Below are 72,089 nucleotides of genomic sequence, written 5' to 3'. Positions count from 1 at the left end.
CCTTCGTAGTACAGGCCTCTGGTGTATGTGTATGTACTGTTTTCCTATGTCACTTTGCTAAACCACAGGGAACTTTGTCTTCAGGTTATCTACCTAGAATGAAAACATTTTTGTCTGTCCGTCTATTTTCTCAACAACTGCTCATCCAATAGACTCCAAATTTCCCCAAGGAAGTTCTGTGTCAACAGTGAAGTTTTGTGGATGAGCAGTTCTCAATAAAGCTTAACACATCACTTTTCTATATTTTGCTTGACCTTAAAAAAAAGTGGTGGAAGTACATTATGAGGGCAGTGCAGGACAATTTACAATGCATACACAGTGTGTCAGGAAAGGCGGAAATTATTAGCTGTGATGGCACTTTCTACACCGTCAGCCAGACTTTATCAGAACATCAGCCAACTCCAGCAGTAACAAGCTGCAAGCTGGATTAACCCAGGTGAAGCCACCATCCTCATCAGACTGGCACTGCACTAGTACTCACTAATATTCAAAAAATCTAGGTAATCCAGGTCTCAGGCAGAGTGACCTCTGTTTGCATGTCTTTTCATTCTGATGTTGGTAAAACATACAGTTCAGCATGACATCATAGAGTCCTGTCTCACCTCTCTGCCTGTGACAGAGGACGGTGTGAGGTGACCAGACGCTTATCTTGCAATCACACTGTAATATTTACATTACAGTGAGTAATCAGATAAGCTTCCAGTCAGCTTCTGGTCTGCTGATTCCTAAAATAGGCTCAGATCACAGGGAAAGTGCAACACGTACAAGAGCGTGTGTGTCATTCATGGCATTCCCAATGATTCCACTGAGACCACCACAGAAAATGTAGACAGTCATGATTATGTATTATTCAGTACACTGTTCAATGAGCTAGTCTCTTTGTCTTTTTCCTCACTTCTTCTTTCAAATTCTAATACAGGGAGCTGGAGAAGCTTCCTTTAAACAGTGAAAGAATGTTCCATTACGTTCACTAAAACAAAGAAAAACAAGCTGGATAAACAAATAAACAAATCAAACAAAGTGTGTTTCAAATTTTTAACTTTTAAAAAGTTTCTGAAGATGTCCTGAAATGTTGTTTGTAGAACGCTTAAAGTCCATTTCATTTGGCTCTGTAATTCAATTAAATGACCAAAATCCAACAACTCCATTCTTAATATCCAGACAGCCTGAATATACATATATATTTTTCAGAAGTTTGAATAAAATTAGGAAGGAAGTAATCTGCTGTGTTTCCCTGTCTTCACTTTTCTGTCCATGTTGTGTCCCAGAGATGCATTATCTCTAACCTGCAATACAGCATGTTGGATAGTGAGTCAAAGGTTGTGAAGGTTGCTCTCTCACCTCTGCTTTATCAGTCACATGCATCTGTGGTGGTCAGGTTGTTTTATATGAGGTGGTTTGGACTGTAAATTTGCATCAACAGCACCTGTGATACTGTGATGGTGAGATGTCCCACATGCTTGAAAAGGCTGACACAGATGTGTATCTTTTATACACACTAGTAATTAAATCCAGCAAAGATCAAACTGTAGAATAAAATGTTTTTCACTGAGAAAAAACAGTAACGGGCATCTTGAAGACCAAATTGCTCAAAAACAAGTCCAATTTATCACAGCCCCTCTGCTGTGGCATTAAATCTTTTATTCATTCCAATTAGTTTCGAACCAGTGCTGCAAACCTCAGCATTTGCAGTGTGAAGCCTCGTTCAGTGGGAGGGGGGACTTTTAAGACTGAGGAACATCGTGTGACTGTTGTCACACAGAACTCCAACTGTAAGCTCAGTTGAAGAGATGCTGCTCTTTGCACTAAAATCAGAGAAGGTCAGATTTGACAAAAACTACTGGTTTGTCATCAGAATTATTTTATGCATCATTTACATCAGGGTTTACCAAATGGGTCAGGACCTGCAATACAGGAAATTACATTTACATTACAAGTCTTGACTTTTCTTTCTTACGATTGTTTTACGTCACCAAGCCTCTAAAAACTATTACACAGCCTGAGGAGATGGCATGAATACAGCACTGCCTATGAGCATGGTTACTCATTTGTACAAAATGTTCCCAGGATCAGAGGGACTCTGAAAGAGCTCTGACAGCCTCTTAAAATAACTTTTTTTTCTGGGCAAAATTTGTTTAATAACTTTGTATAAGTAAATATGATCTCCCTCATTTTATTACAAAATGAAATTTGTAAAACAAATAAATAGGCATTGGGGAAAATCAAAGAAAGACAATTGGATAAAGGAAAATGATAATCAAAATAATAAATTGCTTCAGTATAAAATACAGGTCAACATCATTCATTGACATTTGTAATATTGTATTTCTCAGAGCACGTCAGTGTCAGTATGTCTTAAGCGCACTTTCCGTGACAGCAGCAGTGGGGGCAGCTTTGCTCTGCTCCCACTGCTTCAAGGAATGTGTGGATGGAAAATAATGTGGTGCTGGAACTGCACCCGAGACACGACGGCATTCTCAGCTAGATTTGTCTCCGGTAGCACGCAGAGAGCATGACAAGCATCCAGCACACAGTGACACACAGTGGGGAGTGGCAGGTGGGGTGGAGAGTGGTAGATTTATGGTCAGGGCTCAGCTCTCCTCTCTCCTCCTCCTTCCAGCAGCTCTTAACACGTCCCACCAACATGCATCACTAACATATCTCTGATTGTAGCCAGATATGATTTACATTAACACTAGAGGTTAAAATGATCCGGTAACGTTCATCTTGTAATCAAACATCCTTTCCTTCTACAACACAGATCAGAGTAAATCAGTCATGATAACGTCGTTTTCAACGTTCAGGTTTCTTACAACACAAGTTTTGAGTGCATGATAAACCTGCAAAGATTTTTCTATTTATAAAACTCCACAAACATACAGTACTTTAGCTTTTTACTAAAGTTCTAGTGACAAACAAAAGACGGAAGAAAACAGAAACACAGTGATTCCTAACCTTTTGGCTTGTGAGCCATTCAAACAGTTTAAATACACCCTGCATGCTCTCATTACATGTTATATGTGTCTATACATTGTGAACATTTAAAACCAGAAACTGATTTTTCCCAACGTTTGTTTCACTGTCATATTTTTAAAGGACTGAGGAGTCAGAACTATCCAGTAGTTAACAACAAAAAAGTTAATATAATCTTTTCCTAACCCTGTCTAAACCCTAACCATAATGGTGTCAGATCGTGAAACAGTTTTTATTTATTCATTTATGATAGTTTTAGAATTCACTGGCAAACTATGTCATTCTACTGATTGTAGCATCATATCAGAAAACATTTTTGTTCAGAGTGCAGAGTGCAGTTATAAACAATGACTAATCTCATTTAATTTGCAGGCCTTGTTGGAATATTCCAGCATCTTTCCAGTGCACATTCACAAGTATTTTCCAAACTCAACTGTCATTCTTTTCATTCTAATGCATTTCTAATGTAAGTTGATTTCCTTTTCCCTTGGCATTACTAGAAACCTTGGCCTGTCCAGATTACAGTCTGCTTTTGACGAGCTCCAGGCCTCTAGCATGAATTTAAAGCTCCAGCTGCTTTTACAGAAGCACAGAGCTGTGATGCTCTTATAGCTACAGTCAAGCAGTATGAGTAAATACTTGGGAATTTGGCAACAGATTGACTTACAAAACTTACACTGCATATTTTAAAGCAGCAGTGGGACCATTATGTAATTAAAAGCACCATTATGATAAACGTCCTGGTATTTGTTTTGATATTTGACTGATGACTACCTTTTTGTGATTGAACTCTTGTGTAAAACATAATTTCTTTTTCACGAATAACCACAGCTGAACAAACAAACTAAATATGCTTATGGCACTGTCAAATATTTTCACTGGTTTTGATAAAATAAGATTTTTAGGACTCAGTTGCAGACAGAATTAACTTGATAAGGAGGGGATTTATTGTTTGGGACTCACTTCACTCTTGTTCTCCATCTTTCCTGCATAACAGAACAGTTCCATGACCTCGAGATGAGAAAGTGCAAAAACACCACACTTGTTTTCTTTACACAAGTCTCATCATGATTGCTGGTCTCAGCAATAAGAACAGCATTTTGGCAGCTTTTCCTCAAACTCCCCATTACAGCAGTTTCCTTACAGTAATATGCACTCCCTTCTTTCAACACTTTCATCCAACCACACCCAACTGATCAAGATAAGTATTTCCCTCCTTCCTCCCTTCTTTCCTTTCCTTCCTGTCTCCTCCCTCCTCATCTGGCTCCCTATCTCCTTCCCTCTTTTCTTCCTCCCTAACCTGTCTCTCTTTCTCTCCTAACTTCTACTCCCCAATTCTTCTCTCCCTCTCCCTCTAGAAACAGCACATGATACAGGAATGATTATTACAAAATAAGGGAGCAAGCAAACAGGTCATGACACAATGAGATTGACTGCAACCTGTTCTTTTCTTAAGTTTCTTTATCTCTCATTTGATGTCTGTATGCAAAGCTTGCATCAAGGAGCAGAAGGAGACATGTATGTTCCCTTTTTATTCCTATCTTGTGCTCTACTAGCATGCACAGGAGGATGTACAGATTATTTGTGCAAACATGCTGGTGAAATAATTTCTACTACCTGCAAGGAGCAGTAATGTGAATGTGTACTGACAAAAACTGGCAAAACTCTGGTCAGTTTTTACCACGGTGTAAACGATGCACATTTTCAAATTTCAAAGAGGTTATTTGTAAGTTATCTCTGCCACTGAATGTAGTTCCTTGCTCTTCAGTTCAGACTGGACGCTACTGTGAGTTTCTATCGGAAAGTGATGAAACAGGTTGGGGCTAGCTGGTTAGCATATGCTAATGTAGGATGAGATTTATTATGAGAGATTTATTTTGTAGATTACCTCATCATTTTAAGTTTGTTTAGAAAATGTGTATAATTTAATGAATGGTAACAACAGTGCCATATATATATTGTATTCTGTTCCTCAGTTTGGATCAGGAACTATATAATATTGTGCACCTTGCTTGTAAGGTTAGTGATGGTAAAGGCTGAGAGAGTACGTAGTAAGGTGATATGTCACGTTTGGGTAGAGTGTTCTGTTGTCCTACGGTTTAAGTGGCCATTAAAGTGGACTGAGTTACACAGATGAAGTAGTTCCTGCACTCTTGCTTTACCCAGGACCCAAAAGTAGATTAAGTCAGTAAGGATCAAGTTTAAGAGTGTCCAGTAGAGAGTAGAGAGACTTCAGTAGAGGAAAATAAGTGATAGCCTAGAAATAGAAACAACACATTTCTGTTGCTATGCACTGCAAGTGACAGCTTTGCCAGTGAATGAATGAAGTTTGATGTTGAACTCACTTCTTTTAGGCTGAGCCATTGATGCTAACATTGACTATACAACAACAGCAAAACTCAAAAATAGCTCTACTTTAAAAGTGATTTGGCAAATGTATATAAGAGATATATAACATTTTTAGTCAGTTGTACATCTAAAACTGAATGTAAACATAGCTGTGATAAAACTCCACATGGTACCTTTGATGCTAACATCCTAGGTGATTCATAGTTGCATCTATGTAAGCTACACACAAAGCTGCTGTAGCTTAACCGTGGGTTATGCTGTATGATGTGCAGCTCCTTAAAAAATGTAACATGGCAGTGGCTAAGGAGATACCATGGGGACTGTGATTGGTCGGTTGGGGCTGCTTGTGTTTTCTCCTACATGTTCCTTATGCCAGTGGAGATTGAAAAGACGAGTTTAAGGAAGTTTAAGACAGGTGAAGTAATTTTCTCCTTTTCAGTAACATAATTTCAGTAGAATCAGTAGTCTACTGTTCAGTGAACTGTTCAATGAACTGTAGACTACTGCTGAACTATGAATCAAAACCCACATTACTTCTACTTTGCCCTCTTGTATCAGGTGTGGGGACTGGAAGGACAGGCTTGGAATGACTGAAATCTACCTCGACTTTTATCTTCCTGACTCCTTCCTCCTGCAGCCATTTATCTGTACCATCATGTAACAAAATTCCATGAACCTTATGAAAATACTTTCTAGATAGCTACTTCTACAAGCTGAATATGCTAATTAAAACTCATGTTCTCAAATGAGACTTGAGTGTTTGCAGGGACTATAATTGGGGATATTCATGGACTATATTACTGCTGTGTGTAGTGGAGGGAGACACACTCTCCTGTGAAGGATAGCTGCAGTAGAGGGTTTTTTTTTTTTTTTTTTTTTTTTCCAGAAGCAGCATACCAGAAACACTGCAGGCTACGTGACTATCAGTGAGTATCCTAATGTGATGGAACAACAATAAGCATAGTGCTGGAAAACATGTTGACAGACTGAACAATGGTGTGATGTAACAATTAAATTAGAGAAACACATTTAGCCAGATTTTGTTGTAACCTGTTTAGTTGGGTTCAAACAAATTAAGGTGTGTTTGCCTGTTTGGCAAAAAGTTTGTCAAACTCTGATAAAGACTGCCTGGATAAATGGGTCGCAATCCATTTTCAAGTGGACTCTGGTGTGTTGTGTTTGTTGTGTGTGCAAAAGGGACGAATCACAGGACTTGTTTTAGTAGATAAGTGATTTTAGTATGAATTGAAATGATAAATTGTTCTGCTGATCATGAATTGTTAACAAAGCATTGGATATTTTTGCATATTGCCACATGATTTTTCCTGATAAACTGAAAAATTTAAAGGAGTTAAAACAGAGATGTGTTGCTGTATGTGTCCTGTTCTGTCTAGTTCAGCAGTTTACCAACAGAAATGAGCGAAATGTAGCTACCACCAAGTAACTATTCCAGGTAGATGATACAAAAATCAGCCCCGTTCCTACCAGATTGTTACTATTCATAATTTACAAGGTTCAGTTGAAGTGTTGGCTAATGATGCCTATGATCAGTCATCCCTTTGTGAGGTCTTTGTGACACCTGAGAGGATAAATATGAACATAGGGGACAGAAATATGCTTCATGACGGACTGTAATTCCCTGGAAACTGTTTTCCCAGTTGCACTGATGATGCAGGATGGAGTCAACAAAGCTGTCAAACGGCTGAGTTAACAGTTGGTCCAGGTGACTCCATGTTTACTTTTCTTAATTCAATAATAAGCAATAATAATTCAGCGTGAACATAAACTGGACTAGAACTAAAAAGCAACAATGAATCATAAATGAACTGAAATACATCATTACAAATCTTCTGTAGTGCAGTAAACATAGCAGTTTAATCATTTATATTATTAGACCAAACAGCTCTCTTATAAGGTGACTGAAATATAAACAATTTCTGAGATTTTACATGCAGCCCTCTTTGCCTTACTGTCCTTACTGTAAAGCTGTGACACACACACACACACACACACACCCAGAGTCTTCTTCTCTCTACTGTAAGAGCTCTTGTGTGCAGCTGCCTCTCTCTGACTGTTCCTCATCTATCTATAGCTGAAAGCGATGCTCCAGGCTGTGACTCAGCCTCTATTAATGGGACAGTGGGACAGAGAGCTGAGCTGCTGGGATGACTTAAGAGCTTACAGTTACAGTTAGATATAGTGGTCATGCCAGTGGCTGCCATCCACTGGGGCAGGGAGGGAAACGTCCATACATACTCAATGAGTGCTTGAACCAAACTCAAACTAACTAAATGACTGATGCAGTTGATCGCTTGCATGTCAACTCTCATGAATAATAGAGTCCCTGTCTGAGTCTCCTTTTGATTAAACTTCAAACAAAATGTTCATGTAGGAGAGTTTATTTGACACTCTGGAGCTCGGCTGTTTTTACTTTATTCTCATGCTCCTTTACTTACATGCTCAGGTGGGCGTGGGCATGTATCATAATTTTCAGGATGAGAAAAGCTACTCGAAAATGCCATTATGTCAGTTGTACAATACATGTTCTTTTAAAAGAAAAAACTATACTGTATATACACCTAGAGGAGAGTGTTGATGTGACTGTTTATGCCTTAGTACTGTCAGAAGACATCTGTAATGCTTTTTACTTACTGATCTTTTCATATTTCTGTTTCTGATGAATACTGACTTTCATGACAACTGTTCTCTTCATGTTTTGATGATACAAACAGAAATTAAAGAAGTTGCCATGGAGTCAGAAAGTTGGCTGTAGGCTGTTCCTGAGCTCTGCTACTTTTGCCTTAAGTTATTTACACGTTGGAAAATCAGCACCATGAAAGGTCATGCTGCGTTAGCTACTAGCAGTTCCTGTTTACACTGTAACCATGGATGGTTACATAAACAACTGCATTACTTTTTATACTGAAGACAAAGTCAGAATTTAATGTTTGTGGGGCAAGATTTGTTATGAGGAGAGATTTTTTTTATTATTTTTTGCCTTCAGCTAAATTCATAATCAGTGGAAAGAGTGTTAACTGGATGCTGAGGTTTAGAGGAGAAATATACACGTGTTGGTTCCCCACTATAGATCATGGAATAAATAAAAGATGGGACAGATGAAGACTATTCATCATGGGTTGACCTGTTTGGTTGTGCTGAGGCAATGTAAAACTCATTGTATGTTCAACAAATTTTCCATTCAAATAACAACAAGCACAGACACACAGTGAACCTGGGGCTTTAAGGGCCTTTTGGGGCCTCAAGGGCCCCAGGCAGCTGCCTGCAGTTGCCTGCTTTGCCGACTTGGTTATGACTTGACTCTGCCCAACCTTAAATATCTCTAAGCTATTTGATTAGATTTGTGGAGTTTTTCAAGGCAGTACACAGGCTTAGAGGAACTCCTACTGCTGTGACTATTGAGAGGCTCAACCTAGGCAACAAATACAGTGAGTGTGATCTGCATGGTGCTACTGAGGGATGAAGGAAACATTTCCTGCCCAGATTGTTCAGGATTTAAACAAGCAACTTAAGGGTCACAGGCTTGTCTGATTAATACTCAGGTTGTAGGTTACGCTCAGCAAACTTTGGTTAACTTGGTTATACTGTTATTTTTTCACAGTAAGACATTTTTTATCCTCAGACTGTTGAGTGCACATTTTTGAAAGGATCTCTTATACAACAATGATCACAGACACACAACAAATTGTTCTAATTGCTGCGGGATAATCACAAAACATCAACACTGTGTTCTGCCTCTTATCCCATCTGTGTGTCAGTATTATCCAGGCTGTCAGCCCACAGATCTTGTCTGTCAGGAGTAGTTTGCAGAGTCTCCCTGGGCTCTTGTTTCCATGCCAACCATCTGTTAGCTCATATCCTTCAGCTTGCCCTCACACTCCTCCTCTCTTAAAAATCACATCTGATCAGAGGGACATGTCGACCTCTGAGGGCTGCCATAACGTGGATGTTGTTGTGAAGCTAAGTTCAGTTCACAATATCTTGTCATAGTTTGTGTTTGTGAAAATAACAGCTGACTTATTTGCTCCAGTTAAAATCTGTTTTCTTGTTCAATGAAAGAGTCATCTAATTTTGGAAAATACAGAAAGTGAGTTTCCACATCATGTGATAGACAAAAACAATTCAGTGGAAGATAAAAGAAAAAAATCTGGATTACAGCTAGCACACAGCTTGGGCAATATATCCTTATAGTGAGATAAAAAAAAAACAAAAACATGTGATTTCACCTCTGCTGTCATATAAACATGAAAAAAGAGTCCATAGGTCGTCTATGAAACTTACTATGATAGCAATGTTTTTGTCAGGCAGCCTCTAGTGGCTGTAGTAATTATAAAGGGACATCGTTGATACTTTTATTCATGACTGTTTCACCTTAACCATGTGTTAGAACCATGATTACAGGTTCTCTAATCTTAACAAAGTTATTTTTTTTACCCAACCCACAGTCTCTTCTTAAACCTAACCAAACCATAACTGTTCCACAACCTTCACCACATGCTGATTGTTGTTTACTGTGAAGGCAATGGTCTGCTACACCTGCTGCCAGTACACTCCGAATCCAAGGGTATGGACATGTGACCTATATGTTGGTTTAGGTGATTTAGGCTTGTTGAACACTATGATTTGCTTACTTCCTTCTTAAGTGGTAACAGCACCTGCAGAACTGTAAAGCAAGGACATACTCTACTTATCCTAGTGAACTCATCTATTAGAAAGTGATTAGACTTGAACTGGAGTCTGAATTTATTGATTTTCATTCTAAACTACAATCATTTCTGTACACTGATCACCTGGCAGTGCAATAAGAGGATGTATTTAGGCAGCAACAAGCACAAGACAAGCAGATCTGCAAGAACACACTTAAAGCCACAAAACAAGTTTGTCCATAAACAATGTGTTTGTGACACATTGTTTATGGACAGTATTGTTTTGTGACAGCATGACAGTTGCCAGCAACGGCTTAGGCATGAATGGGTTTAGACCTGAAGCAGGATCATCAAGTTTCTATCAGGAAGGAACATTTTCATACACCAACACACTCTCTATATATTACGGATGTGCTTATCAAACACCTCTTCTGCTGGCATGCTGGCATATCATACAAAGTCATTCAGCTACTGTACAACAGGTTTTTACACCTGTGCTTTTTTATATTTGAATTTTTCTTGTTGATCTTGTTGTTTGTGCCATTTATAATGACTAAAAAACAGTATTCAGTCCTGATCAGTCACATCTGGATGATATCTAATTCATTTAATAAAATTTGTTTGGTGTTTTTACCATTACAATCAATATAATCATCATGCATCACCACTTCTTAGCCAATATGCTGATTTCCTGTGCTGTTCTCAATCAGCATGTTAGCATTCTTACACATGTAAACATCCTAATGGCAGCATCCTTAAAAAACATTCATTCATATCCCTCACGATCTGCTCTTATCAAAACAACCCAGTGCACCCATGGCATGTTCATGCTGTCTGGATGAAAGCATCCACTAAATGGCGTTCAGATTGATATAAATGCTCTTGTACGAGAGTGAGGAAAAGCTTCCAGGAACGTAGACAGTGAAAACATTAGACAATATTACAGTTAACTGTCTGTCAATATCAGGCTGGACATGACGTCTCTCTCAAGTTCAATACTGCAACAACAGGAAGAAGGGTGCTGTGCTATCACTGTGCAGTATGTATTCTCAAGTGTGCTCTAGCTGTGTTAATCCATCTCACTGTCTGTTTACTTTCCTTCTGTCCATCAACATCATCATCATATATTCTCACTGTGTATGTGGGTTTGCCTCATGTTTTCCTCTCTTTGCTCTCTCTTGGTCTGCTACATAAAAAACTGACAATGTGCTTCATCACTGTCTATTGCATGCTGTATTACTCATCACTTATTAACACTTTCTCTATTTGTGTCCAACTTTCTATTAAACTAATTATTAAATATGAATGAAAGCTGCCGTTATAGAAGCTTGAGATTTTTAAAGCTAGACTTAAAGCTGCACCAAAAAATATCTTTATGATAACAAAGGGGTCCTATCACCCAGTACTATCACCCAAGTCTACAGTGTTTTAATGTCTTCCAGCTCATTGTTTGTTTGTTTGTTTGCTTGGCAAACAAGTGCAGTTAGCAGCTAGCTGGTGAACATGGTGGAGCATTCAATAGCCAGAGCCAGCACTGGACTTTAATTCAAAATAAACTCAGTCTGAATTCAACTATTAATACTGCTTTAAACCTTGTTTTTGGGAGGTATAGTTATTTGATACTGGACAATACATGTAAACTGGATTTAATCTTACTTGAACTTTATGACTTGTAACAAACAAACAAAAAAGCAATCTGGATGTCAGTTATTCATGAAAGACATGCACCAAGGACTAAAAGGTGCATGTCTACAATCATGGTGTATGAAATTCTCTAAGCCAAGCCTATTTCTAGTGGTAATTTTCACAATGCTCCTTTTTTCTTCTTCTTTTCTTTTCTTTCTTTTTATTTCAATATTGATGCAATTAATTTCTGTCGTCTCTGAGTCAGACATAACCACATTTTGGCAGAAAGCTCTACACCACACTACTAAAAATTACAGCTAATTTTACTCTCTGCCTCAGCTTGTAGCCCTCCCTTTGTTGTTTGCCCCAGGCCATGGATGGATAATAAAATTGAACAAGTTTCAACGTTTTCCTTAAATTCCTGATAGATAAGATTAAGATACACCTCTCTTAATTAATTTAAATAAAATCTGAACATTGTAGCCTTCATGAAGGGAAGATTTACCAGAGGACTGTATTAGACAGCATTAGTTTTAGCTTAGGTGTACCTAATAAACTGTCAAGCGAGTATCATCTGCATCAAAAAACGATCCGCACATGGACTTGATGTTCACACAGAGCCTCACGTATACCCTCTGATCACGAAAATGATGTTACACAAACCTTTCAATACGGATTAATGGGTTCTTTATAGCTCCATAAAAGACCAATGTATAACAGTTAGAACAATATACATCAAATACAGAGCAAGTCCTTCAAATTAAAGGACAAAATACTTCAGTCCAGTATCTTGTTGACCCATCCACTCAAACCTCCTCCCCTTACAGACTTGGTCGCTGTTTAACATCACCATACTCTTTGCTTTGCTCGTGTCAAAGTTACAATGACTGCTAGACAGTTCTCACTTGAATGTAAATGTGTCATTTTGCACTTGCTCAAACAACTGATGCTGTTGTCTTTCTTGGGAGGACAGTTTATGTTTACACCTCAGTTTTTGTGTCATAGGAAAAAATGCATCCACGATGCCCTCAAGATAGATTGACAACCGATCCAGTGATTGACTTGAGATGCATTTGAACCACAAATCCACCTTTCAAGACAGACAGTGGGGATCTTTTGAAAAACAAAGGATAGATTTATAATTCTCAAAAAGTTTACATCCAGTAATGACTGAATGCTAACAGCATTATCACATGCTCACAATACTTTCCAACATGTCAACACTGTGGATCACAGTGAGTGTTGCTTCCTCTTTTGAGCTGCAAAGAGGTCATGACGCCCTGCTCCCACCACTTTAGGATCTTGTGACTGAAACTGGGTGGCTGTGGCTGCCAAGTTTAATTAAGAAATGAACCCTTTATCGCCTGTTTCCTGTCTGCCTGTGGTGCGCTCGCAGCATGGTGCAAAAACAGGGAAAAACATAAAATCATAAGAAACGAGTTAAATGAAGGAGCTAGAGATAGGTGGTGAACGTGGAAGGAGGGAGAAATGAGAGGAGACATCAAAGCATGCAGAGTGAACAAGGAGGGGGGAAGCATGAGACCAAAAAAGTAATGGGACAAGCACAGAGAAAAAATTGGGTAGCTGGTTAAAGAGCAAGGACAGGAGAGAATGAGTTGCATGAGAACAATTACAGAAGAGTAGGAGGCAACGGGATGAGAGACGGGTAAAGGAGAGCAAGAATGTGGTTAGTGTAAATGAGAAGGTGGAAGATCCATGGTATCCTATACTGGAATACCACCATGGCCATGTGTCTTTTGTGTCAGATGAAGTACACCATGTGAGCACAATGTAAACAAAAAGAATCAGTGAGTTTGACACAGGGCCCCGTCTATGAGACATGAACAAAAGATTACATGATAATGCAGGATCCAGCTGATATTGTACTTAATGAAATTACCAAAAAGTAACACAAAACAAACCTGGGTGAGGGAGAATCTGCGAGTAGACACAAATTTATCGAGAGATGAAATGGAGGAGAAAAGTGGAGGCAGTTTTGTTTGAGGAAAAAGTGGATTGAAATCAAAGAAAACAGCGCCTCATTAAAAGGGCTGATGAAATATAAACCTGCACAGTGGTTTATAATACTATGAGGTATAATTTTACAACTTATTACAAGCACATCATTTTATCATCCACTCCAATTATGAGGTAAGCCGCAGAATTAGATTATTTACAAAGCAATGCATCAGCAATGTGCGCTCGCACTAATTTGATTGTCAAACTCGTTGCCAGAAGGTGTTAATAGTTGAACTTTTTTGACCAGCAGGAGCTTTCTGCCTTGGGATCCTGAGTGAACACAGTGGTCCCATTAAAATCAATTGGAGCACTCTTTTTTGACACACATTGTTAAGTCTGAACATCGCCTTATGGTCAAGAAACACAAGAAGCTTGAGTAGCTGGAGAAGGACAAGGGGAGCGGTCAAGCAAAGTGACCCAACAACCAGGAGGTGAGCTGGAGCCATGATCAAGGATAAACACATTCCAGAGGGCAAGCGTTTATCCCTGTGAGAGAGAAACAGAGGTAAAATGGGGAAGAGAGATTGAGAGAATACTGAGATAGAAAGAAAACAACATGTGTCACAAGAGAAAGTGAAGGGAATGTTTTATTTATTAAAGAGAAAAGGAGAGAGACGGAGCATATTTAATCCATAATGGAGACCAAAGACCCAAGATCTACCTCTGAAGGTCTGAATGAGAAAGGTAAAGTTTGATTTAGAGGGAGTACATTTGTTTGGTGAGGTGAAACTGTTTTTGGCTTAAAGTAAAACACACAGAGAGAGAAATGTGTCTGAGGATGTGTTTTTCCCTAAAATAGACTGAAGTCTGTTTCTAAGGAGAAAAAAATAAGTGACTTAGAGAGTTTAATGAGTGAAAAGCAGAACAGGAGCTCAGCCGACCAGATAATACTTCGTTAAGGAGACGCTGATTGGCCTGCAAGCTAAATCCCCCACCAGCCACACAGCAATAATGAGGTCTTTTGTTAAGTTACAAGTGGAGGATCACAGATACACGGAGTGGACGCATCTGCAAATATGAAAGAAATTAGGAATAATGTTGTTGTTAAAATGCTTCCTCTCAAATCTTGGGGGGGTTGTTTGTTTCACTACAACTTTATTTGTAGAGTGTGTGTGTGTGTGTGTGTGTGTGTGTGTGTGTGTGTGATTGTGATGAAGGTATTCCATGTTCTGGTCTATGCACTAAGTAACCCTTGCACCTGTTGTTTGTACAAGACATACTTACCAGCACACTCCCCATCATCATTCTGTTACTGTGTGGATTAAACAAGATCCTACATGTTGAATACTAATCAGTAGAGATGCTGGTCGTTGTAGTTCTTTTAACTTAGGACAGAGTCAGGCTAGCTGTCTCCAAAGCCTCCAGCCTTTATGCTAAGCTAATCACCTCCTGGCTTCAGCTCAATACTTCTGTCAACATGCAAAAGAGAATTTATTATTTTTAGGAAAGAAACTTCTTGTACTAGAATCACAACATTTTCACGATCTGAACAGCTTACAATAATCATCAGTTAACTGCACCAGAAATCCTGCCACTTAGCATTAGTGACAGCACATTACCAGCACACATGAGCAAAACTAACAATACTAGGCCAAATTGCCAAAAAGTTTCTCACTCTCCTTGTTTCTTGAGTGCAGGAGAAAGTTCTGGTCCTGGTAAGAAACTTGATGTCACTCATGGCACCAAACATTATTTCTCTCTCAGGATGTTTGTTTTCCTCAGCTGTGCTATTTACTTACTTAGTGCATTACTGTAGGTGCTCTGTAAGCCTCGTCTCTATATCAAGTTTCCTAATAAAAGGATAGTAAAAATAAGAATTTAACCATGCTGATCAGGACGTCTAACACACCTCGTAAGATCGTGACACATGCCCTCAATACCTGTTTGGAAAATGAGGGGTGTTTTATGCATGGACAGAGTAACAGACTCAGGGGAACACAACTCTCTCCCAGAATGCTCTGCAAAACATAGCCCCTGCCATGGTAACAGATCGACTTTCTGTCTCAAGCTCCGGAGCAATGATTATTTCCATGGCAACATTATGAAAAGTTGCATGGCAACAATCATAATCGTGCCTGCCATATCTCAACAGCAATGCTTTTTCTATCCTTTCATCTATTTCATTCTGTGCAGAGAGAATGATAATGCCTGGGGTTTAACATCACATGTCCCACGTCTTTTTCTCGGATTGCGTCTTTATTGTTATGGCAAAAGCCTATTTAACTGCAGGCTGTTATGAAACGGTAATATAAAAGACTGATTGATTCATTTATTTGCATGTGAAAGTGAACTGCGACAAACAGAAGAAACTGAATGACATCAAGAACTGAGGCCTTAATGAAGCCATATTTCTGCTTTTACATTACTGCTTAGATTGAAATGATCTCTCTCCAATAAAATATGGCAGCATTACAGAAAAGAGACTGTACATTTAGTGCATGTTCAACCCTGCTGCAGTGTTGAATTTAGATCATAAAACACAGCACAGCAGCAATATCATGACAGGACATCCTGCCCCTTTTTTGTTTGATCAACCATAAAACCGCCTCTGGCATCGCTGACAACTGCTCTTCTTTCCACACTTTCAGTTTAGTTTCCAACAGTTCAGTCTCCTCTTTGCCAGTTCACGTGGCTGTGCCTGACGTTCATTTACAGAACACTCTAAACACATTTTGGACTAGAAAAAGTTTATTTCTCACGATTGAGGATTAAATAACTCAAACCCACAGACTGAACAGAAGCTACAGTCCTTTTAAGAATTCAATACCTACCTCAAACCTGCTGTCCTGAAATACATTTTTCGGTTTTGGCTAACATGTTAGTTATAAGGCACATTGTTTAGGAATATTTCTGCCCTCTAGAGATTAGAAATTGTTTCTTGCAGCTATTAGCAAACACAGTGTGACCTTTTTAAAACAGCCCTTAATTTGTCTTTGATATTTTGGCCATTGTGTGTACAATGATTTTACTTGCCAATACCAATGATTTACAGGTATTTAGCAATCATCTTTCATGTCATTGAGGCTCACACTGTTGTTATTACAAACACTGAACAATTTGACACTTGAGTTTATTTTAATTTTTTAATCAATTGTTGTTATTTATCTTTGTGTGGTAAACACTGCAGAATATGAGCAAAGTCCGTTTAAAAAATGTTACCTCATGATGCATTCACAAATAGTCCGGCAGCAAGAACTCAGTCATGTGCCAAAGCACTACATTGACAAGCTATGTTGTCAGGAAAGAGGGACTGTGGATATAAATTTTCTTGTAAATTTACACATTTATTGCATTCAAATGCTGCTGAGTCTGGTTGCTGGTACTAGGTGAAGGATGTATTATCAATCTGAAAATCACTAAAATCAATGGAAACTGGCGGCTGTTTGAAATGGAGAAAGTTGATACTAAAAAAATATTTTTTTAATGTTTTCAAAAATGGTTGTATGAATGAGATTTATATGAATCAAATATGACTTTAGTTAAAGAGCTAACATGCACAAAAACCAGTGGTGTGGTTCTTTAAATAATCCTGATGTCATGACCAGAGGTAGCTGTCTGACTGTTCAGAGCTGCATGAAACCATGCATGAATGGAGACGAAGAAACAGGCTGACTAATGAGATTGTGTGATAAGTTGTAGGGAGAAAGATGGGTTTAGTTCCACAGGGGATAAAGGCTCCAACCTTTAAACAATGTCAAAGTGAGGTCCAGCTACTGATTCTATTAAAGAGCATAAGCCCACTGTCAATGCCCACACTTTGTTCTAGGAACTGCTTCAACATAAGATAACTAATATTTCTATCTATCTATCTATCATGTAGGCAACAGCTTGATGGTGTAATAGAGTGCATGAACAGTGCTGCAGCCTAGACTACAGCCTGGACTTTTCATGGAGATTTGACTGTTACATCATATCATTTATACAATTTCAAATCTGAAACTTATCTAAACCAATAACCAAGTATTTTGCTTTAGCTTAGGTTAAGCCATCTAGGCTTGAAGCTTTAATGTCATCACTTTAATATCACTGGGTGTACTTTTCTCTCTCCCCCCCGTCATCATCTGACACGTGTGAAAGTGCAGAAATGGGGTTCTTTCTTTCCTAAAGAAACAGAATAAATAAACGTTTCATCACTCCAAACTCATCTAATTATAAAACATTTTTCCTGTTCAGAAACTAACCAGCCCTCTTGCCTGTAATGCTAATGTTTACTAGGAAGTGGTGCATTTATTTCGGTTTAATCCCTCTTTCTGGCCAGCCGGGGCGGTCAGATGACAGGCGCTAATCTCTGGACTGCCTGCCTGACTGACTGCTTTCTTACTAATATGGGATTAAAACCTACCACGCCTCCATCACGTAGCAGGCTCTCAACCCAACAAGTGGGGTGAGTAGAGATGATGACGCTGATGAACTGCAAGAACAGATGATGAGCTGTGTCATCTCTTGTTCTTCCCACTTTCATTTTCTCTAAGCCCTCTCACTTTAGATCAGATTTGACCAAAACTTCACCTCATTTGCTAAATCAAACGAGGTGCAACAAATTCCTGTAAGAGAATGTTTCCATGTCTGTGGCAAACATCCATCAATCAATCAGTTACCTATACCTGCTTATCTTTAAGGATCACAGGGAAGCTGGTTCTGATTCGAGCTGACATGGAATTTTATATGTATTGTGTGACAGCTATTTGCTGCCTTCAACATTTCAAACATGACACAGCTAGCACTAGTTTAATGTGTTAGCATAGTTTTTATTCCCTTTCTGCACTGCAGTCCTCACTATTTTTCACCTTTAGTCATCTTTAATACAAACATGCAATAGTGATGGGATGTTCAAGTTTTTTTTTTTTTTTTTTTGTTTTTTTTTACCTTGATATACGCATGGTAACACATGATAAATGTATTGTGTATTTTGAGTTTTGAAGTATTGGGTGATGCACACTTTTCAGGGCTCAAAGGATCATTTAGGGCACTAACCTGTACTGTACCTGAACTGTTGTTGTATCTGACAGTGATACTGAAAACATGCCAGTGATGCAAACAATTTTAACCTTGCCACCAACAAGGCTGGCAGTGTTGTAGGGTTCAAACATTCATGTTCCCTTCAGGGTGAATTGTAATCACCAACTGATTCACTAAAGTGAACCATTGTTTGTTAATTTAGCGCCACCATTGGGTCAAATATTTAATTTGTCCTAAACTTTTGTCTCATTCATACTTCGGGTTTAGCACAACAAGCAAATGTTAGCATGCTAACTTGCTCAACTAAGATGGTGAACATTATATCTGTTACATTCCAGTGTGAACATGCAATGTTAGCATTTAGCACAAAACCTGAGTACAGCCTCACAACACTGCCTCACAACACTGCTAGCATGGCTATAGATTCTTCTCTCTGTCTTGTGTTCAGTGCAATGTTCAACAATGTTTGTTTGTTTGTTTTTTTTTTTTTTTTTTTTTTTTTTTTTTTTTTTTTTTGCTTCACAAAAATTATTCCTCCCTGTCAAAGAAAGTTTTATTTTATGAACTGATATTAGACATTGCAACATTTGGTTTTTGCACAACTTGGTTTTTGAATCAGCTTACTCCTATCAAACCAAACAATCCTATTGGTTTCCTCCTTTTTCTGCAAACCCTCCTTTCATAATGTCTCACTCACATTTTGTTTTGACAGGAAATACTTGACATTAAGGAAGCAAGATGCTCTCAAACGCTCTTAGCTTCATTGGCAGTTGAGGCCTGTCTTCCTCTTTCTCACTCTTGTTTTCTGTATCTTCAGTCTGTTGTAATCTGCCTTTCTTCTTCATGCTAGTTTCTCCTTTATTTTTTGTAACCAAAAATGACTTTACAGCAAAAAAAAGAAAGAAAAGAAAAGAACCATTGTATGTGGAAATAAAAAGTAAGTATGCATTTAGTTTGATGTTTATAACTGCAGTGTACAGTATATTGTATGTATAGCAACTACAATGTGAAAAGATTACATTTTACAAATCTGTCTAAAGGCAGCAACAAGAACACATTTAGATGGTATCATCAGTGAAAAATGACAGGAAACAAATACAGATTAGATTGTTTGACATTAAACATAGCTTTGCATTTATTCATTCTCTCTCTGCCTCTTTCAGGAAGTCTGCCATCTAGACTTTTCCTGTCATGTGACCTCTCATCCAATGACACTAACAGCGGCTGTGGAAAGACCCTTCATGGTGTTACAGCAGTCTGCACAGTGAGTCTCACCTTAGCTGCAAGCTGATGTTGGAGAGACAAAAAATAGAAAAGATAATAAAGTAATATTTTATTTTCACTTTTCATTTCTAACTACACGTTAGAATAAATTATGGCATTGCATGTCCTAACTTTAACTATTTTCCACTCATGCAAAAATTTGCACATACAAAGCGCCTCCACAATTTGCCTGTATCATTATGTTGTTTTTTCTTTCTCTCTGTCTTTCTCCTCCTCTGCCCCTCCATCGCTGTACATCCCTACAGTAGCTTACCTGCAGCAAACATTTACTGCGGATGTTAATGATAACACAGTTATATCCTACAGATCTGCAAAAGCAAATACAGCAAATATTTTTCATAGATGTCCAAATGTAGGTTAGCCTGATTATCTGAGTCAGTCAATTAAGTTAATGCTGTAAGTGAGCACCTATAATGTTGCTAACAATCCATCATTCCACAGGAAAACTGGGTGCATATAATTGTGTCAAGTGCAAGTACTGCAAATGTAGAAGAATGTGTGAAGTAGAAGGTTTCCTGTAAACTCTGATGGATGTTTATAACAAGCAATCAATCACTGTTCACCTTTGTTTTCTTTAATTTACAACCTATGCAATAGTCTGACTGCTCATGTTTCTTTCCCAATCTGACCTACTTTTAGCAACATAGCTGAGGTCCAAGGTCTCAGCATTTCTCTGGCAAGGACATTGTTATTATCACTGATTGTCAGAACAGCAAAAATGAAGCCAAAGTTGTAATAAACTGCAGTCCTGGTCATTTCTTACGAACAATATACGTATTTTAAAGGGCTAAAATCTGTTAAACCTTCAACTAATCATTAAAAGTACAGTAAAGAAACGAAGCATCAAAGTGTTCTGTTGATAGTAGATTTACATTGTCGACATAATCTGACATCAGCTGCAGGTCTACACATCTGATTCCTCTGGGTCTTTAAAGTGTCTCTTCTGAGATTTAAGTGCTTTAACTTCTTGTTGTATCTTGATTTGCATAAGAGCAACTTGTAAGCAAGATGCAGCCTCCAATACACCATATTAGTTTGCATCTAAGTAAGCCACTGGACAATCATCAACCATAATTTGCATGTAAGCACATGATGAGCCCAGGAGAGACTGACCAGAGGTTAGAGTTCTGGTCAAAGGGTGCAGTCTGTATTGTGGAAAAAAACATAGATCCCTCTGAAGCAAAAGTGCATCACAAATGGCATCTGGGATAAGAAGCAGGTGATTTACAGACAATGTACAATTAGTGGAATTAAAAAAGAAAATAATTTTCCCATTATGATGTAAAGATTTAACAACCAGCATGTACATTTTATAAATCATTAAAAAAAACAAAACTTAAAAATTATGAAATGTGTGTGTGTGTGTGTGTGTGTGTGTGTGTGTGTGTGTGTGTGTGTGTGTGTATAGATAGATAGATAGATAGATAGATAGATAGATAGATATACACACACCAAAATGTCCTCAGGGTGTGTATAAAGTATAACAACTAGAATGGCGGTCAGAAGAGCACATACCTCCACCAGGTAAAAACAAACAAAAAAAATCCCATCCTATCTTCACAATTTCAAGGAAAGTTATAAAACATTCCAGGATGTACCTTTAACCAGATCCTCACCAAAATGTAAAGGGTTTGTCTCTGGCCCATGCCCCATCCCTCCAGGTTTTGTACAAATTGGTTTAGTACTTGTTGTGAAATCCTGCTGACGAATAAACAAACCAGTAAAGGTGAAAACATAACCTCCTTGGTGGAGGTAATAAAGAGTGTTACAACCTTTTCTGCGTCACAATAAAATGTGAGAGCAAAGGACACACAACAACTCCCTCAGTGTTGGATTGTTGTTACTGCAGAGCTATGAGATTATTGTACTTTTTACATTCTCATGTAGTATACAGTATACTGTATACCTGCACAAAAAACAGTAATATTTTGGACATTTTTATTTTGCAAGTCTATCAGTCATGTACTGTAGCTGTAGATGATCGTGACTGTGTTCCGTGACTAAGTGTTGAAACTTATCAACTTCCCTGAGCCAGGATACTGATAGTGTATAGTGTTTGCAAACAAGCCAATAAAAAGGTTCATGGAAAGTTTCATTGATGCGGATTAGACTTAAACCAGGGAAGAGGTTGTAAAGTAGATTTCTATTCAGACAATATTTTATGTGAGAGGAAGTTATTAATTAAACTCAAATGGTTGTAAAACTTGATAGGATTGACTTTATTTCAGTGTCCAAGAGGTTCCCAACTCACCTGAATTGCTAAGAAAACTTGTGGTTGGGCAGATGACCAGAAAGAAACTGCTTTAGAAATTTGTCACTGAATCTCTGTGGTTTGGAGTTGAGGTCCAGTCCTGTTTATCCTTAATGTTACAGATACCAGCCTCACTGTTTACCGATCACTCTCTTGCAGTCATTGGAGCTGTGTTAATCAACTGATGAAACATTACAAGCAAACAACACAAGCAAACATTTTCTGCTCCTGTTGCTTCACATTAAAAGCCTTCTACCAGTGAACCAGTGGAAGGCTTTTATCATGAACCAGCTACATGAAATGCAATGTATCTCTCACTGAATTAACAGCTGTATATAATACCATATGGATATATTTGGCACTAGTTTGTGAGTCGCTCAGTTCTAAATATTAAAGGGATATTAAATTGGACAAGACAAACCAAACACTGTGAGCTGGATGAAGAACTGTGAACACTGTGTGTGAAACATTATACCTCCAATTTGTCTCTGAGGTAAACACTGTTTACCTCTCTATGTTGTTCAATGGATAACCATCTGCACCTGTCACAGTTTTTCCTGACTCAGTACTGCCATGTTGTTGAACAGTGCCAGACAAATAAACCGTGGCAGAGGTTTCCACATCCTTATCAAAAAGTCACATTTGTGTTAATTTTTCTTGCTCACCTTCCCTCATTTACAGTAATTGTTTCATTTGTTTACTCTTCCCACCATGGTGTCACAATCAGTCAGGCAATGTTGTAAGTATCTGTGAGACAATTTCCAAATAGTACTGTCATCAAGTTGCTTTCCTGTTTCATCACTGTGCAGATATATAACAGAGCTGCTTCAACAGGTCTCATTTTCAGTAGGTCAACACGTATAACTGCATCAGCGCAGAACACTCAAATCAGTGAGTGCTACTTTATTATCCAGACCCAACCACTTCATTTGATAAGAAAGTGAGCCTGATGTTTGGTTCCTAGAGCATCACACTGAGTCATCTGGATGACACAAAGTTGCTTTTAGGAATGAGTATGTCCCTGTTTTGTTTTTTTTTTTCAAGTGAAGCAGTTTTTTTTCAGTGTGTAAAAGACAGTGTGGATATGTTTGTGTGTCTGCAGCAAGAAATCTGTCCATTTGTGCTTATATAACAGAGACAAGAAACAATACCGAAGCATGGGAATTGCTCCACATACGCCTGCCAGTCTGTGTGTGTGTGTGTTTGTGTGTGTGTGTTAGTCTCTCTGTCTTTTGGCAAGTGAAAGCTCTTAAATGTGAATAGATTTCTTAGGAAACCAGTGAGTAAGAACATTTGAGGCAAATTAGGGATATGTGATTTAGAGTTATATAAATAAAATTGACTTGACTTAACACAAAAAGCCTAAAGACAAAACACTGTACACAGCCTGAAGTAAATGACAATGACCCATTTATATGAACTATCATGCGCGGCTACCAGTGGTTAGTGGTCTCAGGGTGCCATTTGAAATGACACATGGGTCAACCACTAGAAACTGCAAAAACTGTCTTGAGCTGTTTATCTCAAAAATGCAACAGAGGAGCAAAAATTCATGATTCTGTTTACAGCACAGCAAAACAAACCTTTGTAAGTATTCATTGTGACTGCCAGAAATGATCCCCTCCCTCTCTAACCTGTGTCCCCATGTCCACTGGGTGCATATGAGAAGCATTTCATATCTGATTCTTTTGCTCCACTGCAGTATCTTTACACACTGGGCCTTTTTCAAATCTGAAGCTCAAAATTCACTTTTCAGACAGAGAACCAGAGCCGTACAGTCACAAGTGTTTGTGACAACATCCATCATACATGAGCTGGCAAACTTGCATTCAGTATTCAAGAAATAGATGAAATAGAAATAGAAAAACTTTTGGAGGAATATGAAACCTTGACAGGGACATGACAGAGCTGACACAATCAAAAAAGACACATTCAGTGAACATCTGAGGTACGAAGTCATCTGACAGTAATACTGAAGTCATGATTGAATGTTGTCATATGTAAACTATGCGTGTGTGCACCTACTTTTGTTGTCTACTTTTGTCTGTACATACATGCATGTTTTCAATTCCTTGTGGGTGAATACACTATTTACACACTGTGTGGTAATTGTGGATTCTGGTGGAATGGTTATCACTATGACCATAAATAGTACAAAACCTGAGGTTTGATCAATTGAAAACCTTAATGATTATAACCTGAAGGTGCATTCAGAAAGAACACTAAGGTGCTGTGCTGTAGCTGTGTGTGTGTGTGTGTATGTGTGTGTTGTGTGTGTGTATTTGTGGGTGGGTGAAACTCCAGTTTTTGTTGGTTTTTTTTCCAGTTTAGTGCAGGAGGAAAATCATAGCAGGTAAAAACTACCAGCTGCTGAATGTAGGATAAACAGGAGCATGAATGCAGAGTAGAAAATGTGCAATGCAAGCAGTTCATACAAAATGTGTCAAGCAAACTGTGAACAGTTTAAACACAACAACAAACTGTATAATCACATTTTAACACAACAGACAGAGGTAAAACTAGGAGGAACACAATCTAAAAAACGATCTAAAGAAAAGTCTGGAGATTTTTTAAACCAAATTTTATGATTATATGCAGAGGAACAGTAAGAGTCACTATATACAATATGTTATAGTAAATATATTCAATGGAGGAAAGTTCTAAAACTGGGAAGCTGTCTGGCCCAAAGTATTTTTCCTTTGATGCTGAATTTTGACTGTGATAAATGGGCCTACGGCAATGACCCTGCCCTGCACTGAGATCTCGAAATGTTTATAATGAGGTCGTGGACTAATCGCCTAAAAATAACTCTACTGTGGTGATGCAAAGATATTTTGCATCGCCGAGACCACTGACTTTCTCATTTGATCACCTGCATCTTTGCTTGTTTTTGTCGGAGGGTGGAGTGAACTATCTTGTCGTTACTACAAAATCTTTGGTCATCACGGCGGTTCCGTGATTATGTCAACAAACCGGGCAGGAAACTGAATCGGCTGAAGCGTGACACAGGTGATCAGAGAACTTCATTAGCGGACTGTTTCTAGTCCAGTGTAATTAATTCCCAAACATCATCTGAGCTCCTGTGCGGTCGAGCAACGTTAAACAGTGGCCGCCATGACGGTGAGCCGCTGGATCGCTAACTAGCCGGTTAACTTCCTGTATGAGTGCTAGCTAGATACTCGCCTCATTGACTTTCAGTTTGTGCTCCTTTTACCTCTGTTTTTTTTTGTTTGTTGTGTTATTGTTATTTTTGTGTAAGTGTTATTTTACAACACATAGTCATCTTTTAACTGTTTACACAGATTGTCTGCTCTATATGTTTTGCTTTAATTGCTTGCATTGTCGCTAATGTTTGCTAGCTAGCTACCTGATATTAGCTAACATTAATCGCATCGATCCAATGTCTAACTTAGAAACTGTCCGCTTTAGTTGAAATGCTTTTGTCTCAGTTCAGTTTGTGTAAATTACTGAAATGAAATTTATAATGAGGTATTCCTGTACATGTTTTATTTCCATCGCAAAATTATTCTAGAGGCAGGTAACAATAAATATAATAATTGACCCTGTGTTTACTTTCTTCACTGACGCAGGAAAGAAAATGAAAAGACCGCATCAATCAAAGCTCAGCTTTCAGAAGGAAGAGATACAGGACAAGATGAGGAGAGAAAAAGTGATGGAGATGGGAGAGAGAGAGCAGGTACTGTCCACACAAACCTACCTGATCAGATTCAAACGTATGTTACTATATTAAGCACGTTTTGCTTAGGCTTATGTGGAATTTGAGATACATCTCTTTTCTAAAAAACAAAATTATTTATTGCATCAACAAACAGAGTTATCCCACAAAAATTAGCAGTCTAGTGATTTGCATAAACAGGGTGGCTTGGGATGGACTCAAATTATTAGTCTGAATTATTGCTTAAGTCTGCCCCTGTTGCTTACAGACCATGTAAGGTCAATGGGTTCATCTTTACATGGTGGAAAGAGATTGTCCCTGCCCACTGAGTGGCTTCGAAATGCTGTCATCAAATGACAGAGCTTGGTGCTCATCACAAAAAAAAAAGAGGCCGTCCTTATCTTGACCCCGCTGCTTTGGCCTGTTGGCGACATCATGCCAGTTTTATGGTTAACTTCAACAACACATGGACGCTCCCTATTTGCTCTGAATAGATAATGTTCTGTTGTGCGTGCATCTTGGTGTCCTGCACCAGAGTGTATGTTGTGCCAATGGGCATAAACTGGCATTGGAAATAAATATTTTAAGAGCAAAAACATTGATTTTAAGAATCTTTTTAAAGAATTTATCTTTCTAAAATACTTAAATTTTGATAGTGAGAAAAATTCTTTAAAATTCTCAGATCTGAAACTTGCAGAACAACACAGACCTCCTTCTCAATGATAAAATGGAGGGAAAAAAAAACATCAGAGCACCAGTAAATAATTTCATTACACAGTCTGTTGATTGTTTCTTAATCAGCACTTACTGTCTTACTGTTTACATGATCAGTAGTATGTTAGTTAGCAGTGTATTTTTAATTCCCTGCCCTGAAAATGTATTTTTTTTTTTTTTTTTATCTATCTGAGGCTTTAGCCTGGTCATGGGTTAGCTCAGGGCATATGTAGCCTGTCACTACAAGCAAACATAACAGGTTTTGGCACGGTTATTTATCACAGGAGATAAACAAAACAGGTCCGCTCACTGAAAAACAGCTTCATCGTGCAATTTGCGGTCGAAGACTCTGCAGGGAATCTTTCCCTTTGCTGATGATATTCGCTTGTTTCCCTCACTACCACGCTTATTTTGTAGGACAAATTCTGAATTAGTTAAATTTATAAATGGTTTAAATTGAATAATCTTTCAGTAAATCAATTCCATTATATTTGTGTCCATAATATTTACTTTTATTTACAGTATAAATGTATATTTCATGTTTCATATCTTTGCAAACTTGAATAGTATTAATGATGTTGCTTAATTGAATCTGCCCCAGCTGAATGAATATTTATCCTTACATCAGCTCAGACTGACAAGCAGTTATGAATTTACATATTTATTTGAAATTGATTTTGGTCATTCAACTTCTTTTGTAATTCTTAGTTCTGTATGTTAAAGAATTCAACTCCTGTTTAATGTCTCTTTACTTAAGGCCTCTGTCTGTGTTTATCCAGGTATTTGTGTCTTAAACATCCAGGTTTGCTTCATCTCTTAAAACTACTGTTTAGGTTAATTTATATATTCCCTTGAATCTGTTCTTTCTCACTTAGTCTGATACATTAACCTCATTTTATCATTCCCATAATCACAACACTCAACTGCAAGGTTTCCCTCAGGCATTACATAAAGCCAATGTAAATACAGTAGTAAGATAGTGTTTGAAAAACAGCAGAGGGGTGACATTCACTCTCAGTCAAGTAATCAAGAAGAGACTGTGGATTTAAAGAGCTTTTTGGACAGAGGTTAACACTGGCTGTCAAACATTGCCCCCAGATATATAAACAGAGCAAGAATCAAATGTCTGGCACTGTTTTTTTTTTTTTTTTTGGTTAAAAAAGTGAACACACCCAAACTGTCCACACACATGACAAAGGTGGACCAGCTGTGTCAGGGTCTACCTCTGCAAGACAATGGACATTGACCGTTTGGGTAATAATTTTTATGTGCCTTCCCTGTTATTTGAATAGTATCAGATATGTAAACAAGCCTCTGCTGTTGTGCTTGATCTTCTCCTCGTCAGACATTTTTGCCTGCCACAATCCCATCTAAGTATTTAAATCATTCTCCTGTACTTCCCCATAGATGCAGCACAGGAAGAAATTAATGCTCTCAGCTAAAAGGTGTTTTTAAATTAGCCTTCTCCAGCCTGATTGTCTTACTGAATGCACTTTGATGCACAAAATACAAAGTTTCTACAAAGACTTGTAGAAAGGAACACTTTTGTTTAAAAAATCTGCACAGCTTAAGACTTTTCATGGAGGACCTGACGACAAACTTTTGGATCAGTAGGCAGAGATGACTGGTTAGAGTAAGGCTAGGGTCAGGTTCAGCATCATAAGATATGACTGGTTGGGGTTAGGGATAAGGTAAGGTTTGGGGTAAGACAAGGCAAAACACATTGACAGGGAAACAGACTTTAATTTACCCCAGAATCTACTCACAAGCCTTTGAATCTAACTCTAACCCTTACAAAATAGCTTGTCACGGAAAAGAGAAAAGATTATAGGCTCAACAAAGGCTCAGGGTCACTCACTGTGGTCCATTAATATGTATATCAAACTGTTGTGTGTCTGAAGTAAATCTTATTAAGACTGTAAGCAAATATCACTGCAAAGCTAGAAATCCTCCAAGGAAAATTATAGTAATGTGTGTCAGAGTGTACTGAAACTCCACAGAGTTTAACACAGTAACTGCCTAAAAGAATTATAGTGACAACATGGAATGAGTGATACCATGGAGCAATAGAGACATGAGATGCCATAAGAATTTCATTGAAATGTAACAGCTTGTTAAGAATATCATTAGGAACCATTAGGTCATTATAAACTTAGCAGGAGTCTTTAAAGGAATATTACAGTGAACATCAAGAGTGAACTGCCCCTGTGTAAATGTACATTTCCACCATTCTCAGCTGCACCCATTAGAATAACCCTTCAACAAACATTGTTGAGACTGCTGAGTGTGTGCTGGTGGATTGCATTATAGTGTAAGGTGTTCCAGGACGGTCCTCTTGTAAAATATGATTCCCCAGTTTGTCTGAGCAGCAGCTTATTATGATCAATAGTTACGTTTAATTGTTAGGTGACCTCTAGCTGCAGTAGTGATGACAGTAGCAAAGGAGGAAGTCCACTGACGGGGTGTAAAAGGCGAGAAATACAGGACTTAAACACAGGAGACCGCTGTTTGGTTATGGGTGAAACTAGTAATCTATGCCGTATTATTGGAACCATGACAACAAAGGTCCTCTAATTTTAAGGAAGTACTTATTTTGATGCAAATTGCGACCCAGACTTTTTCTAAACCTAACCGAGTAGTATGTGTGCCTAACCCTAACCAAACCATGACTATTCCAGAAGCTTATTGTACTGTTGTAGCCATAGTGTGAAAGTCCGGTACACCACTGCCAGTACACTCTGCATGTTTATCATTGTAACCACAATGACCAAGGTCCAGTACACCTGCCACCATTGGGGCGCCATATCAGGAGATGCTGCTGTGGGCCGTATCAGAGGGTAGGGATAAACAATCTATATGGTTGTTCAAGTTTGACTGTTGGGTCCTCCTGATGTCTTATGAGTGTCTAGTAGCCCTGGTAGGCCTATATTTGTTAAGATGGTATTGCTGTAACGTTTCAAGACTTTGTATTTCCGGTGAAAAAGATTGTTTAAGTTCACAATAAACCCCCTGCGGAGGGTTTAAGTGAAACTAAAGGGGGTAAAATACAAATGAATTACATTACTTATTAATATATATTTGTATTATGAAATAAAACATCATTAGACTGTATAATAGGTCACTATATCTGCTGATTGAAAAAATCCTTGCATGCTTAGTGAGAATCAGCTGCTGCTGTTCCTTTGCGTGGAGAATCTGCTGCATGGACTCTTCACACTGTGCTTCTTTATTTTCACCGCCGCGTGCACCCCAGCGCCTGCTCTCGGTCGCGCGCTTGGTGGGGGTGGGGGGTGGGGGGGGCGCGTTACATTCTGAGCGTGTGCCCGTGAGAGCCGGTTTAGATACCAACCAACCAGCTCGTGAAATGGGTGGGGGGGTGGGTGGGGAACTGTTACTTTAATGCTCCTTAATGCTGCGTTCACTTGCTTCTAGTAAACCTCCCACTCCTAGTTTGACAACGAAAAACATTTCTGTATCATTTATCGGAGTCTTTAAATGGTTATGTTTTGAAGATCATGGAACAGAGCTACTTTGTGTCAGAGTGGGGAGAGACATGAACATAAGGCATATCTGCGTTTATACTTTTGGATAATTCGCCCAGGCATAGGCCCACTGATTATCTTCCTTTGTGTAACAAGAGTTATCCTAACGATGCAACCTTTATATCCCGTTTGATTGCCTTTTAGCTTTTGTTCAAACTAATAGAAATAAAATCGCAGCAGGTCCTGGAGATGATACTGGTTGCTTTTTCAAGAAAATCTCATGCATTCTAAATGTGAACTGCCCGGAAATTAGAAAAAAAACTTTAATGGATTCTAGTTAAAAGCCAGTGGATTTTCAAATGACCGACAGTTTGCATCAACCCTCAGGAACAAAACCGTCGTTTAAAGCAAAAACATACCAGTAAATACAGCCGCACGTGAAATAATTCCGATATTGTCTGTGGGCCCTGAAGGCATCAGACACACGGCTCTCCTGTTGCTTTGAGAGGAGGCAGGCCGGTGATTTTCCACTGCCGCTGATGTCTCTGGTCCCCCCGTTTTAAGAGACAAAGGTCAGAAACAGAGGCTTATAAATAGGCTAAAATATAGGCTACCGACGCGTCCAGCCCTCAGTCGCTCTCACAGACACAGGAGGACACGGACAAGACGAAACGGACAAGGGACCGCGCTCAAAGGACATTAAAAGGACAAAATAATATACAAAATCACATCAGCAGAGCAGGTAACGGAAAAAAACGACATCCTCGTTGCACACCTATATACTAATACAGGGGAGATGACTGTGCTGCTCTTCTATGATTTTCTAATTAGAATCATGATTTTTAATTCATTTTTTGAATCTTAATTGTGTATGAATGAGAGCAGTTTTTTGCAAACCAAGAACAGCAATTAAGAAGAGTTCATGTGCATTTAAGACCTGAAAATAATTAATTTTCTGTGTTTAGTTGTATTTACTGGTTGTTTTTCTGGTGATAGTGTGAATGCAGGGATGTATTTCCTGGTGAAGCTTGGTTAAGGAAGCTGCGATGTAGATTTGGATAAATGCTGTTCTGTTCCTCTCCGAGCGTTGATTCGTGCGCTCAGGAGGGGTAACTGGTGGATTCACAATTTCTTGATTGATTTAAATGCAACACGAACATGGTTTACGTCGTGATATGGTATTTTGTTTGTTTATACAGTTTTTTCTCGTGTCTTTTTAACGTGCTGTCGGAGCAGACAGTTTTCCACACGCGTGCGTCAAATGCTTGGAGGGAATCATTTATTTTTAATTGTATTCATATTTTGGTCTTCCAGTCTTGTCTCTTCCAGTCAAGACTTTAAGGTCCTCGGTGGCTATTTTCTTTTTCTTTTAAATACAATCGTATCCTCTTTGGCTTTTGTTCCTTATATCTATATAAATGCGCAGGATATTCAAACTAAAGGAGTTTGTCATAATTTCTCTTTGCTCTATTTCATAGCGTGACTTGACTGTATTTCATTTAATTCCTTTATTGGGCTGTAGCCCACCAGAAAAGGGAAGTGAAGCGCTCAGAGCGGTGAGAAGGCGGGGATGCTTGTCAGGCGCACGTTGCACATCGTGCGCTGCTTCCCCCAACCACGAGTCTCCTCTCTCTCTCTCTCTCTCTCTCCTCTCTCTCTCTCTCTCTCTCTCTCTCTCGCTCTCGCTCTCTCTCTCTCTCTCTGGTTCTTCTACTCTGTCTCCAGCCTCTGTCTAATAGTCTCTCTATCTTTCTCTCGCTTCCTCTTTCCCCCATTCTCTTTAATTTGGTCTTTTTTGGCGAACAGCCTCGTAGATTAACGATTAACAACTTGTTGATTTTGGAATATGTTTAGACATCTGTTTCAACATGCAGGAAAAGAAAGTGCAGTTATGTTTTTTAAGACTGTGTCTTGTTGTGCAGAGCAAATACAGCCTGTTTCCAGCATCTAGTTGCCCACACCTCAAATGTCAAATGCATGTGGAACTGCAACATTTTTTTAAAAACATATGTCTGTTTCTCCACCACTACAACTCTGTTTTTTAAATGTTGCTGTGCTGAGTTTTAATAATTGCATCTGTTAGGGTCCTTTGACTTTATAAGCGGCTTCCAGATGCTCTGTAATGACTGAAAAAAGAAAAAAAAGGTTTAATAAGCGCTGCCAAGTGTCTTGAGTGTGGTTGGGTTGTGATAGCAGGTAGTTGGTTCCATTTTGGATCAGAGTCAACGCTGGAAAATTACCCAGAGTTGTCAATGCCCAGAGTCTAAGAAACATCTAATGGAAGAGTTTTGCACAAAACCCTCAGTCAGCCATGTAAAAATAATAAATAAATGAATGTAATCCTTTAATACTTTGAACACTATTGTGTACATAAAGTCATTTCTAATATTTAAAATTTAAAATCAGTGAAAGTTAAACTTGAATAGGTTTGATAAGCTGTTTTTAGAGTTAATAGCATGCTCTCCAACCCCAACTCTATAGTTTTAAGGATGAAAATGTTGCTGTATATAAGCAACAAGATTAGATTAAGATGGGGTTTTGAAAAGTGTCATTTTAATAGCTAGCATTGTATGTGTGGAATTGTACTTTTGGCATGATAGAAAAGCCCCTGAATCATGATTTAGATAACCACAGGAGAGAAAGTCTCCTGTGAAACCCAGTGAAACTTGCTGGTCAGCAGCTCTTTCACACAGTCAGATCACAGATAGATACTATGTAGAGGGAGGCAGAAAAAAGTGTTAACATTAAATTTTTGGGACTGTTTCACTGTAGCTGTAGTTTGACTGGAACCTCCATTGTTTTCAAGCTGGATAACACGGTCTGGCAAATGAAGTGGTGCGCGTGTATATGAGTGGAGTGTGTTTGTGAGCCCCTGGCCCTGAGTTTAATCTAATCTTGGCTGCTGTAGAGGCCTGCTTGAGCTAAGTGTGCTAATGCAACCTTTTGAGTAAGTCACTGTGAGCTTATGATGGCATCAGAACGGTCGCATCCAGAGACACACCTCAGGGTTGACTAATAATGGTCTTTTTGTGTCCTGTATTTTTTGGTACCTTTTAAATGAGTCAGCATCTGATCTGTTTTAGTTGTTGCATATCTGTACTCAAGTTTGGGCTTGACTGTATGCTGTGATGTGTTTCTGAGCCTTGGCTGATGGGAATTGACAGTGTGATGAATCACTGATCAACCCCCCTTGCCATATCACCTCGAACCCCTCTAAGTATGCATGAGCCAGTGTTGACGGCAGGCTTGTTTGCTGTTAAATCATTTATTAAGTTAGTAACCCGAGGTTAGTGGAATGTGCGTGTATGTGTGTGTGTGTGCGTGCGTGCGCGTGAAATCTCAGCCACAGGCACGGCAGCATTCCCAGAGTAGCTTCTTCAAATGAAATCTGAGAGAGGGAGAAGGAGCCTACAGTGACACACTAAATACAATCATCACTCAGTTATGCTACAGGAGCTGCTGCCAAACTTTTATGACCATGTGTCCTTGACTTCAGTTGTGGCTGGACCTTCACTGCTACTGTACTTAACCTGCATGCACCACTGACCCATATATATATATATACACACACACACACACACTCACTTTAGTTCACAACACCGTCAGTGCTATTAGAGCTGCCCCATTAATCTTGTACAATTTTGTATAATTGTGTTGTAGTTGTAGTTTGAACAGCAAATAATCATGGTGGCAGCTTTGAAAGATGTAATTTACCTTGGCAGCTGACAGTGAAAGCAGTTACTGTGTTGATTTATGGCTAGCACCCATGGGAAGGTCAGGCTTAACTTTATGAAAAGAACCATCGATTATTTTTGTAGCGTGATACCAAGTGCTTATCTTCATATGTTGTCTGGATGTTGGAAATCACTTGTTCTGATGCAAGGTGAATGCACCTTTAAAGATATTGGATCCATTTACTAAAGGTATGTTAGCTGTTGGTCAATCATTGCATCAACAATGGATCATCGGAACAATCAGAAATTGGAAGCAGTAAGCAGATGCAACTGTTAAATGAATGAATGAAATGAAAATGCATGGATCATAACAGCAACCAGAAGTGGGAAGTAGTACCTTTCAAATGTAAATATTTGAACATCTACAATTCTATGTCAACTGCGTAAACGCAGTTTGCTGATGAAGACTGTCTGATACAGCCAGAAAGCTCCACGAAAAGCGAGTGGGTTGAGACTGTTTTGTCAGCTGCCAACTTCAAGAATGAACTGTCAAACTCAACTTCACATCTACAATCATGGACGTTTGAACATCTATAGTTTCATGACAACTGAGCAAAATCAATGTGCCAGAGCAAGTGAGTGGGTGGAGATCTATTTAGAGATGGGAGATATTCATCCAACATAATATTTAGAGAAATCCACAGACCTTAAAGATAGTCTTATTTTGTGTAGAATTAAGCTATGTGTAGAATTTTATGTGATCATTACATCTTTCAAATCATACTGACAGCATGTATTTGTTGTAAAACGAGACAATCCTTGTATTGTTGTTTTCCACGCTACCACCAGATGGCAACAGAGAAAGCAGGAATACACAAAATTTACAAAACAATAGGGGTCCATGACTGAGTGCCAACTGATACTAGCTTTCTTAAAGTTGACCGACCATACCAATTTATATTTTATTGACCACAAGTCCTGATTTTATATAGTTCTCTTGATGGTACTTGATTTTACATGTACTGCCATCTGTTGGCAAAGTATGGCATACTACTTCCCCTATATGAGGTGAAATGGTAAAAGCTGGTATAACCAAAAAAGCCTTGTTTTTTTTTGGGGGGGGGGGGTGAAACTTGGCTGTGCATTGTGATGTTTGGTAACCAATCGATTTTATGAAACAGGTCACTTTCTGACAGTCTGACAGTAAATCTTAGTGTCAGAGTCTCAGTGTGATACTGAGATGGATGTTGGCAATGAGTAAAAACAGGACTGAAGCCTACTGACCTCCTGTAACCTGTAGTACTAGAATGCAAAAAACAAAACCTTACCAAGAATCAACAGTGACTGTTGACTCTAGTTAGATAAGACTGAAAGGTATGCACTTCTCTGTTTTTCTTTAACTTTTTATATGTCCTGTTATCTCTGTCGCACCGTTGTATCTGTCTCTCACACACCCGCTCATTCTTGTTGTGATACTCTTGACACTTGACACTTCTGTGCTGTCTTTTATGCTGTCTTTTTAAAATCTTTATCAGTCACATCTATTTTTGTCTTTATCTGCTTGAGACTCAAACTGTGACCCTCACATTGTCTCACTCTCTGTGACGCATTTAATTTTTAGGAACCACTGTCTGTATCTGTATGCCATTCCCTTTTTCTTTTTTGTATTTGCTTTACCTCCATTTCCCTTTCACTTTCTCCCTTTTGGGTAACTTTTGCTCTTGCTTTGTTCTTTCTTTCTCTCTGTTTCTCTAAAATGAAAGTAAGAAAAAAATGGTAAGAGGGGTTGACAACAACTGAGGCTTAGGCAATGGGCAGGAAGAGGAAGATGCAAAGGGAAGAAGGAGGAAGTGAATGAAGAAGAAGAGAGGAGTCAGAGAAAAGGAAAGTGTTGTAAGGAATACACAGAGGAGATACAGAGGAGGAGATGAAGCAGAATGGTATGAAAAGGGAGGGAAAAAGGAAGGGAAACTCAAAGATAAATGATGAGGAAAATGTTAGGAAAACTGGAAGACCTGGAGGAGATGAAAGATGACAAATGAGATGATTAGGAGAAAATAAGACTTGGAAAGAATACTGTGATGTCTGGGATGGACTCCTATGGATCATTAATAATATCCAATCTGATTTTCAGTCAGTTGCAAAACAATTTTGTCTGTTATCCTTAGGATCCAATGTTTCCAATCACTGTTTATAAATTGAAGGCCTAAATATTTGTAACAATGAAACATGTAGTATTGACATGTGATTAAAATAAAAAAGGAGGAGAGGGAAGGAAAGGGGATTGAAAAGAGGATAAGAAGAAGGAGTGAAGGAAATATGGAGCATAGAAGGGGGAGGAGGAAGGGGGAGAAGAGTAGATTTAATAGGCGGTCAGCCTAGTGGAAATGTACATGGTCTTAAAATAGGAGAGTGTGTTATGTAAGCGGTTAGGGAGTGAAGTAAGTGTGTGTTTGTGGTGCTGGCTTGGTTCTGAAGTCACTGTATGCAAGTCCAGAGGCTGGGTCCAGTGATCGCACACACCCTCACACACACTGAGCACCAGACAATGAGTCTCTATGTTTTACACCGAGCTTTTGGCCTCAGCTTTAAATCGTCCCACATTTCATTGCGGTTCCCACGGCCAGTCTCACTCTCTGGAGGTCGTTCAGTAGGCAACTGTGCAACAACAACATTTCCTACTAATATGTCTCTGCTGTCGTCTGAGAATTCATGACAGTAACGCTGATGACTTTCAGTGCCTTTATAACTTACAGAAGACAAATCTCCCTTGCTTGACATGGGAATCTGCAAATTCCTCATCTGATAATCGAACTTCAAAGCAATGCAGTGACATTTTCTTTGGTTTTTCTCAAGATTGTACTTCTCTTTGGCTGATCAGCCATGGCAGCTTCTGCTGCTTATATTCAACACTCTTTTCTGCCCATTTTTCACCACATCTTGGTCTGGGTTGTGGTGGTAGCAAACCAAGTGAGGTATCCTGTACATCCTTCTCCCCAACCACATCACCCAGCACTTTCTGGGGGATTCCAAAGCATTCACCCACCAGATTGGATATACAGTCCCTCCACAGTTCTGGTCTGGAGGCCCAAACCATCTCAGTTGAGTCGTTTCACTATGAAAGGATATCTGAGCTCCTCACCTTATCTCCAAGGGTAAGCCAAGCCACCCTGAGAAAACTCATTCTTTCCACCCATTGAGCATCAAGGGCCCAGGTAGGTTTTTCAAGTCTAATGCCTGCTGTGAATATTCCTTCAGCAGGGTGAAATGTATTACAAGCACATTTTTTTTTTGATACAAGAGAAGTAGTATCCCACTGCTATAAACAAGACACTGCAGTATGCAACCATGATACCAGTGGTTAGAGGGATTGAGGTTCTGAGGGCAAGTGTGGAGAACACAGTTAGAAGAACTGCAGAGGCATTTCCCAAAACAATGTGTAAAACAAAATACATCACTTTCCATACAGCAGAGGATTTTAATCCTGTAAAGCACCAGTAATTAGGTAACATGACTGTAAAAGCCTTTGTGCATTCAATAAAGGTTGAAGGAGGTGACATGGAGTGCCATAAGGCTCAGTTCTGGGTCCTGCAAATGTTGGGCTACATATTACCACAGGGGCTTATCATATGTAAGGAGTGTGAATCTCTGTTTTGACTTTGACAAATACAAACACAAATCAGTAACTCAGCAGTTAAGGTAATTTTGGTTTTTGTTGCACCAAATAAATCACAACCTTTTTAAATGAGTGAAACATTTCTCTGTGCCTAAAATCAGTGCTTCTCTGAAAATATAATTAATTTAGGTCTTGGAACATCATGTTAAAGTTTTCAATCTGTTATTGCTGTGTCTGCAGGATTTCCACTTATCTTTCATACATGGTAGCTGGTTTTGTTATTCATATTAATATGTCAGCCCTCTTCTACTGGAAAGCTAATATCACTATCACTCAGGGCCATTACTATCTACGGATGTTAACAGTTTGTCACAGACATAATGGAGTCCACTGTCTCTCACAGCAGGAAATACTTAGACACATGCACACATATGCATACACACAAACACACACACACACGCACAAAGCAAGTGCTCTCAGTTTCCTCTTAGTGTTATTAATTAACTGTGTAGGAAGTTAGTCATGTGTATGCCAGGACATACACAAATGCGTGTATGTCTGTGCTTGTGAAATCATTAACTTACTTGAGGGAACCTTAGACACAATGAGATAGATGGAAGATACACTTGATCCAAATGGGTCACAAATAACACAAGAAAGAACAAAGAGGAGCGGGAGCTGTTTTTTATCTTAATGATCAGGTAAAAGTAGCTCCTGTGTTTAGACTATGTTCGTGATAAAGACATAAGACACTGAGACGACGAATGGAAAACAAAATGTGCGTATCTGTGGGCAGCAACAGAAAAAAACTCAAGGGGATTTATCTGAATTGTAGTTTTGTCTTCATTCCTGTTCTGTGTAAATATCTTGCTAAAAGTCAGATAGAGAGTGAATGAATGAGAAAGACAAAGAGAGAAAAGTTGAGGGTACAGCAGCCTGGCAGATGGAAAGAGATAAGGACATGACATTTTCCACAGTGACAGACATCTGCTGACTTCTAAGTATCTCTATCTCTCCCTCTGCTCTCACTCTCTCTCTCTCTCGTGGCTGTTGTCGGATGGAAATTTACAGCTCTTGTGTCATTGTGGCCCTGATCACTTTGCTGTGTAGATGTATTATCAATCACAGAGTCACATTTAATAGTTTTAATTTAGAGGTGAGGGAGGAGGGGTAGAGTAGAGTTTAATTTTTCTATTCCATCTCTCTATTCAAAGCAGGAACATTAAGAAAAGTAATTTAGTTCACCTTTTCACTACTTCCCTGAGCATACTGGGTGATGCTGAATGACTTGATAATGTATTTTGCTTGCTTTAGTTTTGAGGAAGTAATCAGAACAGTCATTTGTGGCTGGGGCAGCCATAGTGGCAGTTAACCTTAATTTTAAAAATGAAGGTTTAATCCATGAATTTGATTTGTTACACTGTGAGATTAAGGAATGCAGCCCTGAGTCACATTCAAAATAGAAGCAGCTATCAGAACCCAATGCTAATCTGGTGCCACATTTCAATGGCAGATCACAGTGACACCATTTAATCTGAGCTGGCATGAAATGACCTCACTGACAACGACCTGGAAAAAGTTGGTCTCTGTCCTCCACCAGACAAAATGTGGTGCATTTTCAGCTTCTGAATGCTCTTATCTGATAGGCAACACTGAATAACAACACAAGCTTAGAGTCCAGTAAGCTGGGGAAGTTAGACACTTTTTTTTTTCTTTTTTCTTTTTGGTAATACCAGCATAGAAGGTCATGTCGTGTGTCATCTGGTTGGACTCTGCTGCCAAACTGTGGTTGCCTGGTAGAATCACAGGTTGCAGCCACACATGAATCTTGAAAAATGAAAATGGCTGTCAATTGATTATTGGACTAATTCTGACTGGTTGATTCTCTATGTCTTGTTTCTGCAGAATGGCACAAAAGGAGAAACTTCAATGCCTGAAGGATTTCCACAAGGACACTCTGAAGCCATCTCCCGGTAAGAGCCCTGGCACCCGGCCTGAGGACGAGGCAGAGGGCAAACACCCCCAGCGGGAGAAGTGGGCCAGCAAGTTGGACTTTGTTCTGTCTGTGGCTGGCGGCTTTGTTGGTTTAGGAAATGTCTGGCGTTTCCCATACCTCTGCTATAAGAATGGTGGAGGTAAGGCGTGAAAATACTACATCTGTTTACTTACATAGGGAAGATTTGCTTACCAAGCACACAACATGCTTATTAATTTGTCACTACTGTCTTTTATCTGTTTTCCTCCTGTTCTACATCTTTCATTTCCTCCGTCCATGTTGTCAACTGTTCCTCAACGCTCTGTTGATTTGTTCATCTTCCCTGCTGTTGCTCCATCCTTCCTTTCCTCCACACAGGTGCATTTCTCATCCCCTACTTCATTTTCCTGTTTGGCGGAGGTCTGCCAGTCTTCTTCCTGGAGGTCGCCCTGGGTCAGTTCACCTCTGAGGGTGGCATCACCTGCTGGGAGAAGCTCTGCCCCATCTTTACTGGTATGTACACTGGATAAAAATCCTAACCCTGAATGAATGATAATTTAGCAGCTGTAACAGCTGGATGTGTAAACAAGCGGCTTCTAACAAGTTCATCAATTTAAAAGGAGTAAACATTTCTCACAGCGAGCTGTGCTGCCAAAAATACATCTATAAGAATAAAAGTGGTATAATAATATATATGTAATATATAGCACATAACTAATTGTGAAGGATAAAAAACAATCTTTCATGTGGAAGATTTTTTCTACCTGTGAACATATGTAACACCATAATAGTTATTTAAGCTAAAGCCTTGTTGGAGTCTGGTCACATGATACACATTATGTAACAAATTATATACATGCCTGCTGCATTGTTTACAGCACTATATACAGTATAGGTCCATCCACCTGGCCTTGTGTTATCTGACTTCAATGATGAGCTCAATGTCACCAGCCTTTTCTAGTCTGAACTAGAAGGTTTACATTTTTCCAGACCTCTGTTGTTTTTGACAGAGGAATGGCTGTGCAACATAAGGCTGAGTCACACCAGACTCGCCTCCAATCAGACTGCTGAGACTTTACTCTGCAACCGTTACCAGGCAACCAGGCCTGCACTGGTACACCAACACACTGAGGCCTCTATTCTACTTTCACCTTTTCTAGCTTTCACCTCCCCTCCTGTGAAAACCTTCCCCTTTCCAAGAAAGTTCTTACATGTCATCCCTAATATTACGTCTGTTATCAGATCAAGACATGTTTTTTGTTTTGGCCATCCCTACCCATATTTCCTTACTCTAATGTCTACTCTCACCGCTGTTCTTACACGCCTTCCATCATATTTTCTTCTTTTCCTTCCCTCTCTTCCCTCCTAAGCTTCACCTCTTCTCAGTTCTTCTCACCTCCCCCTCTCCTCCTGTTCGCTGCCAGCTGAACAAGGTTAATGTATTCGTCACTGTTGATACAGCCCTGAGTGGTTTTTTTTTCAGTTCTCTTTTTAATATCACTTAAACCTGTCTCTAATTCTACCTCACGTTTATAAATTTATTTCAGTAATTGTATCGTTGCAGCCTTGATTTAATTATTTACTTATGCTGGTATTCTTACGCTCACCTATACACACATTCTTTCTTTCCTTCAGACACATTATCCCCCCACCGTCTCACACACAGACACACACACACACACACACACACACACACACATACACACATACGAGACAGTGTACAGAGTGTCCTGAATCACACGTTGCTACGGCAACAGCGCTGCAACACATCAGAGAGACTGCGAGAGAGAGAGAAAGAAAAGAAGCAGAGCAGGGAGATCTAAGGAGCATAGAGATGGATTGATAAAGACAAGAAAAAAGGGGAGAGTAATAAAGGCCAGGGGGGAAATGGAGAAGAGGAAAGAGTGAGGGGAAAAAGAAGGAGAGAAGATTGAATAGTAACACACTGAGAATGGAAAGACCGAATGGAGGAAACAAGGAAGAGGGAATGAAAAATAAAAATAGAAAAAAGGTTGGGGGGAGGAACATAAGAGGTAGAAGAAAAAGAGCTCACCCAATATCCGTTTTTATGTTGTTTACGTCACTGTGTAAACAGGGGTTTGAAATATAAATTAGTATATTTGTTGTGTTAATATGGCATTGTGGATTTGGACTGAACTGAGAAAGAGGAAAAGAGACATGTGACTACCCCGGTTGCCGACATCTGAGTCGTGGCCCATATCTCTGATTTTTCAGGGATTTAAAATGGTCTCATGTTGCGCTCACTGAAAACAACCAAACCAATCAGAGCCTTGTAGGCGGGATTAAAAGAGGGGACCAATCTATCCCAAGGAAAACTGTCGGCAGGCGTTGATGAAATCAGTGCTGTAGCTGTACAGATTGTTCTCACCCGACCTACAAGAATAACAACTCCTAAATATATATATATATATATTTTTTTTTTTTGGACTTTCATTAACTGCAGCTGGGAGTGGCCACCGCTTACTGCTTCTGTGCAGACTGAAACTGATGTAGACAGTACAGATACTGTAAATCTAAGATTAATAACCCTGACCCAAACTGAAAATAGCTAACACAACATGAGTACAATATCAGACTGAATAATGAAGAGAAAACAAGTCTAATTGTGCGGCACTATGTGATTAGCCTGATCTCTTAAACCTGGGAGCTAAAAAATCACTGAAACCTACCAGGACTAGACAATTCCCACAACACTTTTTTCCACCAAAATAGATTGATGTGTTAGTCTGGGTATCTAAGAAGGAACGCACAGCGTAAATACAAAGAAAACAGACAGGAAAATTGGTAGACTATTATTAGAGTTGCATTGCTCAGCAACCACTAAAATCACACACTCGTAGTTGTTTTGTTCCCAAAACAAACAGCCAGTCATCAACCACTGTCTTGTCAGTCCACACTGAAATCTGATCAGATAGTCCTAATCCTTGAACCCTTTTCTTTGGTAAAAACTGAAACATGAAACATCATTAATGACTAACATAGATTCCTCATTTGTCTAGCTTGTCAGTCTGTTTATCAGTCACATACTCCTCACAGGCTCTTGAAGCAGCCAGGATGATTTTGTCCAGCTGTAGTCGTTTTAAATCATTATGATATTCTGTGACGCCACTAAGCCTCAGCTGCTTGACAGATGATTCCGTTCGTTTCTGCAATAAAAATATTGAAACACTTTCAAGTCCTATTCATTTGTCAGGAATTTGTTTCTTCTCACGCAGCAAAACATGTTATATGAACCTCCTGAGTTCAGGAGTGTAACGCAAGGGATCATTAATCATTCAATTTAAACAGAACATCTGCTGTTGTCAATGCATAACAAGTCGAGCCAACAGTAAACCAAAATATTGTGTCTCTTTGTCGAAACTTTATTGCGCTTCTTAGAATTAATCAAAATGTAGCACTAAAATTAATTCTTGTAAATTTTCCACTAAAAATTGGTAAAGAGGTCAATGACACCTACTGGCAGATATAAAACATTTTTAAAAAGGCCAGTAGCAGTGAGTGGTATCACCATGACACTAGATAATATTACAGATACTTGAGTCTCAATCCTCCAGACAGACTTTACTTTCCAAATGATTTGTCTGTAAATCTTCAGATGTGAAGTGAAAACCGTTTTTACAGTGGTTATGTGTGTTTCAGAGGATCAGTTGCAAATGTAAACAGACTGTGTGAGGTCAGCTGAGGTCAGCCGACGAGCACAAGAAATTACATCATGGAGGGGAACGCATCTGTTTGTTTGATCAGCACTGTTCCATGTGATCCGAGCAAGTGACTGTGTTTGTGTGAGTGTGTCTGTTTAGAGATGTAGATGCTTGGCAGCTGCTAATTAGCCGAGTGATTAAAAGGACATGATGCAATGGTAAAGTAGTTCACACGTTAATGGACACACTCATACACACACACACACACCACACACCACACACACACACACCACACACACACACAAAGTCACACAGATGGCGAATGAGGCTGAAGAACTTTCTCTCAAACTCATGCAGACAGTCCACCACACACACACACACCACACACACACACACACAGATGGCCAATGACGTTGAAGGACATTAATTTGGATGAATGGCCTCTGTCAGCTGTGTGTGCTGACTGGTAGTCCATACACCCACACACTCACAAGCTCTTCTAATATACTTATGAGGACCTTCAGTGACCACATTCATTACTTAACCTTTAACCTAAAACCTAATCCATGTTCCAATCTTGACCCAAATCCTCACCCCTACACCTGTTCTTATTTTGGGGGATTTTGTTATCTTTATAGCCCTGTGTACACACACACACACACACACACACACACACACACACACACACACACACACACACACAGAGCCTTGATCCTGTGTTTACAACCAGCTCCATCTCGAGGCCAGAACTGACGCAGCTGATCGCTCTCTTAAACATGTCAAATGAAATTTAAGTGCAGGGCAACACCACTGAAGGTTAACAAACTAATATGATTGCTGTAGACCTTGAACAAGCTAAATATACTGTGGTTATTTATGAACACAAGCTAATGTGAATGCCAATAGTTTCCAGAACTGTTCCAGATGAAGAGACTTATACATCACTTGGATTCACAGCTTGATCACGGTTAATGTTGTGAATCAAATCCAGAGCTTTACCCTGCAAAAGTGTGCACCAAAGTGTTTCCTGAACATAACAGAAAAAGAGAACTCGGCCAACACAGGAAGTAACACTTTCAACACTGAAATATCTATTTGCAGAGTCAGGATGTGAAGGTTGGTTGGTAGAAAGCATTTATCTTGTACCTTTGATGACCTAGGTTCAATGCACACATCTTATCTTCGAGGAGAGACGTGTGTTTTATCTTCCTAATTTCTAAACCCTCTTTTTATGGCTGCGCTATCACATCAGTAGGAAGTATTCTACAAGCCTTATGCATCACCTCCATGAGTAATTAATGGTGAAGATACACAATCTACACATAATTTTCATCTACCAAACATCACTTGCGTGTGTTCTCATTTCATGACATGTGACACTTGTTTCACTATGAAACAACAACTGTTACATCCTGTTTTCTGGCCAATAAAAATCCAGCACGTCCTCTCACACACAAAATGGGGACACCACAGTGACTTATAAGGTGAAAACTGTGGATCTTTTAAAGGAAGCTGAAAAAGTAATTCATTGGTCACATGAGGACAAAATGGAAGACTGTTTTGCACCTGGTCAAATTCTAACCCCAGATGATTTTTATTTTTGTTTTAAAAATTGTTACATGTTATTTTAAAGAGGGTCCAGTTGAGGTCATGGGGTTGTTAACCAACAAGGATTCATTACATTTATCAAATATGTCTCTGTTTACTCCTCCTTCAGTCATCATCTTGACGTTTTTCCCTCTTTCCAGGTATTGGTTACGCCTCCATTGTGATCGTTTCCCTGCTGAATATCTACTACATCGTCATCCTGGCCTGGGGTCTCTACTACCTGTTCCAGGTAGGTTTTGGGAAAAACAAAATGCTGGCAAAAAGTCCCTCATCTTGAATTAGATTTTCTCTCACCTCCAAGGTGTAGAGATAGGGAAGTGTAATTTCCAATTCTCTACTCCTCTAGCTGGATTTTCAGTGTAGAAACTCAAAGTTGTCATTTCAGTTATAGGGATCAGCAGGATCAGCTAAATAAATAGCTGATACAAGGTAAATCATAATTTCCTACCAAAGTGAAAGGTTTATATAAATCAAAATACCTTTAGATTTGCTGGCTGAAATAATCATTAATAAATTAACCGATGGATCATTGACTGGAAGAGTGATCCATCCAGTAAATAATGTTATGTGTTATCTTTGATCTGCTAAAGAACTTGACATTGGCTTGCTAAAACAAGGAAGGGCATTTCTGTTTTGAAAGTTCTCTTTTGTTTGCTAAAATATGATTCAAGTCCAAACAAATCCCTTTCATAGTTTTCTTTGATAACAAATCCAATGACCCAGTTTTCCCAAAACTGCCAGGTCAAAATTTGCCTCTCCAGTGTCCCAAATGCCCAGCACAGTATGAAGATCTATCAATTCTGGCCTCTCTCTCAATGATATATTTATGTGCATGTGTGTATATAATGTATGTGTAGATGTGCGTTTGAGTGTCACGGTCAAGGCATGCAAGATTCAAATCAATAACTTCACAGCTTGTTGTGTCTCACTCAAAGTTTTAGTGTTTATATTGAAACCTGGGTGTGGGTTGTTAATTTAGGACATTTACAGAACAAACAGTCTTTTTTGCAGCTACAAAATTGGAAGCAAAGAACAGCAGCCGTTGAGCCGCAGCTCAATTATATAATAAATGTTCCTATTATTCTCCCATGCTAAGAATATCACCTGTCTTTCATCTATTGTAAAGCCTCCTTGTCTGTGAAAACAGGTTTAAGACTGATCCAATAACCTATAAAACCCTTTGAAGACACTCCTTAAACCCAAGCAGTTGTCTTTTGAGGCTTGACAGACTCACCCTGAGGGAGAGTAAAATTTATGGTGCAAAAGGACAGAAGGTCTTGAATCCTCATGGAAGGCTCAGCTGCTGAGCTTGGTACAAAATAATGTACAAGTTGCCTGTGGAGAGTTTCAGGCGTCTTGGTTTGTCCATGGTTATGCATGGTCATGACAATCTTTTATGTATTAAATTTGTCACCCAGTATGTCCTTAGTCAGTGGTTTTGAACACGAATTATACTGTTGACTGGAAATATGTAGGGCACCTGCCAGCCTGTCAGAAGCAAGCTTGATCAAAACGTAAGCACTCTAATGTAACTTCTGCCTTCATTTGCATTATAGTGTTTTCAGCCGGAGCTGCCCTGGGCCAAGTGCAATCAGCCCTGGAACACTGGTCGCTGCATCGAGGATACCTACCGCAAGAACAAAACCCTTTGGCTGGCTGCCAATGCCTCCAACTTCACCTCCCCCGTCACCGAGTTCTGGGAGTGAGTTACATAAGAGCACACATAAAGTACATGCTTACTTGCGTAATCACACATAAGTTTTTATGTTGTTTTCAGTTGAAGTTTGATGAATGTTATGCAATTTAGATGGAGAGCAGACACTAAAGAACTCGTTTGATAGATATTGGCTGATTGATAGATAGTCTGAGCACATATGCAAAACAGGTGAATACCCGAGACTGCAGGGTTTTTAGGTTAAATATTCACAGATATTTAAAGACCAACTTGTCGTCGAACTGTCATAAGGACACAGGAAGTAGCTGACACATTTGTAATGTGATCACTACACATATAAACACACACCCATCACCACACATAGGATAGTGATTACTTTGGAATCAATAAAACTGTCTCTAGCTTTTTGTCACAATGTCATGAAGTGCTCCGACTGAGTTGCAGAGGTAAACACATATGCTTAAGGAGCTCTTTCCTTTTATGTTACAGACATAATGTGCTGGGTATCACCAGTGGTATAGAGGAGATGGGTCCTGTGAAATGGGACCTGGCTCTGTGTTTACTGCTCGTCTGGGTCATCTGCTTCTTCTGCATCTGGAAGGGAGTCAAATCCACTGGCAAGGTAAACATATATATCGTTTGTTGTTTTGTATTTCTGTATTACTGACATTTGCTCTAGAACAAGAGTTGGTTCCCCTTGAAATCACTGAACTTAAGGAAGTACAAGGACTAGCTTGTCCACTTTTATTCTTACTGTATCATAATGATGCTGAAATCCATGACAGAGTGATGCTCATATGATTTTTGGTCAGACCAAGCGAACAACAAAGTGCTGTGTTCAAGCTGAGTGCAGGAAAGTGCAGGGAAGATGTGGAAGGGAAGAGCTTGCAGATGCATGTCCTTGCAAAAATTCTTAATAATCCAGAAATTGAATTATCACATGCAAAAAAAAAATGCACAATGTTTTCAAGATCACTATTTGGATAAAGCTTGATTTGTGTGTACAACTGAGTTGTACAAACATCTCTGTGGCAGTGGCTCTCAGGAGAAAGACTATTGTCAGGGCAACATCTGGTTCCATTTTGCTGTTGTGGATCCTCCCAAAGATTTCTGCTTCTCGGTATTATTTCCCAAAGCAAATGTATCACCTGATAAGTGCTGATGATTTCTAGTCTGTCAGCAAGTTTTTAATGATATATACTGTAAGTTATACAGTAGCTCACTAACAAAGCCTGCACTGTCTTTTGTGCAGTATTCCAGGATGGAATACATGAGGGGAACATTTCAGACCTTGTTCTTCTACAGCAACAACAACAATTTGCCATGAGACCAGAGGCAACTCAATCAATCCCAGACTACTCTTTTTTTAGCCTCAACCCTCTGTATTGATTGGTCTGGCCTGATTTATACTTTCTGGTTGCTTCATGTTGTAACTCTGGTGATAAAGACTCCTACAAGGCCAAGTGTGGTCACTGCTTCCCAAATAACAAATACTGATGCACTGCTATTGATTTAAGGGACTGCCTGTGGTCTGTTGTGGTCGTAAGTCAAAAATGACTTCCAGAGTTCACACACTTGTCAAGCGTAATTCTCTGGAATGACACCAAAGATATTAGTATTTGGCCAAATAAGGAATAAACATCCTTATAAAGCAGACCATTTTTGATAATATGACAGGTTTCCTGTGTAGTGTGTGTTTCCATAATGTGTGACCTTGTTTTCCGTATCTGTGTTCTCCTTCAGGTGGTCTACATCACAGCCACGTTCCCATTTGTCATGCTCATCGTGCTGTTGATTCGTGGTGTGACACTGCCGGGTGCTTCTGAGGGTATCAAGTTCTACCTGTACCCTGACCTCGCTCGCCTGAAGGACCCAGAGGTAGGTGCCCCTGTGCTGCCTGAGCGAGAAAGCCCCTTCATTGGGCTCCTGTTATAACCATTCTTTCCTCCACTAGTCTAGACAAACTGCTCCCTTCTAGACAACTCAAACAACTAGAGCAAAAAATACCACTTTGAGAGACAGTGAATTCAAAAGTTATCGCTCTAGATCTCGATATTTTGCAGCTGAATAATTTGACCGTAGCTCAGACTGAACACAAACCAAATTTTAGAAGTGGTGCGATTCCAAATAAGAATGGATAAACAGACACATAATTGCCCTGAGGGAATGTGTTAAGATAAGCGAAAAAATTTGCCTCATGATTCCAATTACTGAACTTATGGTGATAGGAGGTAAAAAAAAGAGGGGTTTGTTATTTTCTCGAAAAATACTGAATTCCTGGTAGATTTTAAGATTAATCAGAAACTGAGCTGTCACACAGACACAACACAGGCACACTTGGCACATTTTAGTTGTTGCATAGGCTACTCACTAGCTGCAGCTAGCGTTTGTACATTTGGTAGATTGGGTGTTTGGGAATTAACACAGAGCGAAGAATGCAAGGCAAAAATAATTTTGTTCTCAATCAGAACAACCATTTAGACTGTCTGTGGGTTCCGATAATGTATCTTTAGCTTGATTCAGCTACATCTGCAGCTCTTAACTCCCCTAGTTCATATTGGTTTTTCCCACGACTTTAATTTCCCCCAGCTTCTCTACACATTGCTCATGTACTTCCCCTCATCAGCAGGCCTCAGCCTTTCTGTCCCCACTCTCTTCCCCTACTCCGCAGGTGTGGATTGACGCCGGCACCCAGATCTTCTTCTCCTATGCCATCTGTTTGGGTGCGATGACGTCCTTGGGGAGCTACAACAAGTACAAATACAACTGCTACAGGTGAGGTGTCAGTTTCAGTGAAGGGGTTAGCTGTAGGGGAGAGAGGGATCCTTGTGTGTTCATTAACAAATCCTCCTCATGACATATGTGTGACATAGGGACTGTTTGCTGCTGGGAGCCCTCAACAGTGGTACCAGTTTTGTGTCTGGCTTCGCAATATTTTCCGTCCTGGGCTTCATGGCACAAGAGCAAGGGGTGGACATTGCTGATGTGGCAGAGTCAGGTACGGGGGTTCTGTAAAGGCGGCAGTGATGGTGGGCGCTGCCTCCTGGTTAACAAATTAAACAGCAGTGAAAATAAAGAAAAACAGCAACGAAACCCTAAAGAGAATAAGCCAATATGTTCAATTTTGAATTGACTGTAATTTGGAATTAAATGGTTTCCCTGATTAATCACAAATGACGGCATCGGAATATGGAAGTTTCCGCAATCAAACACTCCTTGACAAAAGCAGAATGTGAGAGAATATGAACATATTTGGTCGGTCTATTGGAGCATCAGCATCTATCAAGTAATGCAAGTTGGATGGGTAAGGGCTAAGCAAGAGATGTTGGAAAATCGATTTTGTTTCTCTAAGCTCAAGAGTTAGAGACATTAAGAGTCAAAGTAATAAGCTAAGCATACACTTAGAAGTATAGTAGCTGGGTGATGATATACAATGCATCTTATGCCTGTGTGGTGCTAGCTTAAACATGCTATCAGAGTTTTGGTTTTGAGATGTTCCTTCTCTACTAAACAAATGAGAGTGACCATTGTTGTGGCCTTTTTATTTGAGTGAGTTATTGGCATATGGTGCAATTAGTTGTTTGCTCTGAGTTTTTTTTTCCCTAGCACATAGAACTGGCACCTTTAGTCTTTTTTGTAATGTCTGTCAGGGTCCACAGCCATCAAATAAATTAATTAAATCACCAAAATCCATGGAAAACATGAACTATTCAACATTTTACCAAAGGAAGAAAAGACTGTCCCTCAGTTATTATTAGTTATTTATTGCCAGATGGAGACTGAGGAGTTGTGGAAAAGCTTTAAAGCAGAAACCAAAAGTGCCATCATCTTTTCCATGGACTTATCATGTATTTACAGTATACACAACTGCTGGAGCCTTGTGACAGTGCAACTTTATTTTTGTGGAGAAACAATGTTAGTTCAGTGTAGTGTGGACTATGCCTGGTTTTCAAGTCCCAAAGCAGATAAAAGATGACTGTTGACTCATCTTTAAAAGTACTACTGATAGATTTGACTTAAGTGACATGCAGAGAACAGATATTTCTAGAACTACTTTGGCGCTTGTTTGTAAAGTTTGATTCTCCTCTTTTCTGTGATATACTATACATCCTTCCTACTTGCTGAAGACATAAGGCATCTTGTTGGACATGAAATGAGACACAAACTTGAAAGTTGTATTTTATGCTAATAACAGAAACAAAGACATTGTCTGTGTCAAGTGCTTTTGTGAAACCCAGGCTTCATCTAATGCCCCTAGGTCAACCAGTCTGATGAAAACAAATTTAGCTTAGCGCAGTGTGCTAACTTCAAACACTGTCATGCTGCCAGCCCAGTCGATACGAATACTGGACAATTCTGTAGTCTCCACTACATACGAATGGTTGGATTTGCAGAATTGTCCAGTATCAACGTTGTGTTTGGCGAGTGGGTGGATGGTCCACAGTTTACCAGAGAATGGAAGTGCAGATCAGATCACATGGGCAACAAGGAACTCAGTTACTAATAAAGAGGTAATTTTCCAATGCCTGAGAAAATGTGTTTATCTGCTGTCAATGAAAGAACAGAGCAGGTCAAGTGGATAGAATCCAGCAGAAATACAGTAAATCAGTCATAATTCATACTCAGGCCAGGTCATCAGGTTTTGACAGGTCAATGCCCTGCCAGGTAAGCAAGTTATCAAAGGTTTGGGAACATCACAAGTAAGTCTGCCTTAACTGCGACTGCTTGATTCTGATGTAGCTATCTGACAGAAGAATGAATGTTATCTGCATGAGAGAATATCCTGACTGAATACACAGAGGATACAGTGTGGTTTTCACAGTGCAATGTAAGCGCCCATTCTATGGTTTGTGTTGACTCAGAGAACAAAAAAGAAAAAAGAACTATATGAAAACTGAAGTTTTAACTTGTAGTTTTTGTTTAGTGCAGTCAAGCAATGACTTGACTTGGATTCTGCTAGCATTTCCCCTCTCAGGGAATGGAAGTTGGTACTATTTTTGGAGTCAACGTGGTGTTTGGTTGGATGCCCTGTCATAATTCACAACAAAAATGGAACATATTTACATATGTTGCTATCAGCTGCAGTGCAGTTTTGCTGTTACGGCTGCTTCCTTGTTTCTTGACTTCTGTGTTACAGTTCACATTGTAGCATCAATGTCCAATTAGACCTCCAAAAAAGAAAGCCTTTGCTTTTTATTTTACATCACAGTTTGCATCTGCTGCTGTTTTGTAACAGTCATTCTGCATTCCTCAAAGAAAGGATCGTGGCTAATTCAACCAGGAGTGCAAAATGGCTTGGGTGAAGTAGGTGTTGATACTTGAATTTTTTAAGAAACCAAGATGCACTTGATTCACCTTTTCTAAAAGTTGATTGTCTCCATGTTAGAGGCTTTCAGCTGCCTGGAGGAGTGAATCAAGCACATCTTAAATCAGATTAAATATTTAGTATAATTGCTGCATTGTTGACAGTGGTCTATGGTCTTTTTGGTTAATTAACGCCACACAACACATGCACTAGCTACGATGCACTACATATTATACACACACAACCATTTATAGCATGCTTCACAATTTCTCCATGGAGATCCACTATGCTCACAAAAAATCACATTACATATTATACTAAACATGTTCTTTATTATTGTCATGTTTTCCTCGTTATTGTTCTGTTTTCCTTTGTGATAATGTTCAAAGTTTTCCTTGTTATATGTTATAATAAATGCTATGAAATGGTGTAATGTGTTAAATACATAAAGTCAGTAATGTCATAAGTAAAACAAGGAGATAACAGGTAAGTACAACACCTAGCTCCATACAAATACATAAAACACACAGACATGCACACAAACATCTATTTGCAATATTGTAGCTGAGGTTTGCTGATATGTATTCATGTATGTTTCTGCGTCTCCATTGTTTGGGGCTTTTCCTTCCCACAGGGATGCAGATCAGATGAGCTTATCATGTGATACTAATGTTGCCTCCCCCCACTCCCCTCTTTCTGCTCTTGCCCCTCCTCCCCACTCCTCTGCAGGTCCAGGCCTGGCGTTCATTGCCTACCCCAAGGCAGTAACCATGATGCCTTTTCCTACACTCTGGGCCGTTCTCTTCTTCATTATGCTGCTGCTGCTTGGCCTCGACAGTCAGGTTAGCAGACACACAAACTGTCACACGTAGACAGCTGTTAGAGCTGCAGGAGGTTAGACGTTGAGGAACTGTCTAACGCGCCGCTTGAAACACCCACAACTGTCAACTGTTATTAACCCTCCCGTTGCCCTTCGTATTGCCCTTCACATTCTGTATACTTTTTTCTTCTTACTATTATTCAAAAACAAAAGATAACTGCTTCAGAATCACGAATGAACGAAAAGCCTCTTGTAGCATATTTTATTTCAAATTCACACATAAGTAGCTCCATCCAACAGCAAGAGAAGTTAGACTTATATACATAGAAATTCTGTAAACTAACGGGATGAGGATGTAAAGATGTAAAGCTGATTGTAAATGACACAGCAGTGGATTTATTTATTCACTTATTTGATAACACGGTGTGTCTGTATCTCCCTGCAGTTTGTGGAGGTGGAAGGGCAGATCACATCACTGGTGGATCTGTATCCGTCCTTCCTACGGAAGGGTTACCGCAGAGAGGTCTTCATCGCTATCATCTGCTGCATCAGCTACCTGCTTGGACTCACCATGGTTACCAAGGTAACAACACCATGAAAAGGGAAAAACTGAAGACAGCACCAGTACTGAGCAGAACATACTGTGTATATTTTTCATGCTTGAGCAAATGTGAGGATTAGGAAGGACTGTCTGTATTATTGTAGTATTTATCCTGTATAAACATGTGGACAGTATCTACTGATAATTGTATGTATATACTGTGGCTGCTGAACTCGCTCAGAAACAACAGTGTTCAGACAGCTATTAGTGTCAGTCCCTGGGGAGATGATGGGGGGCTATTTATACTGTCAAGTCATGAGAACTTCCTCCAGTATGAATAGATACAGTAGACCTGACGAAGCTTTTCCAAATCTTCATCTCTTCCTCCTCCTCATCTTCTATTTTTGTCTCTTGTCTGTTTTCCAGTGTTTCCCATCATTTCTTGCTCCTTTCCTTCCCGTTCCCTCATTCTTTTCCACCTCCCCTCTTTCTCTTCAACTCTTCTGGCTCATCTCTCTCCTACTTTGAATTATACAGACACATCATTGTGATGTATCATCCTGTCAAAGCTCGCCCTGTATCAACAGACCCTTCTCACTGCTGACATTTTGACCTCTCAGATACACGTGTAGTAGTTGTGATGTCCCAGGGACCTGGTATTGTGCATGCCAGCTCAGTGCTGCTGCTGTTCAGCACATCATTTACGTGGAAGATCTGGGTATGAGGCATATTTGAATAGACAAATGAAAGCTTGAACCACAACCAAACCCCATTACAACAAACAAAGTGACTCATATTAGAACACAGTGTAACAACAAATAGTCATTGCTGTGAGTTTCTGTCAGTCAGTTGCTTGGATGTGGTTACTGCGGTCTAGTTACTGCTAACTATCAAATTTCCCCTTCTTTTAGACAGGAAACACTTTTAGGATGTATCATTTATGATGATACAACCCTATCATTTATGATACAATCTAAAAGTGAAACCTTAAAATAAATGTTGATTTTGCTATTCATGGTGAAAAGTGTTTTTGTCCATCAGATCTCTCTTCCTAATCTCACGCACACTCTTCTCCTTCACCTTCTGTCTCTTAAGAAGATCATAATTTTACCTTCTGTCATCACCCATTTTTCATCCATCCTCATCACCTCCATCCTCTCAAAACACCCCCCTCCCAGCCTTTATTTCTGTTCTCACACAACATTTAACCTTCTCACTGTCATTCTATTTTCTGCCCCGCCTCCCCCCCTCCCTCACTCTTTCTCTTCTCTTCGTGTTGTTCCCATGACAACATCTTTTTATGGCTGCTGTGGCCTGGTTCAAATTTAGGATTCCCATGATTGTTAAAACAGTTTTCACACTGGACATGCACATGTGAATGCACAGAGGCATGTACGTGCACACACACAGACGCAGTAGATTTCTCACGTGTGGGGATGTGTCTGCTTCCACATTTGGTCATGTTCAGTCTTAATATATCTCAGTCTCCACGCCATATATTTTAAAGATAATAGGATCCCCACAGAATTATCTGTACAAGTTTAGCAAGTGTTCCTGTAGCTGAGTGCACTGAAGTGCACTATTCTAAAACTTTATGTACTGCAAGACCAAAGTATACACTGTATATCCTGCAGTGTAATAAAAAGGAAGTTTAAAAACTCTGTTTTTTAAACCTGCCTGTTTGTCTGTTTGTCTCTCTGCAGGGTGGCATGTATGTTTTCCAGCTGTTTGATTACTATGCAGCTAGCGGTGTGTGCCTTCTGTGGGTGGCATTCTTTGAATGTATAGCTGTTGCCTGGGTATATGGTGAGTACCATCCTTCAAAATACTATGTATTTAAATCACCCTAAATGACTTAGTACCTGAGTTAAGAGCACAGGAACCTTTAAATGTTTTAATAAATCTTCCATGCTCTATGTGAAGCACTTTGAATTGCCTGTGTGTTTAAAAAGAGCCTCACCTATTAATTGCTGTAAAATAAGTAGTCCTGGTACATTCTGTTACTGGGTGAGTTTTTCTTATCAGAAGATAAAACTGAAACTATTTTTACTGTTTTCACAGGCGTTGATAATTTCTACGATGCAGTTGAGGACATGATTGGCTATAGACCAAATCCTTGGATGAAATGGAGCTGGTCTGTAATCACTCCTTTACTGTGCATGGTAAGAACCTCCTTTTACTGTATCCAGCAAACGGTGATCATCTGTTAACTTCAGTGTGCCTATGATGACTACAGCTTGACTTCTTCCTCTCCTCTTCTTTCTGCATCTTCTTCCTCTTTTTATTTTAACAGTTCTTCTGCTTCCTCAAACTTGTACCAGTGTCTTTATGATCTGTCATCTTTGCTTTATTGCTCTTCTCACATTTTTTAAAGGGACACATCACTGTTGTACCACTGAAGTGTATCAATGTATTTGCCTTGAACTTTTAAGTAACTGCTTTACCAACAAGTTTTTTGTCTTTATAGCACATGAAAACAAAACATTTGTTCCTTCTCCTCTCCAGGGCTGCTTCATTTTCTCTTTGGTCAAATACAAGCCATTGACGTACAACAAGGTCTACATGTATCCTGACTGGGCCATCGGAATAGGTTGGACTCTGGCCTTGGCCTCCATGATCTGCATCCCCATGGTGGTTGTCATCAAGATCATTCAATCTGATGGGCCGCTCATTGAGGTGGGTGGTGCAGCTACATTATATTTAGCTGTGACGCTGTCACATCATGTAGTTTTGATTTTAAGGCTGGTTCAGGTCAGAAATGAAATTGATGCTCATTGACGGACTTATGCTAGAGAAAATACAATAGAATAAACAGTACTCTTCTCTTTCTCTCTCCTTCAACCTCCAATCCTTCCATCCTTTCCCCATCACTCCCTCCTTCCTTCCTGCAGAGGATTAAGGCGGTGGCAGCCCCAGTTCGTGGCGGGGCCAGCTCCCGTCCTGCTGACCACCGTGGCCCCAAGGAGCTTACCTACCCGCTGGACCCCAATGGGAACAAGGGCCTGCTGATGAAGGCCCCCACCCACACCATCGTAGAAACCATGATGTAAAGGAATGAGGTGGAGGCTCTCCATGAGATCGCTCTCCTCTCCTCTCCTGTCCTCTAAAATGCTTCTGAAGCTAGCTAGCTTTCTGTCTATCTGTCTATCTGTCTGTCTGGTGGACTGATAAGGGTTTTAAGGAAAAAAACATTTCCCGTTTCAAATCTTTTAGGAGTACTTTGGAAGTAGTTTGCTGTTGGTGGTTTTCTCAAGAGGGTAGCGATCACATTTCAAATCTATTTCTGAAATACTCACAAGCTGGATTTTTTTTCCTGATTTTTAATATTCATGTGACTACACACGTCCCACTATTGTCTTGTTTAAAGGCAGAGTGGCAAATTAGCACCGGCCTCTGGTCATATGCTGGTAGGTTTCTTGTCTGTTCCATGGGCTACTCGCAGAAAACAAGCCATCTATCTAAAAAAGGAAGAAAGTGGTTATTGAGTCTTGGAATCAAACAGCCTTTTGTTGCCACAATATGAGAAAGGTTTCTAACACTGATCACAGATCACCAAAAACTCTTTTTTTTACTGTTCCTTGCCCATGATGCAATGGACAGGGCGCACTTATCTGAGGGTATGTGCCATAGGGTTCAGCTCTGCCTAATACTACCAGTTGAAATGAGGCAGAAGATCAAGGCACTACAGGTTTTTATTAACTGTTTTTTTTTTTTTTAAACCCATATTACAATTAGAGATATATGGGTATACAGTTGCATGCCTCCTTTCATTAATTGGAAATTCTGAGAAGCATCAGCTGCAACAGGCAAGATTCTTACTGAGAAAATGACCAAACTTGCCTAAATTTAAAAAATGTGGATGTCCCAAGGAAAATGTCTCCACAAATATTACATCCTGTAAATTGATTTATTTCTGTTCAAAATCATGTCCAGTATCAGATATGGATACTTCTCTACCAACAAAACATGACAAATCAAAACTCAAGAGTAAAAATCCAAAGCTGCAGCCACCAAAGTTAAACTCTTTTCCTTTGCTGCCTCTGTTTTTTTTTACAATCATAGACCAGCTGGATTGGTAACCGCATGCATGATGAAAATTTGCCACTCCTTTGGACCATTAATACACAAAATTGCCTGGTGCAGCTAAAAAACTAGAAAAAAATCAGATAAATATGTAATTGACACAGTCATCGTAGCCAACGACCCTTATCAAACCAGGATCCTGGTTCTTGAATGCACCTTAGCACAAATATCCCCATCTTCCATAGCCAGAAACTATGGGTCAAAGAGAAAACTAGCACTGAGACTGCATTGGGGAAACCTGCTCCTGCACAAAGAGAGAGGTATCTGAAAGGATTTGAAGTGTGGAGGTTGAACCCTTGAGTGTGTTGTCTGTGGCGTACTGTACAGTAGTAGCTAATCAGTCTATCTATATCTATCTCTCTATCTTTCTCTGTCCTAGACCAGTTTACAGTACATTAGTGACTGCACTAGGCACTCTTGGCTTACAATTTTGGATTGAATTTATTTTATTTTCTACAGAGGAAGTTACATTATTATTAGTTTTTCCTCTGTCAATGTTTAGATTTTTTATTAAGACTATAATGTTATTGGTATTCACTATTGATGATAATTGCTGTAGTTTTACATAGAAGAAGGAACACTTCTGTCATCTGGTGAAAATACTAAGCTATTATACAAATCATACATTTACAGTGGCAGCCATTGTAGTATAGTCCTCATCATGCATTTCTCCGGCGTTGGTTCTGCCAACGCCTCCGTCTTTAGCATCACACAAACAATGCAACTGAATTTTCCCAAATATTTTCTCTCATAGGGGGTGTGGGTCAAACATCTAACGAGCAGTTCAATGTACAGTAAAAAATGGGAATTCTACAATGGCTCCATCTGTAAGTTCGTAGATGTTGGGGGTTTATAGCTTTTCCTCTTCTGTAAATACCAGGGGACAGTATTTAATTTGGATAAATTCAGCCAGACAGGGGCTCTGTAGCCAATGGTTAAACAACATGTCACCAGCTCAGTGACTCAATTCAACCATTGGTTGGATGACACTCCCAGCAAATTAGCCAGAGTCAGACTGTCGACTCGTCTGAGTGTCAAACTTCTTTCCAGACACTGTGAAATGTGGCAGCTGGCTGCAGACACATCAGAGCCGGTGACTGACAGAGTTTGGTCAGGCTTTTCCACTGTCAACTTGTTGCGTCACCTTACCTAAAATTAGAGACGAAGAGGTAATAGAGGTGGCTGTCATCATGTGGGATGACCAGAATGAGTTTTATAAAACATGCAACCTTAAAATAATTCTAAATAAGAGGACTCTCACGCGTCGCCCACATCGTCATGTTGAGCAGTTGACATGACTAGCGTTGAAACCAGCCACAACTCTGTTAATCACTGGTACGATGAGAACATGTGCCCTGTGATACACTAACAGTCTCTGATTCAGTTCTGGCTGAATTTTTTTGTTTTTTTTAACAAACACGAAAATAAGACAACATTACATTCTACAGAGTAACAAGGGGCCATAATATTAACGATGTGAACTATTAACAACTAAAAGCAGACTATGTTAGAGGTATGACGAATACAACTGTTACATTCATTTTAATATGTCTGTGTAACAAGGGGTTTCCCATGTGTATGTGTCACCAGCGACCATCCACTCAGGACCTTTTCTGTAGTGCTTTTATCTACTGTATAGCTGCATTAACCCAGTGTCCAAAAAATTAGACTTCTAACTGTGGGTGACAAAGAGCTGAGATTTAATGGTAGCAATCAAAATTTATGTTTTTGTTGAGCTTGAAAGGCCGTTTGATCAGTTCTTTGCCACACAGAATGGAAAATCACACCTTAACTGCCTATTTTATCCACACTCAGACAAAAATACAGTGAGAGTGAGTCAAAGTGAGTTTTTATTGCACCTTATTTGTATAATTTGGACTTCATATCAAATGATGGGGCCAAAAAAAAAAAAAGAAACCAAACAAAACACTGCCATCTTTTTATTCAGGGTTCTCATTGGCCTCCGTATAAAATATCTGAATACTGTCAAACACTTAAGGTTTTACCTTTAAGTGCGTCTGTTCTCCCAAAAGCAGACATATTAAAATAGACGTTAAGAGACCATTCATGCACATCAAATATACAGTTATACAGTACACATGCATTGCAGGAATTTGACCAACGTCACATCAGAGGTGATCATGTGACCAGGGCCTCATTTCGTGTTTCATCTAAGCTTTGATCGTATTTTTTGTTGATATGTTTCATTTCTTCATATAGAATAAAGTAGTTCATATCATTAAAAGGGATTTGTGAAACCAAATCCACAGCACACATCTATTTTCATACTGTAACAAACTTTTCCTATATAAGTCGTCTTTGTATAGCTAAGCTCCCATTGCAGACCTCCCATTTTAATACAAATACAAAGCTTCATTTTACTCTTAATCTTTTGTACAGATCTGGTTCTCGACTCCCCTGAAGGATCTTAGCACTAAAGTAAAAATAAATAAAGTAAATAAAAAGTGATTGCATTAATGTAGACAGGAAAGATCTGTCAGCTTCTTCCAGCAAGAACAACAGCAGTTTTATCTACACAGGTTTTCAGCTGTGATGCATCAATGAAATTTTGGGTTTACACAGATTGATGATTTGTAGGATGCACACAATGGGAGAATTATTTAATATTGTGGAAAAAGAATATAGCTACAAGTAACAGAGCTAAAAATAGTTTAAAGCCATGCAGGTCTGTACTCTCACAGCTGAAATAAAACTTTCCTTAGTGCTAAGATCATTCTTTTGGAGGGGAAATGTGGACCAGGAATAACTAAAGCAGTCATTTATTGGTTTATTCTGCCTCTCTGTATATTTACAATGTATCAGTCCCTCTGCCTTTTTACACTCCCCATCAGTTAGCCTACGTAAACCTTCTGTTAACCTAAGCTAACCGATTTTTCTCAGAGATAATGAATTTGCAAGAGAATCGAAGCATTAGCGATGCACAAGTTTTTACCGCCGAATGTTGAAATGTGAAAGTCACCTGCGGGTGAATGTAAAAGTTTCTGAAGATTTATTTTTTAGGTTGAAAAAAAAAAATTAGTTTCTTTTTATTTTTATTGATCTTGTTTTATTGAATTGAGCAGTTTCTTGTTTTGTTTTATTTTTGATTGTGTGTCTGTCACATTTGCCTTTTGTATTCCAAATATAGTGTATTTGAACCTCTGTCATTGGAGTAACATGTACAACTATCAATCAAAAACAAACAAAAAAAGCTACGATTTGTTACGTGCAATACTTTGTAGAATACTTTTATTTTTCATGCTGTTTTTCCAAAAGGTGGTACTAACCTTTGAAGTAAGATGATAGCCTGTGAATTCTTGAAGTAGAAAATTTGAATCACCAGGGTCCAGTTAAATTAAAACCTGCCACAAAATGCTTTGCAGTGTGGAACTAAACCAAACTAAACCACTATTCCATCAAAGATCACGTGGTTTGAAATGCACTGAAAATGAAATGATTACTAAACTTTGTCACATCAAACTGAATTTCTTAGCAAAATACTAGTGTTTGTTTTTGTGACAGACTGCTATATAGTGAGTTTGTGAGGGGTATGAAACTCAGTAACACTGCCACTAAGCCCACCATCTTTCTACCTGCCTACTTATATCAGGACTGCTGTGTTGCTAAAAAATCAGGCAGCTTTCCAAAAGCACCACCAAAGTTCACCATTCCAATCTGCAGAACATCAGCAATACCTGCAAAATCTAACCAGGACCCTTTATGGCTTGTATTTCTAATTTGCTTGTGATGGAACAAATACCTTGAAGTCATTTTGGCTGCTTTTGGGAAGCCTGTCCCTCAGCAACAAAAGCAGCAAATCCAATAAAAAACAGATTACACCATATCAAATGTGGGCTTTTCTTTTAAAACCTTGTATGCAATTTCTGCATTCTGCTTACTCAGACATTTCTATCTAAATCTGACTCTGCTCCACCAAACCCTGCAACCTTAGTGCTCTATCAGAGAAACAGAAAAATGTAACTACATCTACACAGGAACAGATGACAGATGATTTTAGATTCTATGTTGCCTCCATCATGTTCATTACTGGTAGGAAAACACCAACACATCTGCAGATTGTCTGTTTCTGTGATATAGCAGCAACATTAAACCATGCAGATGTGACCTCTGGGCTATCCAGAGGTGACACAACATCTGTTTTCTCACTGAAGTCACTTTTAGTGTGGTTGCAAAGGTAGAAAAATGGGGCTCCCTTTCCTGAGAAAAGATCACCTTCATTCTTTGGTTTGAGATTTGTCTTCACTCAGAACCATAGTTATGGTGAATCCTAATTACATTTTTGACATTTTTCGTTTTGATTCAAGTTTTCACTTGTGCAAACATGATTCAAACAATGAACCAAAAGACTCGTCCTGTTACTTACTTAAATGATGATGATCTTTGTGCTAAGGCCTTTGGGAAATGGAGTCCTGCTCCTCCTCCCCATCCTCTCTGTCGTCAGACTCACTCTGAGCATGGTCTCCAATGACAACGCCTCTGTCTTTCCTGCATTATACCGAATACCAGCCCTTCCTTTTTGAGAATGTACATGGGAAAATGTTTTTTAATTCTTGGTGAAGAAAAAAACATTTTTAAAAGACTTTGAAAGGTTTTATTTTTTATTTCTATGGCCAACCTGTAAGCTAGAAAAAAGACAAAAAAATATGTGTTTGAACAGGTTTTACAAAGGTGTAAAACTTTTTTTATTTCTTAATAAAAAATTTGTCTTCAGAAAATGAGGTCTGAGTTTCTTTTGTCTGGATGATTGTTCAGTACTTACTTACTTTACACACACATACACACACACGGATATCATTCCATTCAAGTTTAATTTCCCAACTCGTGGAGCTTATGTACCTAAATCCCCTTGACAACATAATAAACTCTAATCCTACAAAGCTTGTAATACAAGATTTAAGGTATGTCAAGCCAACACAGGAGGCTACATTCCAGCACATTCACTGCTGCCAGTTTGCCTTGAATATGTGAAAGTAAAAGAATCAGCAGAGAATTGCTCCGTGATAATTACAATAGCAGGGCAATGCTAACCTGTCTGTAATTAAGATGAATTCCATCTGGCAACTGATTATATTACTGTTGCTTTGTATTGTCAAAGTCAAAGTCTTGACGGTCTTAGCAGCTAGAAGTGTTGGCTGTCAGAGTCCAGATTAATAAAAGATGTTGAAAACCAGCACAAATTTGGTTGGTCTTGAAGCTTTTCAGATGTTACTTGTAACTATGAGTAGAATTATAATTACATACAATATTAATACTAACTACTTGTTGGTTGTTAACATATGTAACCAAATTAAATTACATCTAGGTGTCATTTGACCTGCAAATCACAAAATCTGTGCTTTATTGGATTTCGGTCTTCCCCCTATAAGTAAATGGACAAAATATCAGGAACACTTTTCAATATATGTAACTGTTACACACCATATTATACTATACTTTACTGGATATGAGCTGCTTCTGTAATTGCCACATTGGTTAAAAAAATCTACTCAGCCAAAAACTATAATGACCTTTAGAACAGATGTACATTATTAACAGGTTCTCTGAAACATTTTTACATTGAACTAAGTTTATAATTGTACTCCGTGACAAACTTAGTGCTGTGGGCTACAGTTCAGGTAAAGATATGATGTTATCAATCACCATCAGTTACTCTTAGGAAGTGACAATAAAACAGATTTTGTCGAAAACAAAACCAAAACCAACTGGATTGAAATGTTGAAATAATATATAAAATGAAAGGAATGTAGAAAGGGAGATAAGCCATTAAAATTATATTTTTATTTTTATTTTATTTATTATTATGATGATAATATTGTTGACTAAAAACTGAGTGTTTTTTTAACTGGATTTGAGAGAGAGGAAAGGATGTCCATAATTTCTGACAAATTTGGTCCTGTATGTACGTAGGTTATCCTCGCTAAAACTTCAGCTGCATCGCTTTGTCGCAAGGAAGTGCGGGACGGCATTATCACACTGGAAAGTCCAGTGTAACCGATGCTAAAGGAGGTGAAATAGGAAGCATTGAGCCTTCTACCATTTGCATTTATTCAACCCGCTCTTGTCATGGCTGCCACTGAGGTACTTCCGGGTCAGTTCACGTAGCTAGGTAACTTCGTTGTTGTGGTTGTGCGTCATGTTGTTGTGCGTCTGAAGAGCTGCACGTGAGCTGTTGAGTACCTACCCAGGTGGTTCCTGGTTGTTAATTGGTTCGGTCGTGGCGGCCTCTGATGACGCAAGGCCAGCGGCTACTAGGCTTTCCTTTCCCAGTAAGTCAACAACTTTTTCATGATATCCAAGCCGTGTTTTCCAGTAAATAAGTGAGGTGCTCAGACCTTTGCGGCTTTGGGAACTGTTGGGGTAAGAAATTAGTTTTTTTCACCCTTTAATGAATGTGTTTCTCCAAATTTCAAGGTTTGTGTTGGCTTCATTTTGGGCAATACAACCCACAGAAACTGAGCTAAATCAGTCTAGTCTATGATTACCTAACCAAACAAAAATAAACCAAAACAGAAATCACTTACCTAAGCTCCTAACTACTGGAAACAGGAGAAAAACAGTACAAACAACCCCCGACCCCTCCCAAATTAAGCTGCGTGTTTTGAAATGTCAGTAAGCAGCTCTGCGAAGCTGCGGGAAAACAGCTTCAGTTTATGGAATATTTTGACCCAAACATCCGTTTCACAATAGGGAAGTAAAGGCTCAGACATGCTGGTGATTAATAGAAGCTGGGTACTAAACACAGCTAATTTTCCCAGGCTGTAATTTTCCCTCAGTAGCTGCGGTTACATGAACGTTTTTTTCTTCAAATCAAGTCAACTGACGATTCCCATGAAAGTATTTACACGAGTGTTACATTACATACTGATTTCAAATCTGTATGCTTTTTGTCAGAATAGACAGAAAGCTCTTTCAGGCACTGTACGAATCCAGTCACCAATCCTTCATTATTTTGGCTTGATCTGTAATTTTGCTCAGAAAAGAAGAACATAAATACAACCATGATTATTATGTTTATTTCTCCCATGTGACCCAGAGGATGTCGGTGGTTTGACCCTGCTTTTGAATAATATGAATACTGCTGTTGTGTTGCTGCGGTCTGAGCTTTAAATAACTGGCACTCCAGAGAAAGAAACACACAGCTGACATTTCCATTCTCTCCCTGCCAGATCCAAGAATAGACTTAGCTGCTGAGAATTTTTTTTTGTTCCATTTCATCTTCATGACAGTTTTTTGGCATTTGCACAAAGCAAAAAGCAAAAACAAATCTGTTTTTTAATGTTAATGTTTCATGGTATTTTTGCCTTTTGTTCTACACTCGAAAATAGAGAGACACAGGAAATGGAAGGGCAGAGCAAGAGTGATGATGTGAAAATCAAATGTGACCAGTTTTGATCCCAGGATGTTGTGTTTAGTTGGTGTGGGCTTCAGGGACACTGTGTGTGCACGTTTTTCCATTTGTTTTGCAGATTTTTTAGCCCCATTTACTCCCATTTGGCCTGTCCAACTCCCTGTCCACTGTAGATGAGTCACTGCTAACTACTGCTGTCCTCTGGGAGGCTGCAGACATTCATCTGTAGGTATAACGCATGGGTGATGGATGATTTGAACTTTCCCCCTCAGTTGCACCCCACACTGTACAGGTACCCCAACCAACCTGTATTATTTTGTTTGTACCACCTGAGCTGAAGACTGTTTCCAGCTCCCAGTTGCAGTTTCCCTCTTCATCTGCTTCCATGGAGCAATGCCAGAATTGGATCAAGTTTGGTTTATCTTGTATGAGCCAATAAATTATTTTTATTATCTTTTTAGCTCTTGGTATATTAGAAGTATTCAGACCCTTTTCCTAAAACAGAGGTAGCAATATCATAATAGAAAAATGCTGCATTCAAATGAAAACTCCTGGATTCAGAATTTATTAGCAGTGTAGAAGTTAGAACTGTCTTTGCAAAAGTTACTTAAAGTACCAGTATTTATCTTTTTCAGAGAGTAATGTTATTTATCTATATTGGATTGTTATTGTTGATGCTGATTGATGTAAGCAGCAGTTTAATGTTCTACTACTTTCTAAACTGCTTCTAACAATATATTTTACAAGGTGACCATATGTTTTGTATTTGGAATCTTAATCTAGAAAGTAACCAATAACTATACAAGTAAATGTAGTGGAGTAAAATGTACAATACTTACTTGTCAGCTGTAGCAGAGGTGGAAATGAGCTCGAAACAGAACTACTCCAGTAAAGTACAGGTAAACTTATTTTATACCAGTAGTATTTGATCTAAAAAAGGAATAGCTTAACTCAAATGTCGGTTAAAGTTTTATGCTTATTTATTTATCTGTTTTGTCAGATCTGCTTTCTTATTAGTCAGATTGAATAATAAATTCCAATGTCTTGTCTAGGTTTCTGAGATCTTCTTCTGGGTTCTGTCCTTGAAGGAGACATAGAGGCATAGTATGAACCTAATGGTCGCTTAACCTGAGGAAGAATCTAAATTGCCTTAAGGCAGCTTCCTGTCTTGAGGACACTGTTGTAGGATCCAGTAACTATAAAGGTCAGTTAAATATGCTGGAGTGAAACCTATACCAACAACATATCCCTCTGTAATATGGTAGAGTAGGAGAGTAAGAGTACCTCACAATTGTTCTCCTGTTTGTCCTTTTCGGTTTGGTTCAGAAACACACAATAGCTTGTGTTGGCCTGTTGCCTAGTGACACAACTCTAATCTGCTTTAGTTGTCGCCCAGTGTGTTGTCTCTGTGTTGACTTAGTAATTCAGTACGTGCTTGTTTTTGGCTGCCAAGACTAAATAGAAAATCTGCAGTTGCTGGTGGAAGTCAGGTGTTTTTTGTCCAGTCCTCAGGTCTGTTCCCACCTTTAGTTACTTTCCACTTTTGCAGGTGGAAGTGGAAAATAATAATGAATATAGTCTTAATACAGACTTTTGTGTTTTACAGTTGGCTCAGTTGTGGTTGCGTGCAAACTTGTATGTGTAAGTGTGTCTGTGTGTAAATGAGTATATCGTTCATATTGGGTGTTAAACTACTTTCCCATGTGTTATTGCTCTGCTAGTGTGAGTGTGCTGTGTGTGCTAGACATGTTATGTAACAGTAAACTCTTGGGGATAATTAAGTTAGCAGAAGCAGAATGTACAGTGCAGTATACACACACATACACACCCACCCAACACAAACCATGTTATTTAGAAAACTGGAGAGCAAAAAAATCATGTGTACACATGATTAACACACAGACAGGGAAATACATATAAAGAGACACACAAACAGAAACACAAACATACATTTTAAATATGGTTCGCACATTAGAGAATGTGTAATTGTATAGGCCATATGCTGCCCCACTACCCAGCACACCTCCCTCCACGCATTTTCCACCATAATATTCAGGAACTAGAAGAGTGGAATTATAAAATTCAACAAAAGTTCTTTGTACTTCCTCATGTTTGTTTGTAAGTGAAAAAGTGTCATTCTGTGTCAAATCAGAATCTAGGACAGTGGTTGCAGCACTGTCTCAGATTTTGTTCAAAGTTTGTCTATATAATGTTTGGGTCCCAAAATGAAGACCTGTAAAATATCTTTGTTCATTCCAATGTCACAGTGTTTTTTTTTTTTGTTTTTTTTTTTTGCCCATGATATTTTTTAATTTTCACACCCTCAAAAAGGCTCTATCTGAGAAGCCTTGTCAACCTTTGTTCTCGAAGGTATTAACTGCTTAAGGATTCACTGATATGATACTGTAGGCGATTTTTCCCACCTGTTTTGTTCAGGGTCATTTAAATTCCTAAATATTAGTAAGTATAGTTTATGTGATCTGTGCAGTGTCTTATCTTTTTATATATAGTCTATGGTGACTTAAGTTTATTAAATCTCTCATCCGTTCACATTTATTTTTTTTTATTCAAGGCTTAAACTGTCTCTGTGGTAAATCTTAATTCTACGCATGCGCTCATTTTGGCGCATGTGCAGAACGGATCGTCTTTCCGGTTGAGGATCGAGCACTTCCAGTCGGAAAACAGATTTAAACCAAGTTTGAACCATTGCCTCGGTTTGTCAGTACTATGAGAGCACGTCCTTACTGGATAGGTCTGGATGCTACAACTAAATCCGGAACTGCTGCTTTTTTGTCGAACACGAGTGAGACTGGACGTTGAACACACCTGCGGCGCGAAGGTAAAGCAAACAATTAGTGGCTAGCGTTAGCGCTAGTGTTATCGGAGAGCGTTAGCATTACCGACGAGCGTTAGCATTAGCATTACCGTGTAATGATATCGTTTAATTCCGTTTTCAGTCGTTTATATCGTGTTGGTAAGGGTGTGTGTGTGTGTTTCTGTGATTGAGGCGTCCCTGACATGAATTTTGGACCCTAAACGTCGCTGGTCGACAACACAGTGGGCTCTTAATAGTCTTTGCAAATCCCTGTTTGTATTTGTTTTCACCTTACCGACATTTTGCGTCTCTGCGCTATTTTGTGTTGCATCCTGATCATTTTAACTCCGTTTGGTGGTGATTTATCATGTCATCGTCACCGGTCTGTGGCTATTTGGTCATTTTATATCATTTTGTGTCTCTACCTGGTGTTAGCATTAGCAATGAGCATTAGAGTCTAGCGTTAGCATTAGCATTATCTTTTAACGGTGCCCAAGGGGCTTTCCCTGTTTGGCTTCGTTTTTATTTGCATGGGTTCAAGTGTGTTTGTGTTTCTCTGACTAAAGCGGCATTGACCTGAGTTATGGAGGGTGATAACTGTGTAGCAGTCAGTTTGTCTGTTTACAACTCTGCAGACATGTAACTGCTTCTTTGTAACTTTGTGCTCCAGTTTGATCATTTGAAGTCAGTTTATTGCAGATTATCATGTCGATGTGATCATTTTGTGTCTATTTGTGATGGTATTGCGTCGTTTTGCGTCTCTAGTTGGCTCTGTTACATCTACTTATGCTCAGCTTCTTTGTGTTTGTATTGCATTGTGTCTTTGTAGTTTTGTGTCTATTCCAGGTCATTGAACGTTTCTTTATGGTCATTTTGTGCTTCAGTGTGGTAGTTAAGCATCTAATTGTGATCATTTTGTGAGTCAGTATTTGGCCTCTGTCATTTTGTGTCTTTGTAGCTTTGTAGTAGTAATCTGTCCATAGTCATCCATTGATCCCCTGTTTATGTTATTGATGAGAAATTTGTTTGTGGTGACTTGAGACTTCATTGAGCACAGTTTTGTGTTAAATACAAGCTTGAAAATTTGATCTTAACACTGTGCTCCTCCACAAGTTTTAAGTCTAAAGAGTAGGTCACAATGTATGAGCTGAGACAACTGTTAGAAATTATTATAAAAACTATTTTAAAAAGTGATAAAGTCATATTCTAGCAATTAATGTATTTACCCCAAAATTTAAAGTGTGATTGTCAAGGTTTTAGTGTTTAGTTTTCAGCGTTGTATTCTTCAACACCATTCAAGTTTTGGAGGTGAACTATTCTTTATTAATTGGGTTACTTGTTTTTTGTTGAACTTGTGTTTTCCAGCTTTACTGGTTCAGCTGCTGCAGCCTGGACAGAAACACCAGCTCTCACCTGATAAACCAAACAGGTATGTGTCCTAAAGATTTGCCCAGTCTGAAAAAAACCTCTTGATGAGCTGAATTATTAATGTTAGTAAAAGTGTTATGTTTTTATTAGGTAGTTCACATTAATATACATGATTCCTCCAGTGATAAGTTGACAATTAATATAGAAATTTAAGATAATCATTTTAGTTAATTTTCCCCAAATATTTATTGTTATTGGTTCCTAAAGAGGTGATGCTTTTTCTTGTTATATGTGACACTAAACTGCCCATTTTCTGAGACTCTCCTCTGATGTTTGGAGAATGTTGTGGTTCAGCTTCTCTCTCTCCCTTTCTCTGTCTTTCTCACGCTCCCCCACTCTCTTAAGCCTGGCACACACCAAGAGATTTTTAAAATCTTACCCAATATAGAAAATGTGAGAGACAACACATGACGACAAATAATGTCAGATTTCACAGTTTTGTTCTTAAAATGTGTGACATGCAGAGAGAAGACCAAAACACACCACACACCAACAGATTCACCACCAACAACCAGAGTCTGAGATCTTCAAATCTCACAACTTTGGAGTAAATTAAAGTGGTGGACGACGAGGTCTCTTTGTTGTGCTTCTGTCTTCAGTTAGTTTGCTTCCTGATTGGCTATGTTCTGTTCCATTCGCAAATATTGAACATATTTAATATTTATCAGGATGGCTCCGGTCATCTTCGGAGCAGATCAGGGAGGGTAAAATCACTCGAAACACACCTCACACCACAGGAGAACCTGACAAGTTCATCTTTAGAACCAACCGATAATTGGGCCTTAGCTTACTTTGATTGGGAGGGGGGACTTGGGCTGATAATCAGCCTGATTATGTTTGGTGTGTACCCCGCTCTACTCTTTCTCTGTCCCTTCAGCCTCTCCCTCTGTCTCAGTCTTTCTCATTAGTACAGGAAATCATAAAAATGTGAGGAACTTTTTCAGTTCAGTGTTACACTAGTAACACTGTCATTTTGCTTCACTTTGGCTTATATCAACCAAATGTATTTCAAATTTTAATTGACTTTGGAGAAACAAACATTTCCATTCACTGCTGTTGTGTGAATATCAGGAGCTGGTGGAGTCAGTTCTCCAGTCAGAACAGCTTCTTCTGTCTTTGTGTTGTAAGCAAAGTTAACTGTTGGATTAGTTCTGATTAGTCCACTCTCTGGTTTCTTTGTAGATTTAGTGTCTTTTACTTCTCTATCTGTTGAAGTTCAATACCCAGAAACTCTCCATGCTTTTATTTTAATGTGTTAAGTCACACCTTTATATTAACATGTTTTTCTCCACAGGATTCAAACTTGAACCATTAAACCACACACAGAAGAGACAGATGTGAGGACATTTCCAGAAGGTCAGTGTTAGTTACTTCTTGTCACTTTGACACAAACCTCTTGTCTGGAATAAATAGCAACAAATTAAAACTGCGTAGCTTATTAGTTTTAATTAATATTCATCAGTTTTTCAACAATGTAGCTGCAAATAATTTAACAAGAAGTCTAACAATCTATAACACCTTAGTTTAGAACAGACTAGAAACCCTTTAAATAAACAGGTTAAAAAAATGAGTATAAAACCTTAAATGTGTAAAAATAAATATAAGAACACTTCTTAAACCTTAAAGGAATAGGTCTAAAAAGTAAGGATAAAACATTTTAAAAACAATTTAGATAAACTTAAAACCTTAGAATATTAAACCTTTTTATAACATATATAAAAACTTTAAAAGTAGGTTTAATAATTAAGCATGAAACCTGTACAAAATGATGATGAATGATTTTGTTGTTTTTAGAACCTTAAAAAATGTTTAAGTATCAAAACCTTAAACATGACATTTCCCTTAACATAAAATGCAAGTCAAAAGTGTAGAAGACAGTTTTAATCATTTTATTCCAGACAACATATAACCACAAGGAAACACTTGTTAGAGTTGGTTATGAGCACATTTTCCAAACATGTCTACTAAGCATCTTTGTGATGCAATTATTAAGTAATTGTATTATAAGTTCTCACACGTGTGTAATAAAGACATATTAGGCTTTGGAAAATGTCCTCAAGTACATTAATCCTAACCAGCACTAACAAAGGTTAGACAGTTGAGAACCTTTATCTAAGTAACAGCTTGTAACACTTGTTTTCTTTCATCCACTGCAGGTCTTCAGCTGCTGTCGTCTCCTCCTCCTGCAGAGACAAGAACACGTCTTAATCACAGAAACTGATCAGTAAATCTAAATATTTTTTGATATTTTTATGCCTTACTATATTTTTCACATATCTGACACCATGATATCATTTAAAGGAGCCATCTTATGTTGTTTTCCCACAGACACTTCTACAATGTTTTTGTGGATTAGATTAGATTTTCATTTTGCTATTACTGTGTACATACTCATGTTTATAAAATGCCCTTTTCCGTTTTTACTGTTCCAACACTGAATTTCCCCACTGTGGGACTGATAACTGATTATCTTAAATAAATATTTCTGAACACTAAATATTTTTGCCTGTCTGAATATTTTTAGCCTCAATTATACATTTATACATACATAATGGCAATCTACAAATAGAGAATACTTAATTACAAGAAATTACAAGATCTCTTTTAATATTGTAATATACTATGACATTTTTTGACCGTTTTTGATGCCATACTATACTATGACATTTTTTGACCGTTTTGATGCCATACTATACTATGACATTTTTTGGTGATTTTTCACGCCATACTATACTATGACATTTTTTGGTGATTTTTGACGCCATACTATACTATGACATTTTTTGGTGATTTTTGACGCCATACTATACTATGACATTTTTTGACCGTTTTTGATGCCATACTACACTATGACATTTTTTGACTGTTTTTGACGCCATACTATACTATGACATTTTTTGGTGATTTTGACGCCATACTATACTATGACATTTTTTGTTGATTTTTGACGCCATACTATACTATGACATTTTTTGACCGTTTTTGATGCCATACTACACTATGACATTTTTTGACTGTTTTTGATGCCATACTATACTATGACATTTTTTGGTGATTTTTGATGCCATACTATACTATGACATTTTTTGACGTTTTTGATGCCATACTATACTATGACATTTTTGGTGATTTTTGACGCCATACTATACTATGACATTTTTGATGTTTTGATGCCATACTATACTATGACATTTTTTTGATTTTTGACGATATATACTATGACATGACTTTTTGCATACTATACTATGACATTTTTTGACGTTTTTGATGATACTATACTTGACATTTTTTGGTGATTTTTCACAGCCATACTATACTATGACATTTTTGTTGATTTTTCATGCCATACTATACTATGACATTTTTGACCGTTTTTGATGCCATACTATACTATGACATTTTTTGGTGATTTTTGATGCCATACTATACTATGACATTTTTTGACGTTTTTGATGCCATACTATACTATGACATTTTTTGTTGAATTTTTGATGCCATACTATACTATGACATTTTTTGAC

The 72,089-nt window shown here is 38.8% G+C and overlaps 1 protein-coding gene and 2 long non-coding RNA genes across 3 annotated transcripts in view; 2 read left to right on the top strand and 1 right to left on the bottom strand.

Moving 5' to 3' along the window:
• The first annotated feature begins 18,502 nt into the window (after positions 1-18,502).
• On the top strand, positions 18,503-26,272 carry LOC127143100 (uncharacterized). The gene is made up of 3 exons (XR_007814292.1): positions 18,503-19,527; positions 19,754-19,854; positions 25,716-26,272. It is a non-coding gene; the product is annotated as an uncharacterized LOC127143100 (long non-coding RNA).
• A 4,235-nt stretch (positions 26,273-30,507) lies between these two features.
• LOC108884372 (sodium- and chloride-dependent taurine transporter) lies at positions 30,508-61,152 on the top strand. Its single transcript, XM_018678227.2, has 15 exons — positions 30,508-30,739; positions 39,193-39,422; positions 39,641-39,775; positions 44,673-44,761; positions 46,089-46,234; positions 46,697-46,829; positions 47,951-48,085; positions 48,879-48,982; positions 49,081-49,205; positions 52,242-52,354; positions 52,778-52,915; positions 54,577-54,679; positions 54,935-55,035; positions 55,379-55,549; positions 55,765-61,152. Exons 2-15 carry the CDS (start codon positions 39,194-39,196, stop codon positions 55,921-55,923), a joined length of 1,881 nt encoding a protein of 626 aa, XP_018533743.1. The 5' UTR covers positions 30,508-30,739; position 39,193; the 3' UTR covers positions 55,924-61,152.
• A 9,263-nt stretch (positions 61,153-70,415) lies between these two features.
• Positions 70,416-72,089, bottom strand: part of LOC127143098 (uncharacterized) — a 9,792-nt gene continuing 8,118 nt past the window's right edge. Inside the window, exon 3 of the long non-coding RNA XR_007814289.1 lies at positions 70,416-70,751. This is a non-coding gene — a long non-coding RNA (uncharacterized LOC127143098). The remainder of the gene's footprint in view (positions 70,752-72,089) is intronic.

The sequence above is a fragment of the Lates calcarifer genome, linkage group LG12, assembly GCF_001640805.2.
Source record: "Lates calcarifer isolate ASB-BC8 linkage group LG12, TLL_Latcal_v3, whole genome shotgun sequence".
Lineage (NCBI taxonomy): Eukaryota > Metazoa > Chordata > Actinopteri > Centropomidae > Lates > Lates calcarifer.
The sequence above is the reverse complement of the archived record's forward strand: the minus strand, read 5'-3'. Positions and strand labels throughout refer to the sequence as shown.

Coding starts and splice junctions, on each gene's coding strand:
- LOC108884372 (XM_018678227.2), top strand. CDS start 39,194: ATGGCACAAAAGGAGAAACTTCAATGCCTGAAGGATTTCCACAAGGAC. Junction 46,830..47,950: donor GAGTCAAATCCACTGGCAAG/GTAAACATATAT, acceptor GTTCTCCTTCAG/GTGGTCTACATCACAGCCAC. Junction 54,680..54,934: donor AGCTGTTGCCTGGGTATATG/GTGAGTACCATC, acceptor CTGTTTTCACAG/GCGTTGATAATTTCTACGAT.